This window comes from Mytilus californianus, unplaced genomic scaffold (genome assembly GCF_021869535.1).
Source record: "Mytilus californianus isolate M0D057914Y unplaced genomic scaffold, xbMytCali1.0.p SCAF_6, whole genome shotgun sequence".
NCBI lineage: Eukaryota > Metazoa > Mollusca > Bivalvia > Mytilida > Mytilidae > Mytilus > Mytilus californianus.
This window is the reverse complement of record NW_026262712.1, coordinates 56723049-56795137: the sequence shown is the minus strand read 5'-3', so window position 1 is coordinate 56795137 and position 72089 is coordinate 56723049. Positions and strand designations below refer to the sequence as shown.

Genomic DNA, 72089 nt, shown 5'->3' with positions numbered 1-72089 from the left:
TCTTTAGAGGAAAAACAACAAGAGATTGTGATATTACAGGGGAACATTTCAGATATCAAACAGCATGCGTCGGATCTTCAGACTTTTTTGTCAATGAAACGAATTGAAAAGGAGGTATCTGGGAAAGATGAATACCTCAGGTCAATATCCAGTAACGAGAATTTGAAAAAATGGTACTGTTATTTAATATCAACACTGCAGTTCAAAATCTCATTTCCGATATCCCAAATTTCGGAAAGATCATGGTTGAAAGTAAACTGTCTGATATTGAGCTTACCACGAACAAGCAAAAACAAGCTCAAATGATGGTGACAAAAGTACCATCAAGATCGTTTGAAAATATCAATCTAACATTACAGCAGACGATTAACACAAACAAACACGAAAACACTACTGGTACATGTCTGCTATCAGATGGAAGGATAGTATGTACCGGCAATACTGTCTTTGGTGCAGGTAATGTAATGGTGCTGAACGTTAATGGGTCACTGAATTTTGAAGTAATATTCTGGTGATTCTGTTTCCAAGTGTATTTATATTATTGGCATGCAAAATCAAAAAGTCAAGAAAACTTTTTCTTTATTGGGATACATATATGGAATAACATACAATGGAACCAAATTAGTTTATTCTAAAAGTCAAAAAGGAATTCGAATGTTCGATCCATATGACGAGACCATTACTAAAAGAGTTGGAGATGAAATGCCGTATAACTGCTACGTTACAACATTTGGCGAAAAACTTTATCATACAAATCCGAATGAGAACACCGTTACATGTTATGATCTAAAAGGTAAAAAAGAATGGACATTCGAAAATAAAAGTATTTTGCAGACACCCGGAGCCATCTCCGTAGATGATAGTGGTAATGTATACGTAGTAGGACGCGAGTCAACTAATGTAATAATAATCTCTACCGATGGACAACAACATCGACAACTGTTATCTGGAAATGAAGGCCTCTTCGAACCATGGTCTATTCGTTTTAGTAAGGAAAGAAATATGTTGATTGTTGCGAATATAAGGGGCGAAGCATACTTATATTCTGTGACCTGACGTATTCTCCCGTTATGATTTAGTGAGTGTAGAAGATGTGACCATGTTAAATATTATAACTAAATATGTTTTCCCTCGTGTCGTGCATGAAGTATCATACAAATGTTAAGTGGTCTGAGTTCATTACATTGAAAGTATTGCAAAAGTATCGACGTAATAACTGTAACAGTAGTATATATTTTAATATTTGATTAATAATTTAACTGCAAGTATGCAACTTTGTTAGACAATAGCTTGATATTTAGGCTATCGCTCAAGCTATGTATGTTAATTTGGCAGGCGTTAGTCGTAATTCGATTTGTAACCGGTTGCTTGCATCTTGTTCGATATTCACCTTTTCTCAGTCAAATCTTCTAAAATAAGATGATGTAATAGGATCATAATTGATATTCATATGCAGAACAGTAAATATGAATAAAGATAAATATAATTAACATTCATTACAATTTCCTACTTGTCTTTTATCAATAAATTAAAACAACAAAAAAAGTTATTAAAGTGTTATTTACTTGCTGTTTCTTCGTCGGTCTTGATATAGATTCGAGGTTGTAGTTGCCTTGAGACCCGAAAGGCATAAGAAATATATTGACTTGGTCTTCCTAACCTTTTTATCTGTATAAAATTTGGACAAGATCTAGGCTAAACAAAGAGATCGTATGACAATTCTAATTAATTACGACGTGTAATTTTGTTACTTATCTTAAACATGTTTTAGAAAACATGTTATATTATTGAACTGTTTTCTTATCAGACAATCTGTGGTCGATTGATATCGTGCCTTAGTTACTATATTCTCGTTTAAATTAGATTTTTTTCTCTCTCTTCAATAAAAAAGAAAAAGTAATGCTTATTATATCATGACTGTGCATCATAAGCCTATTTTGCTTGCTCAAAATCTCATGTATATTTAAGGTCTTTCCCCTACATGAGAAAAAACTTTATTGTTGTTTTTCGATAACGGATCCAAATTAATTTATTCTGGGCGGAATAAAGGAATTCGAATGATCAATCCAAATGACGAGACCGTAAGCGATATAGTCGGAGGTGAAATGCCGAATAATTGCTACGTTAAGATACTTGGCGATTAACTTGTTCATACAAACCCGGAGGAGAACACCGTGACATGTTATGATCAACAAGGTAAACTATAATGGACATTTAAAAATAAAAGCGTTTTGCAGACACCCGGAGGTATCTCTGTAGATAAGAATGGTAATGTTTACGTAGTAGGGCGTACTACAAACAATGTCATATTCATCTCTATCGATGGAAAACGACACTGAGATCTGTTATTTGGAACTGATCTCCTCACCGAACCATGGTAGATTCATTTTAGAAACGAATGAAATATGTTGCTTGTTGCTTATTACACAAGAAAGCCATTTTTGTTCTCTGTAAATTGACACAGTTCTCAAATATATGTTAATGACTGAAAAAGACTTTTAATATTATAAATAAATATGTTTTTGGCGAAAAAAGTATAGATTTTCAGATAAATCGTGATTTTCAAAATTAATTCGTCTTCGCTCATTTCATTCAGTTTGTTTGTTGAAGAATAAAGGTTATGTATTTGAAAAGTCAAACAAAATTCAAAAATCATAATGATACGGTTTACGTGGTTTTACGTACATGTATATCAAACAATCTTAAAGTGATCTCTCCCGATGGAACACGACACCAACAAATGTTATCTCGAAATGAAGGTCTCTCTGAACCATGGTCGATTCATATTAGTAAGGAAAGAAATATGTTGATTGCGAATGAAAGATGAGAAGCATTCCCATTTTCTGTAAACTGAAACATTTTTCAGTTATAGTTTTAGTGACTGTAGGACTGTTGAAGATGTTTAGATATGAAATGGTATCAATAAATATGATTTCCCTCATGTCGTGCATGAAGTATCAAATACATTGTAATGATTTAAGTTCATTTCATTGAAAAGTTTTGCAAAAGAGCCGAAGTAATAACGGTAGCATTAGTATTTTGTTGATATTTAATGATGGTTGATGGGTTCGTGTTGCTCAGTCTTTAGTTTTCTGTGTTGTGTTTTGAATACTGTTGTTTGTGTTTTGGTCTTTTTTGTTTTGCCATGACGTTGTCAGTTTATTTTCGACTTATGAGTTTGAATGTACCTTTGGTACCTTTCGCCTCTCTTTTAATTAAGCATTTCACTCTTTAAAATATAATGCAAGTATGCACCTTCGTTATGCAATATCTTGACTTTAAGGCTAGAGTGAGCACGATATGAATGTGATTTTAGCAGGCGGTCCGATTTTCTTTATTAGAAATGCAACCGGTTTCTTGCAGCTGATTCATTATTCAACTTTTCTCAGATAATGTATTTAAAATATGATGATTTCATAGGATCAAAATTGTTATTCATAATTAAAAGAATAAATATGAAATAGAAGAAATGTAACTAACATGAATTACAATTTCCTCCTAGTAGCTATAGTTTATCAATAAATTAAAGCAAAACATGTTATTATAGAGTTATTAACTTGCTGTTTCTTAATCGGTCTTAATATAGATTAGAGTTTCTACTGCCTTGAGACCCAAAAGGCATAAGAAAGACATTAACTTTGTATTCCCAACCTTTTTATCTGCATGAAATTTGGACAAGAGCTAGACAAAACAAAGATAGAGATCCCCACAGATGAAAACTTGAATGTTATATAATTACTAATGAGACAAAAGACAAGGATAAAATTAACAACCACAGGTCACAATACGGCTTTTAACAATGAAGAAAATCCATATCGTTCAGTAATCTATAACGGACCCCGGGATAACAAAATTTAAAACAATTCAAAATATTATTCAACGGCCTGATTTAAACTTATCAAATTAAACCAAAAATGTTGTGACACAGTGTCATATTGTCTTTCAAATGATAAAGATTTTGAAAAAATGTGTTGATTCTTTGATACCTTGCAATACTTAGTTATACTGTTTCAACCAATGGAAGGAGGCAATTACTTTATTTTAGCATAACAGACATTAGGATACCTTGGCCCATATAAAGCAGTAGTAAGTTTTACCGTATCAGGCAATGAGATAATTACTTAATCTGCTGACAAAAAGATAAAACACAGAAATGTATTCCTACACCCTAATATCGCCTGCTGTACTTCCGATCAAATTTTCTACTGCTGTAATATATGCCTTATGTCACCATTAGATAAATTATCAATGGCAAAATAATTGCCTTGTTCAAACAACAGGAAAACTGTAAACTGCCGCATACTGAAAATTTTCCTGGCCCTTGTTTACTATCAATATGGAATAAGAAGATGTGGTATGATAGCCAATGACAGAACTCTCCACTAGACCAAATGACATAGAAGTTTACAACTATAGGTCACCGGACGGCCTTTAACAATGGGCAAAACTATCAAGCATTTTTTTTTTTAAATAATACAATTTCAATAGTCTTCGTTTAGGTATTATAAAAATAAGAAGATGTGGTATAATTGCCAATGAGACAACTCTCCACCAGAAACCAAATGACATAGAATTTAACAACTATAGGTCACCGTAAGGCCTTCAACAATGCGCAAAACCCATACTACATGGTCATCTATAAAAGGCCCCGAAATGATAAATGTAAAACAATTCAAAAGAGAAAACTAACGGCATGATTTATGTAAAATATAATGAACAAAATACAAATATGATATACAGCAAACAAAAAATAACCCTTGCTTTGTTACTTCACGAACATTGAAAGATTTATTGATTGATTGTATAAGGTCCAATGGCAAATATTTGATGCATGTTCAGGTACTGCAAAAGGGAGTCAACCGGGACGAAGGGCGGGAAATTTGGAATGGCTCTATAAAATTAGCATATATTGGATAGGGACAAAACTGTATCCTTGAAACAGGCCACAAACAGATCTATCAAACAGTTTTTGCATAGTTCGTAATGTGCAGAGAGCGTTACACTCTCTCTACACAAATCAATGGGTTTAAATTCCCCATTCTGACCGGACGTGGCGAATTTATACATTCCGCGCAGCAAAACTGACGCCCCACTTTGTCAAGGGTTTTACTGCCGGTCGTTAAAAGACCAAGGAATGACCATATTTCTATACCCCAGTCAATCCTTGGGATTAAAAGTGGAAGACGATACGATCTAATGCAATACTTAGAGCAAATTTGAAAGTTGAATTCCAAAACAGAAAAGAAATGGACCATTTTAGTTTTATCTAACACTAAATTTTAAGCGAATCAAATTTAATTCCAAAAATTTAAGAAGACATGATTAAAGCAATAGCTTTTGCTGCACAGAGCTACCGTCTTACGAAAAATTAAACATATCGATAGCTGATTACTTTTTTATCAGGTTGATCCACATATTAGTAAACATGTTGACAGTTTTAGTAAAAAGCTGTACAGTGATTTGTTCACTTACAGGTCTTCGATCTTACAAAATTAGGCTTACTGTGATTTGTGTGCTCAATAAGAATGATCTAAACTTGAACTGTACAATTTGTATCTTATATAATGCTGTTATGTCTTTCATAAAATATGACTTGTTTTAAAGGGTATACATTTTTAATTCTGATATTGCCTTATGTGTATTTTATTTGATTATACATTATTCATTGTATATGATATTAGATATATAATACAAGCTATTAGATATATATTTATATATATACACCTTCATTCTGTTTTCTACTGACTATATATTTGTTTCAATAGAGCTTGAGATATATCTTAATTGTTTTACTAAGTATTGATGATCAGAACTTACAAAAAAGCAACAAGTCATAGAGCTGCATTTCATTCACTTAAATGCAAAGTTGTAATAGTTCTATAATGAGAATAATTGCGCTTTCAGCAATACTACTAAACACTAGTGAATGACGCACAAGACAATACGGTACATTGCTTACTTTGTACTTTTTGTCTTTTCAGCAGTTTGATGTTTCGGGATTAAAATAGAAAATTGCCTCACACCATTTTTTCGTTGTTACCCATTGCGTGATAGACAATATGAAAATAAGAAGATTTGGTATATGGTTGCCAATCAGACACCATCCACAAAGAACTAAAGGACGTGGATGTATGAAACTATATGTCACAATACGGCATCCAACAATGAGCAAAACCCATACTGTATAGTCAGCTAAAAAACACCGACATGACAAAATTGGAAACAATTCAAACGAGGAAAAACAACGGCCGTCCCTTCTCTAAAACAATAAGCGAAAAACTAATATGGGAAACAGCAACAATAACAACCACTAAATAACAGACTCCTTACTAAGGACAGGCAGAAAAAGGATGTGCTGGAGTAGAACATGTTTCCGAGCAGTCTGTGTCTAATAAACAAATGTAAGAATGTAAGAATACACCTTTTTTCTTTAAGTTGAACATAGAAAAGGCACATACATATTACCATTGTCAATATGAGAACAACAACACCAGAGTAATAACAATGAAAAATATAAATAAATATATAGATGAATGAATGAATACATTAATCAATCAATCAATCGATCGATCATTCAATTAATCGATAATAGAAAAAAATGCCTGAAAATAACATAAAAGTCTTTCGTGAAGTTTACCAGCACACTATTGTGACAGAAGACAAATCATTCAAATCTGTGTTTTTTTTAATTTCGGACATTTGGACTAAAAGTTTACCTCAAATTTTTTTTCATTTGTATTGAATATTTTTAGACATCTAAATTTTAAATTCGATATTCATGACGTTTTAAAGAACTTTTTTCTTTTCCATGTTATTTAGAATTGATTAATCTAACATTATCAGCTAAACTTGTGTGAAAACGTTAAATGGATTGTTGGTATTTTTAAGCTTACCAGCCCATTTCTTGAATTACCCCGTGCAAATTCATTTAACAGCTTTTTCAATATCACACCTATGTCAACCTCCGGGTCACCAATATGTTACTGGTTGAGGGTTGATACATTTGTCTGATATTGAAAAAGCTATATTATATACACAACATGTCAAATATTGGTATCGGAGATATTTTTTTGTTTGTTAAAGAATTCTTTGACATTTTGTAGTAAAGGTAATCTAATTCATGAAATTGACAGTATTCTTAGAGTTTCGAGATACCTTATCATATAGTACTGATCGAGTATGATACCATATGAGCTTTAACTGGCCAAACAACTACTAAATAAATATCAGAGGAAAATATTGCTTCTAAAACATATTAATAACAATTGGAAGACAGGCTCTCGGCCTGGGCAGGCACAAACAGCCCAATTACAACTAATAATAAAATCAGACTAAAATTCCAATCACTACATCACCAACAGATTTAATGATAAATTAATTAGAAAGTAACTAGGCTCCATCTTGCTCAGATGTATTTGGCATTTATTTTTTGGTCTTTTTTTGTCATATATCTCCTAACATGTTCATGTATTTATCGTCCTTGGTTTTTCAAATTTTTTGGTTTGAGCTTTCCGATGGGAAAAGGGACTTTAAATCCGATTTCTCATGTACTCTCTCTGCACATTACGGAATGCTAGTAACAACTTTCTGAGTGGTCCGTATGTGGTTTGTTGCAATGCAAAATGTCTACCCCTATCGAGCATACCTTTTGTTTTAGTGGTAATCGAAATATTCATTCCTTAAAATTGTCTTGTCATTTATACGTTTGTGCTTCGTGACGATCTGGTGAGTTTAGCGTTCAAGAACATGTTAACCTGTCACATTCTTTGTGTCTCCGAAATGAAGAGCCTGTAATTCAGTAATTGTCGTTGGTTGGTTGCTCTCTATTATATTTGTTTTTGTTGATCGTTTGTTATAAAACACCCAACCATCTTATGTGATCATGTTTAGGTTTAAAATTAAAAGTCAAAATAATTAATATTAACCCCTAAACAGGTCTAACACACAGCTAAAGAAAATGTGAGAAGCTTGATTTTGGAACATTCTGTAAAATGAGTTATAGTGTTATTTAAGAAAAGGAGAGTCTTGTCGATTTCATTTATTTCTAACGGTTACGGGGAATATTCAGAAAAAAACTCAGAATGAATACATCTTAACAGGTTGCTGCTTGTGTTAGTATGAGTGTACCTTAAAAATGTTCAAAATGAAAATTGATTCGGCAAAATTGTAAAAGGAATATTTTTGAACGGTGTTGTTCAAAATTAAAACAGACAAGAAGCAAAAAAATAATTAACAAACATAGAAAATAAACTAAACAAAAAGACAGATACGTTCTTAAATAATTGACATTCGTTCTAAACATTTCGAAGGCAATAAAACGGTATCACGATAAAAACATTTAACACTTTCGGAAAGTATCTTGTGTTTGTTTACCAACTGAAAAACAAAACAACTATGCTGTGTGATGTAATCAAACTCAAATACAGATTGATTATAATAACAAACAAAAATTCATTGTCACTACTTAAACTATGAAATATATTGATGACACTTTTCATCAACGACTAAAGCATCCAAAGTTGCCATTATGCGACGTTGTCCTCGATATATATTTAAAGGAAACTTTGCATGCTCCGTTTTATATCTGCATAAAAGAAATGTTCAACAACTAATATTTTATGACATTTTGAGACCAAGTTTATGCTCAGGCTGTATTAACTATTTGTGAAGTGTTAAACACTTTTATACGTCTGGATTAATAATAATGAATCATCCGTTAAAAATCTTGAGTTCTCTAATCCTTTTTAGAATTAAAGTTCGTACATTTTGTATCCAAGGTAATAACCCCTTTAGACAAGTTAGACTTAAGACTATAAATTTTGCATTTTTAGTAAATGGCCCTTATGATTTTGATGCTTCCGATGATGATTTGCTTATCTTGCGTCCAACAAATTTAGTCGAAGACGCATTTAAACAAGTTATTTGAGATATAGAATGGTAGGCACTGAAACCGAAATCTTACATTTATTCACACAATAGCAGCTGCAAATCATTGAACATAGTACTGTGGGGATGTTGTCTGGTTTTAATTTTAAAAATTCAAATCTGATAATTGAAAATGAAAAAAAAAAAAACTATTGAGTTGACCTATATAGGTTTTGAAAATCAGCTTATTTATTCTTTTGACAACGAAATTTGATACCTGTATTGAAACTCTATAAACGTTTGTAAGGGATAAAGTTTTAACTCATCATAGATACCAGGATTACATTGTGTACGCCAGACGCACTTTTCGTCTACAAAAGACCAATCAGTGACGCTCGAATCAAAACAGTTTAAAAGACAAAGTGAAGTACGAAGATAAAGAATTATATATATGCATACTTCTTGGACAAAATAGCTATCAATTTATTCGAGATGGATGAACAAATAATCTAAAGATTGTGTTCTGTATGATGGAATTCTCCTTTATTATTACTCTTGTAAAGCTTATACAAACTATTAATGGGAATCTGCCAGTCACTCGATCTAACTAAAAATCATTTGTCAAACCCATATGGAATAAGGTATTTACATGTTTAGATGACCTTATAATTCAATTTATTAAAAGAAACATTTAAATAAACCGCCAACTTAAACTATTTTTGTAAATATAGTGAACTGTTTAACATAAAGTCATGTGATCAGTTATACATTTACTTTCCTGGTTGCCGTACAATGAAATATCTGTATTTATAAGGTAAGATAAATGAATCCCAAATTATTTGTATAAATTCTATATACTTAATCAATCCGTCTTCCATCTTATAATAAGATACATAAGTTAAGTAACTATACATTAACGATACGACAGTGACAAAGAGGGAACAACTCTGACTTCTTTAATTGCTAACAGATCGCAAAGTAAAATTGATTTTTCCATAGGCGAATAGTTTTTTTTTGAGATATAGCCTATAGAAACGTAATTTTAGAACGAAACCTTGGTAGAATTAAAAACCAACTGTTCAGAGATTAATTGAAGGTCTTTCCACATCAATGTTCTAAATTATTGATGAGAAGCTACATCCAGTTTACTCAAAATTACTATTGCGTCCAAGCTTTGGTTTATTCATACTGATTCAATTAATATATGGTTTCTATATACTTTTGCCTGAAATAAGGGAGATAATTGCCAACTTCCGGCTTAGAAAATGTCACTTCCGGTCTCATATATTAGCTTTATTTAGAATGATTCAATAAATAAATGGTTTCTATATACTTTTGCCTGAAATAAGGGATATAATTGCCAACTTCCGGCTTAGAAAATGTCACTTCCGGTCTCATATGATAGCTTTATTCACACTGATTTCAAAAATATGTAGTTTGTATATACTTATGCCTGTGATAAGGAAGATAATATGCTACTTCCTGTTTATAAAATGTCACTTCCGGTCTCAAAAGATAGGTTAACCTATGATCATTCAAAAAATATATGGTTTCTAGGTACTTTTCCATGAAATAAGTGCAAAAAATACTACTTCCGGTTCACTCAAGATCACTTCCGGTTGACATTTTTCAAGGTCATATGTCAACCAACAGTTTGCAAAAGACCCTATGGCTTTATCATGTAGCAAGTTGGAGTAATAATCAATTAACCTTAAATTGAATCATTTCAGGGACAATAACTCCTATAAGATGTCATTGGATTGTTTCAGACCGAATGTATCATATCTTAATCATAATTAGGCAAACATTTTGCACTTGTTCTTTAATTTGTATCTTTAAAAGTGACAGAGGAGATCAAATAACAAGGAAAAGTCAAAATTTAGAATATGACCTTGACCTTTGACCTTGGCCTCAATTTCATTTAAATGAACCAAGGAACTCAAATCAATATACCTTAGGTCTCTATCACTTACCATTCATGCTATACATTTATATATCCCTTATGTCAAATACAGAAGGGGAAATAACTCTCATATGGAGTTTACGTATTGCTTCGGTCAAAATTGGACAAAACATCCTAAGGATATAACGAGCAATTTGGTAAAATAAATTTGTCGCTTTCTTTTACGGTTACGGAGGAGATGCAGTCACAAGGAAAACAGTGTTCGGGGAGATAACTCCTACAAAGAAAATTGTTCGGCTTAAAATGGGTGAAAATAAAAAGCGCATAAACTGTATGATACTATATAAGAAATATCTTAGCGACATATTGCGAAACAAAAATGTTACGCGAGAATAAAATTTGGCGGAAGAAAATAATAATAATTAAAAACCAATTGTTCAGAGAACAATTGAAGGTCTTTCCACCAAAAAAACATGTATTTTGATATGAAAGAAGTAAAATTAGGTTTAAAATGTCATTTCAAACGTCAAAATGATAGCTTATTGTACGCTGATTCCGAAAATATATGGTTTCTATGCAATATGTTTTTAAATAAGAGAGATAATTTCTTACTTCCGGTTTGAAAAATGTTACTTCCGATACTATTTGAATATTTACTTGACACTGATTCCAAAAATATCTGGTTCTATATACTTTTATATCAATAAAGTACAAAAAATAGCTACTTCCGGTTTACACAAGGTCACTTCCGGTTGTTTTTCTTTCAAGGTTAAATGGTTTGAAACCTCTTGCAAAAAGTTTCATGGCTTTATCATGTATACATATGAGGTTAAAGTAAAGGTCAAAATCTAGAACGTCAAATTAAGCTATGACCTTGAGATCAATTTCAAGGTCATAAACCAATGACCTGAAATCAAATGACTATAGGTCTTAATTATATTTGGTTAATGAGTTATATCACCACACGTGTATTTTTAAATACAAGAGGGGAGAAAACTCTTTTTTATGTCCAACGTACCCTTGCAATCAAAATTTACGTGTTACGACATGTCGCAACTAACAGTTTAGTAAAACTAATTTGTCGATATATTATACGGTTTTTGGAAAAAAGTGAAAATAAGCCAAAATCAAAATTAAGAATATGACCTTGACCTTTGACCTTTACCTAATTTTCATTTTTTTTTTTACCAAGGACCTCAAATCAAAAGATCCTAGGTCTCTATCACTTATGGTTTACAAGATAGAAATGCATATCACTTATATCAAATACAAAAGGGGAAATAATTCTCATATGGAGTGTTCATATCGCTTCGGTCAAAATAGGACAAATCATGCGAAGGATATAACGAGCAATTTTATAAAAAAAATTTGTCGCTTTTTTTACGGTTACGGAGGAGATGTAGTCACAAGGAAGACAGTGTTCGGGGAGATAACTCTTACAAAGAAAATTGTTCGGCTTAGTATGGGTGAAAATAAAAAGCGCATAAACTGTATGATACTATATAAGAAATATCTTAGCGACATATTGCGAAACAAAAATTTTACGCGAGAACAAAATTTGGAGGAAGAAAATAATAATAATCAGAACAAATACAATAGGTCTTTCCACAGAAAAGTGGAAAGACCTAATAATCAGAACAAAAACAATAGGTCTTTCCACAGAAAAGTGGAAAGACCTAATTGAAGAAACAATTATATGGACAGTTTTTAGTTAAAAAATATAGGTTCCCCTGGTTTTTCTTTACGCAATTTGTTCTTATCTCCCTTGCCTATCAAATATGCACTTAGAAATACGTGTCTCGTCACAGCTACGTAGCAAAGATTGCTTAGTTTCTTTAGCGGAAAATATATTATTTGCCTTTGGCAAAATACAGGGTGCAATGAGTGCTCAGTAATAAAAAATATCAGCTGCACACAACGACCAATCAGGATTAGCCATACTCTAAATTCTGAAAACCATGTTAATCTTCATAAAATGACGGCGCACATGTTACTCAATTGTTTATGTAACATACAAGGTCAGCCATTCTACACGGACTAGCTCTTTGATTCCGCAGTGTGGCAACTTATCCTTTTTGTTTGGGTTAGAAGCTGAGACATCCAGTACAGTATCTCACCCGTTTCATACATTTTGAATATGATAAAATACAAACCTTTCAAATATTTTTGGACTAGAAGATAGATTAATAGACTATATTATGCTATATCATGGACAATTCAAATTGGCTTGACAAACATCTGATGCATTTACGACTGTGGTTTTAATCCCATCTTTTAGAAATATAAACAATATATTGTCTAACAATTTAATATTTTTGTTCGACAAAAATTTTAAAAAAAATTACCTAGTGTACAATCCAAAATCATAATTCCAATAAAAACAAAGAATAGCATAGCCGCAAAGAAAAACGACAAAAAGACAAACACCAATAACAAAATATAACACAGAACAAAGATTGAATGAAATATTTGCCATTGGACTCCAATCAAATAATAGCCAAAAAATCTAATTAATTTTTGTTGTTTTTCAACTTTTGAATTCTAATTACTTCTTGGAATTATTTTTGTCACCAGATGCTAAGACGTAAATAGCAAAAACTGTGATCACAAATTAACAAAAGGACTCAAATAAGAAGTTCAAAAACTTTCAAATTTTCCTTAGAAAGTAAGAAAAAATCATTTGCGAAAGCTATATAAAACGGATGCCAGCAGGTCGATGAACATACTTAAGATGAAAAGAAAAAAAAACAAGCTGTACACAGTAGTATATTGTATGTTCTTCATATGCTTCTGACCCAAAGCCATGAATGAATGCATGACAGAAAATTATTTAAGCTAGTTCCCAAAATGAAATGTGACTTATCTAAACATTCAAATTAAATCTATTTTCATTTCTTATCTCATCCAAATATCAAATTTGTTTGTGAAAAATTTTGGTTTTTTCGTGATCGTTTTGAGTAGTTTCAGTCTCCTGTTGCTTTTTGGATTTCAATTTTTTTACTTTCCCATTATTATCAATAATTCTACATACTTTCCATTTTTCAAACAAAAAGTATAAACTATCGCAATTTCCACAAACAGACTTGTTAAGTTATATATTCTATACAATGAGATTGTTATTTTTCTGAAAGTTATTGACTTACATATAGTTTCAAAATCCCAGGAATTGCGTTTTAAATCCAAGTGCAATATTATCTGATATGTATTGATTTTAAGACAACAAAAACTCTAAAATTCAGAATTATTGTGAAAATGCTGGAATTTGAATATGGGTATTTGCATAGAATTGCATTATTCACATTTCGGACTGAAAAGATTTTGGCTCCCAGGAATGATTTAGCCAGATTCTGATATATTACGAAAGTAGCAGTTTCTTTTAACTTTTTGCTTAAAGAAAAAAAATATCACTTGAATGTCAGAACTGTTACACATGGGAGTGAAAGAAACTATGTCTCCCCAATATACTAAATGGCCCTTTTCAAAGTTTCGGACGCTATTTTTTCAGAATTTGACATAGACAATTCCTGGAAAAACTTATACCCTCAGCAAAAAAAGAGAGAGAAGTGACAAAAGAGCAATCTAAAATCATTAATCCAGCAATGTTAACAAAACTTAACATCTTTATTTACTAAAATTGTATATGAAATAACGATAAAACAATTTGTTTAGTGATAACTTTTGTTTACTATTTGCATGCATCCTGCAGCTGATGTTCAATAACAATTATACAAGTAAGAAATTGAAATAAGACAAGCTTCAATCCAAAATGACAAATTTTGTCTCTTTTACGGACCGTTCATTTAACTATCTCGAAATAAGTTATATCACAGGTCCTTCTTTCAAAATCTACAGTCTGACGCATTGGCTACATAACAAAATAAAACTACGCAAAAAATAATACATCAGCTGTGGAATTTGAATAAGAAAAAGAGTTACAATATAAAGAATAAAGCGATGATTTCTTATGACTGCCTCTCACTAAAATATTTTATTTTCAGGGTAAACGATCTCTATCTTATTATGGCGACTTCATCTTTAAATTGCGGTGTTTGTGATCTCCGTCATATTTCCAAACTTTCTGTGGTCTGGTGTACTGAATGTGATGAAGGACTTTGCGAAGGTTGTCAGGAACACCACAGTTTATCTAAAGGAACTCGAAATCATACCGTCATACCAATTAACGAATATCATAAATTACCTAGTGATGTAGTAAAGATTAGTCAGTTCTGCGACAAGCACGATGAAAAATTCAGTATTTACTGCAAGATGCATGAATGTCCTTGTTGTAGGAACTGCATCGTAGAAAGTCACAACAAATGCCAGCAATTTTCGAAATTAGAAGACGTCATTAATAACGTCAAATCGTCAAATGCATTCTATGAGATTGAGCAGACATTAGAGGAAGTCGCTGAAAATATTGAAAAAATCCGACAGGACCGACAAAACAATCTGAAAACTTTACCTGAGACTCGGAAGCAGATTGAGAAGGAAATCCAAAAGACCAAATCAGCAATCAATGATCATATCGACAAAATACAAGCAGATATAATAAAGGAGCTATATGCATCGGAAGACAAGGAGAGTAAAAAAATCCGTCAACTGTTAAATTCTTTAGAGGATAAACAACAAGAGATTTCGTTATTGCAGAGGAGTATTTCAGATATCAAACAGCATGCGTCGGATCTTCAGACTTTTGTGTCAATGAAACGAATTGAAAAGGAGGTATCTGGCAAAAATGAATACCTTAATTCAATATCCAGTAACGAGAATTTGAAGCAGATTGTTCTGTCATTTAATATCAACACTGCAATTCAAAATCTCATATCCGGTATCCCAAATTTTGGAAAGATCATGGTTGAAAGTAAACTGTCCGACATTGAGCTTAGCACGAACAAACAAAAGCAAGCTCAAATGATGGTAACAGAATTACTATCAAGATCGTTTGAAAATATCAGTCTAAAGTTACAACAGACCATAAACACAATCATACACGAAAACACTACTGGTACATATCTGCTACCAGATGGACGGATGGTATTATCCAACAATGCTCTATTCGGTGATACTGTAATCATGCTGAACGCAAATGGATCACTGGATTTTCGTGTGAAAATGTCGAGAAGAGCGTTTGATGTAACACACATTACAAAAAACAATACTTTGGCTGTATCATGTGGTGATTCTGGTTACAAGTGTATTTGCATTATTGACATGCAAAACCAAAAAGTCGAGAAAACTATTTCTGTAAATGGGTATAATTATGGAATAACATATAATGGATCCAATTTAGTTTATTCTGGGTCTTATCAAGGAATTCGAATGATCAATCCAAATGACGAGAGAGTAAGCGATATAGTCGGAGGGGAAATGCCACCTTACTGCTATGTAACAACATTTGGCGACAAACTTTATCATACAAATCCGGAGGAGAACACCGTTACATGTTATGATCTACATGGTGAAATACAATGGAGATTTCAAAATGAAAGCGTTTTGCAGACACCAAGAGGTATCTCTGTCGATAATGATGGTAATATCTACGTTGTAGGAGATTACTCAAACAATCTTATAATGATCTCTCCCGATGGAAAACGACACCGACAACTGTTATCTCGAAAGGAAGGTCTCTCTCAACCATGGTCGATTCATTTTAGTAAGATCAGAAATACGTTGATTGTTGCGAATAAAACAGAAAAAGTATTTTTATACTCTGTTAACTGACATATTTTTTTTAGTTATGATCTAGTAACATGACATGCAATTTAAAGTATAATGCAAGTATTCAACTTGCAACAAATGTCTTGATGCTAGATTGCTTGTAAGGATGGAATGTGAGTTAAGCAGGTGGTCCTATAGTCGTTATTCAATATGCAACCGGTTGCTTGCAAGGCTAGATATTAACCTTTTCTTAGTCAAATGTACTAAAAATATGATGATTTACTTTCCGTTTTGAATTTTCCTCGGAGTTCAGTATTTTTGTGATTTTACTTTTAAACAGAATCATAAATAATATTCATATTCAAAACGGAAAATATGAATCAGTTTTCTACTAGCAGCTATAGTTTATCAATATATTGAAACAAAAAATGAAATTATAGTGTTATTAACTTGCCGTTTCTTAATCTGTCTGGACGTAAATTCGTGGTTCTACTGGCATTGAGACCCGAAGGGCATAAGAAAGATTTTGACTTGGTCTTCCTGACTTTTTTCTCTGCATAAAAGTCCACAATGATGAAAACTTGAACATTATATATTTGCTAATGAGACAAAAGGCAAGGATGAAATTGACAACAAGCCCTTAACAATGAAGGAAACCCATACCTTTTAGTAAGCTATAATAAATGGCCCCGGATAACAAAATTCAAAACAATTCAAAATTGCATTCAACGGCCTGATATAAACTAATGAAATTAAACCAAAAATGTTATGACGGACAGCTACCTACGACAACCAATTGACTACAGTGGCATATTGTCATTCAAATGATAAAGGTTTTTTAAAAAGGGTCTTGATTCTATGATACTTTGCAATACTTTGTTATACTGTATCAAACAACGGAAGGAGGCAATTGTTCAATTTCGGTATAACAGACATTAGGATACTTTGGCACATATAAAGCAGTACTAAGTTATACCGTATGAGGTAATAGAAGGAGATAATTACTGAATCTGCTGATAAAAAGATAAAACACAGTCATGTATTCGTACGCCTGTTGTACTTCCGATCAGATTTTCTACTGCTGGAATATCTGCCTTGGGTCACTATTAGATGAACTATGGCCAAATTATTGCCTAATTTAAACACAGGGAAAACTGTTCACTGCCGCAAACTGAAAATATTTCCTGGCTTTTGTATACTTCTAACCAATTTTACTTTTCAATAATACAATATCAAAAGTAAGTCTTCGTTACGTTATTGCATTGTTACGTCACGAACATTACAATATTAATTGATTGATTGCTTTTAGTCCAGTGGCAAAGGTTTAATGCATATTCAAGATGAGAAGAAATAAACAATAATACAGTAGGTAGGTCCTGCAATATACCTATATATTGCTTAGGTAATGGCAAATATTTGATGCATGTTCAGGACGAAAACAAATAAACAATTGATACAATAGGTTGGCCCTGCAATAGGGCTGATCGGGATGAAAGGCGTGTAATTTGGAATGCCCCTTGAAAACAATATAAGGGTATATTGTATAAGGAAAGAAATTTATCCTTGCAACAGGACACCTCAACAAGATGTTGCCAGGTTTGTAGCTTGCAGAGGGCGTGACATTCTCTCTACACGTAGCATTGGATCAAAAGTCCCCATTCTGTACGAACGTTACTGTGAATTTTTTACATCTCGCACAGCCAAACGGACGCCCCACTTTGTCATGTGTTTTATTGCCGGTCAGGAAAATACCATATTTCTATACCCCAGTCAACCTTTCGGATTAAAAGAGCAAAAAGATACGATATAATACCATACTGAGAGCAAATTTGAATTTGAAGTTGAATTCCAAAAAAGAAAAGAAAAGAACCATTTTAGTCTTATCTTAAACTGAATTTTAAGCGAATCAAAATTAATTCCAAAAGTATATGATATTATCATTTAAGAACAATTAAACAATGCTTCACAGAGCTACCGTCTTACGACAAAATAAACTGATTGCTGGGGATTTTTTTTTTATCATGCAGATTCACATGTGAGTTAACATGTATATACATGTTGTAGTTTAGTAAAAAGCTGTTCAGTGAAACGCACATTTACAGGTCTTCGATCCTAGAAAATTAAGCTTACTGTGATTTGCGTGTTCAATATGATTGATGTTAACTTGAATTGTACAATTTGTTTCTTATATAATGCTGTTATGTCTTTCATGAAATATGAATTGTTTTAAAGGGTAACAATGTTTAACTCTGATATTGTCTTATATGTATTTTATCTGATTGTACATTATTCATTGTATATGCTATTATATATAACAACTTAGTTCTGTTTTTGATTCGAGCGTCACGGATGAGTCTTTTGTAGACGAATCGCAAGTTTAATCCTGGTATCTATGATGAGATAATTCTTCTGAATGTAATTTGTTTTTAAATAGTAAGAGCTTGAGATATATCTAGTTTTTATTACGTATTGTTGATCAGAACTTACATAAAAGCAATACATCATAAAGTTGCATTTTATTCGCGTAAATGAAAAACTATCATAGTTCATGATGAGAACCAGAGCGCTCTCAGTAACACTACTAAACACTAGTAATTGACGCACAAGAAAATACGGTAAATTACTAACTTTGTACTTTTTGTCTATTTAGAATTTTGATATTTCGGTATTAAATTAGAAAATATCATGAAATTATTTTTTGCGTAGTTTCCATTGCGTGATCTGAAATATAGAAATAGGGAGATGTTGCATATGAGACACCATCTACAAAGAACTATCAAAGGACGTAGATGTAAGCAACTTCAACAATGAGCAAAACCGATACCGTATAGTCAGCTAAAAATACACCGAAATGACAAAACTTGGAAACAATTCAAACGACTAAAACAATCTGTTCTCTGCTAACAAAACAAGCGAAAAACAAATATGGCAGATAGCAAAGAAAGACAACCCCTGAATGACAGGATCCTAACTGAGGACAGATATAAGAAGGATGAGACGGGGTTTAACATGTTTACGAGCTCTCCGTGTTAAAAAAAAACAACATATAAAGCACTTTTTTTTAAAGTTGAATATAGAAAACGGACACACATATTACCATTGTCAATATGAGAACAACAACATCAAAATAATAACAATAGAAAAACAAATATATATATGAATGTATAAAAAAAAATCAAACAATCAATCAAATAAAAGTGCCTGAACATAATAAAAAAGCTTTCGTGAAGTTAACCAGCACAGTATTGCGACAGAAAAAAAATAATACAAATCTGTGTGGATTTTTTTATTCCAGGCATATGGACTGAAAGGGTACTTCAAATTTTCTTTTGTGTGTATTCAATATTTTCAAACATTTAAATTTTAAATTCGAAAGTCATGGAGTTATAGATAAGTTAAATATCTTCATTTCCATTTTATTAAGGATTCAGTAAGCCCTTATCGTTTTCTTAAATTGTGTGCAAAACTTTCAAGAGATTGGGTTTTTTTCTTGAATTGACCCGTAAAAATATAACGGCCTTTTTCAATATCATACCCGTATCAAACCTTCGGGTCACCAATATGTTATTGCTTGAGGGTTGATACGGGTGTCTGATATTGAAAAAGCTATATCATATACACGAGGGTCCAGATGTGGTTTTAGAATATAAAACAATAAGTCAGTATTGTATTGGCTCTTCTAGTCTATGAGTTATTTCTGTCAGTGGGTTTTTGTTTTGAGGCAGGTAACCAGTCATCGTTCACTGTCTGTTGTTTCGATATCTTTGTAAGTTCCCGTAACGGAGCCTTTTACATTCGTTCTCGTTCATTCCCGTAACAGCAACGTTGTTACACGATCACTGTGGACTATTTTTTTTGTCTTATTTCGTAGAAGGAAAACAGAAACTATTCTTTGAAAAATAGGAAATATGGATTCATTTCAATAATAAAAAAATGAGGGTTAAATGTTAATAAAACAGCAAAAAAAAAAAAAAAAAAAAAAAAAAAGAGAGAGAGAGAGAGAAAGTTAACACAAGATAAAGACTAACTCCTACTTTTATTAAATAGGACATCAAACTGAATACATGATTTCAAATAGATTTTTTAAAAACAACAATACGTTTTATTTATTTGGTATGTAACTAAATGATTTGTCTTGCTACTCCAAAATGGCGTTTCTTTGCAGCGGGGGAGATATTTCATTGTTATTGTACCAATATATAGATCTGTCATACCACATTTATCTTTGAAGCAAACGCGTAATTATGAAATCTGAGACATGTGAGATGCATCGACTTTTGATGTCAATAAAAGAAAATCTGAGAAGTTATAATTACTTTTAAAAGGATGGCAAACTATTGAAATACTTGTTAGTGTTAACGATCGTAAGTCTGTGTTTTAAATTGCAATGTAATGGCAGTTCGATTTTATTACTTAGCTAATTATTGACTCATTTAATGCGCATCTCTGACAGGAATGTATTGACAATTCTGGTAATTGGCGTAATGAAATGCTCAAATGACTGGATTCTAAAACAACTGTCAACACAATTACTCATTAAAGTCTGATATTGGTGTAGTGTTGAAATTTACAAATTCTTCTTTCTCTAAAGACGTTTTGAACTTTAGATGAGTACATTTTTAGGTTTCATGGTATTTTATTTGTAGGATCGACTTTGACCCGTCATCCTTCTTCTTCTCTCTATATAAACTTCCTTTATAAGGAACACCAAGGATAAATCCAAGTAGAATATATATCTATGTACACGGTTAAAGTTTTTTTTCACTCGGTAAAAGGTAAAATCCAGTTAATATATACACTTTCTTATACACACACACAATACGATAGATTAGATAGATAGATAGATAGATAGATAGATAGATAGATAGATAGATAGATAGATAGATAGATAGATAGATAGATAGATAGGTAGGTAGGTAAGAGAGAGAGAGAGAGAGAGAGAGAGAGAGAGAGAGAGAACAGAATACGATGCTTAAACAAATATCTTTCGCTTTTATCTGTGGTCTAACAATGTTTGCTTTAGGCCGTTAACCACCCATTGCCTCAAGCATTTTCAAGCGTTTGGTGTGAAGCATGTAGCAGAGTTCCCACATCAAAAGTTCTGATTGTCCCAAATTATTTTATTATGCTCTTAAATAAACAATGTAATTGTTGTTTGCTTTGCAATATCAAATTAAAATTAATTATTGCATGAGCATACTTGTAGTTGATATCAATTTAATAAATGTAAATATGAATATTGGAATTAATCACATCATTTAAAATGCACATTTGATTAAACAATATAACATACAAGTATAAACGATATCTATAATGTTAGGGTTATTTATAAATCAAATGTCCTATATTTTTATCATTTTAAAGTTGTTATTTAAATTTTAAACACGTGCACGCAATTGCTTCTTCTTTTCGTCTTTATGAGCGCTCAGACTGAAAGGTTTTAAGACTGATTAAAAAAAAATTACCATATAAATGTTTCATAAGCAATAGCTATTTTGTAACTTAATAATGAAAATTTGATTCATCAGTTTATAAGAAAAAAAAGGACAAGGTCTCAACCTCAATTCTCACTTAGGGAGAAGAGGAAAGTGTGGCCCATTAATGTCATCAGTGTTCTCTTAACATATACAATTTATTACAATAGATGAACTGATTGTTGTTTAACGTCCAGTAGCAAGTTGCAAGCAGAACTATACCGACACATCAAGCCGGATTTTTAAAGCGCTAGTTTACAAGATACATTTTGTAACTGTCCGTAGGAAGACATGTCACCCTACACAGACAGATTACTCTGACTTAGGGCAGATCAGTCTTTGCTCGTACTCCAAAATATAGCGTACTTTGCGTAGAAGCAGCAAATTCCTACTTTCCATTCTTTGAATTGACCCAGCCAGGGGGTAAATTTCTATTCATCGTGTTAATGTTAGAACAGATAGCTTTAAAATCGACATAGCTACACATTATTCTATGGTTTATTTGGAACTAAAATTAACCAGCTACGTGTACACTAAGATATTACTAAAACATTAGATTATTAATAGTACACTTGACACGACCAATATTCATCGCTTTGTCATACTACGACTGTTCTTTTTTATAATAACGTTAATGTATGTACAGTAGATGGCAGGACAACTCTAAAAATGGCAAAATGAAGAATACAAGACCATGAAAAAAGATAATGCAGAAATATAAAATATAAATGAATAAAAAACATTATTTGTTATATGCTTATTAACAATATGACGAGTCGAGCCCTTTCCAAAGGGTATTTGTTTGTTCTTATGTGGAATTGTTACACCACTGTCCCAGATTTGGCGAGGGTTCATGTTTAACCTGGTTTTTTTTCCGTTTATTATTGTAGCATAAACCAGTCACTTGGTTTTCTCATTTTTGTCATCTGGGGACCTTACAGGTTTTCAGCATAAAGTTTAGTCCTAATCAGTAAAGCAGACGAGGCATTTCAGCTACATCAGGGCACTCATGTCTTTTGTAGCAAAAAATGATATTATGTGTCCTTGGACTATTCTTCTAAGATAGTGTATCCGAAAGCCAATTTTGTATTACTCAGTGAGACTGTTTGTCATTATGGAGAAAGTAGACAGGGGGTCCCCAATTCCAACTTCCCTACCCCAAATCCCAATTCCCGCCCCTTTCTCCCAGACGAACATCGGTAAAAAAAAATGTCCCAGAATATCCCTCTACCTCGGTTCTCGCCCCTGACTCCCACTCCCCGCCTATTCCCATGTTTTCTTACCTCTGTCCACCCTCTCACAATGTGTAGTTGAAATACTATATATCTATATTTATCTTGACAAATGTTACAGCTCTTGAGCTATTAAATTCGACAAAAGTTTAGCCTATTGTAGCATATTGACTCTAAATTAAGACCGATATTCGAACAGCTTTAATATTTACTAGAATTGTTAGTCCGGAAATGTATCATACAGCCATTATGTTTAATTTATGGCTTTTGCATAACGGGATTTCACGTGCGACATATTTGTTTATTATCGCACATAAGCACGCCCGGACTAAATTTAACGGCAGATTCATGTACTTATAAGAGTATGGAATTCATATTCTCGCAGTGAATACGATGTTTTCATAATCGTTAAATGTTTGCGTAAAATACTGATATTAATGTTCCATCACGTCCGTTAATAATCAGGTGCGGATCCAGAATTTTGAAAAAGGGGAGCCCACTGGCAAGCCAACGTTTGGAGTGATACTTGTAAAAAGTCTATGCATTTATCCTATATGAAAGCTTCATAAGGAGGCCCGGGCCCCTTGCAGTGGCGGATCCAGAGGGGGCGTAGAGGGCGTACGCCCCCCCCCCCTTTGCTTGCACTTTTTTTTTTTTTTTTTTTGTAAAATGATTAAGCAGAATAGACTTCGTGAACTTTGCCATTTCCCGTGTATCTAATTTTGATGCGACAATTCTTTACTTATAAATATATTTTTCGCTCGTATTTGCTGTAATATATTATTGATTATGTCAAAGTCATGTGATTCGCTACGGTGGAGTTGACCAGTTCGTCGAAAAAACGTCACTCAGTCATTTTGAAACTCAAATTACAGTAACACATTGCTTAGGCTGAGGATGACAAGCATGACACCTTCAAAGCGACAAGGGATAGAGCAAGAACGTATTGACTTCTATTTCACAATTCCACCAAACAGAAAGTAATACTCTATTACACTCTCATGTCTCATTTGATTTGAGGGGGCAGTCTGAGATATTTGAGAGAAAAAATTCTGACCCTGATTTTTGCCTTAAACAAAAATTCTGGCCGTATCTGGATTGAAAAAAATAATCTTGTCCACTTTTTTGCTATTAGAAACGAAAATTTCCAACAGAATTATTTAGCATTAAATGAACATGATGAATAAAAAACGGGCGTAATTTTTTTGGGGCTGGGGGTTTGCATTTAAATCCCATATCTGACCGGAATGTCTGTTTCGGTGAACTGATATATTAAATACTTTTTTCAAGGCCCGACTGCAACCTGCCTGCTGGGTGTTGCCGTTAGGTCTCCATTTGTCGACCGTCATTCATAAATTCGTTGTCATTTCCGACTCATTCGTAGCCTATGGTTGATTTGGAACCCCTCACTTCCCTTGTTGGGTGAAACATTTCAACCAAACATTTGGATAAGAATTGCTTGTTTGTCTTTCTTCGTGTCGGTCGTATTGTAAATTTCATTGAATAACCCGGCGTATATCTTGTTTTCAACAAGAAATCTGTGAGGTTATGCTAACTTAACATACAACAAACGAGAATTTTTCATGACCATTTTTTACTGACAAGTCCCACATCAAATATATCACTACATAGCTTTTGGTCCATCCAATCATTTTATAATAGACAATTAATGGGGACAATACGGCATCAAAAATGTCCAACCCTTACACTTTAACAATAAAAAATACATGCCCCACGTCAGGAACCGTTAAAAAAGTGCATTTTACACTTATTTTATGTTTTTTAGCCAAAAAAAGGTCCAAAAAATTTTATGAACTTCGCCCCCCTTTCCAAAATCCTGGATCCGCTCCTGCCTTGTGCCCATTCACCCCTAAATCCGCCTTTGATAATGACGTTTCGCTTCTGCACAATGGCTTCCTAGTTATAATAACTATAATATTGCACTCTAACAAAGCGACGGGGTCATTTCACTTGAGCGTAGGAATCTTGTTTTCAAACATGTAACAAACTGGACAAATTTTCATTCATTTGTTCATCTGTTATTACAAAAATCTAAAGACAAAGTCAAAGTTCAATTGCAATAAAGCTAGTAAACGACATGTGCTTGTAGGCATTTCCGTTGACATGACCGATTGGATAACATCGGTTCATTGGTCTTAAAAGGTCAAGTGCGTGTCATTAGAATCTAATCCGCGTCCGGTATTAATAATCCAAAAGCGTACTGAATATTTACGAAGGGAAAAATAAATCTAGTGTCACTATGACTTTATTCATCTCATTAAATACCAAAGCCATTGTAAATGTGTGTGTGTTATTAATTTTATTTCGAAAAACCAAACGGAATATCACGGTAACAATATTCGAATAATATTCACGATTAAGGAAAGCTGGGCGATTCTAAATGCTGATAAAAACCGACTAGGCTTGCCATTGACCTTACAAAACGATATTTGCGAAGAAGTATTGGAATCGATCTAATACAAAAAAAAGATGATAACCACCAACAAAAGGCCAAAACTGATCATGCCTAAAATGATAATGATTGGTTGATGTTTAACATCCAGTGGTAAATATTGCATATCAGGACGAGAACATGTTAATGTGATATGAATATATGAACCCTGCTTTGTACTAAATCAACAAGCTGGGCCGTATTTGTAACATGCTGGTTCACACAGTAACAGTTACCAGGAACACCAGACCTAGCTGGGCATTTTTGTTTTACCTTGAGCCGACCAGTCTTCGCATTACTCCTAAATGCCGCGTGTTTAGCGGAGAAGCAAGCAACTATCAGTTATGAAGTCTTTGGTTTTATCCGACCGTGGATTGAACCTAGTACGATCACATGCACTGAAAGATGTGTTAATATAGAATAAAACCATCATTTTGTTATAAACAGGCTTTCCGTAATTGTTGATCAACTTGCCATCGCAGTGAAATGAATGATTGATTGATTGATTGTTGGTTGGTTTCTTAACGTCCAGTGGCAAATATTTCATGTATGTTCAGGACTATGAAATGAATGAATTTATAAAGAAGAATGGAAATAAGCAGAGCTTGCTGTCTGTCAAATCCTCTTTGGACTTACTGTCCACACGAATCTCAAATTAAAAGTTTGTATGACCACAAATGTATGAAGTTTTATTAAATGCATACAACAAAGAGGAATTACAAATAACAGCAAAGATTTCCGGATATTATGGACAAATTTTGGTTGTGTTATATACACCAATGAGACAAAAATGCTAAGGACATCAATAAAAAAAAACCACCTGAATTTTACAATCCGGCCTTGTACAATAGACAAATATCTGTATAATATGTGAAGCTCTTAGTTGTCCCAATTCCAGTCATTACCCTCTTTGTCTGTGATAAATGTACTTTCTTGGTTTTACTTTTAAAAGTTTAAAATGAAATGAGAATATTCCTTCCGAATGTCGGTGGTTCTCTCCTTGCACTCCGGGATCCTCAACCAATAAAATCTGACCGCCACGAAATAGCATACTAGTTGAAAATAGCGTTAAACATCAATCAATCAAGTAATGAATAAGAATTATCGCAAATTGTAATGTTACCTTATTATTTACTATGAATGAAATAATGTGTTATAAAGTAATGGGAGTTAAATAGCATATCCTCAAATAAGTTTTACATTACATTACACGTGAAAGCAAGTAAAATAATTATACCTCTTTCAAAGCCTACACGTGAGCTTCAGAATTTAATCTCGTATTTTGAAATAGTTTTGTAAAAAAACACCGATTTAGTAAGCGTAGTAAAAAATTATGAATTGATTCGATTTGGATATTGAATTTCACATAACTTATTCTGGCCCACACAATTTTGATAATGTGTTATAAACAATAATAAATAAGCAAAAACTAGTTGTAAGATAGTAAGAATTTAAGAGTACGCCTGTGTATGCCGTTTTCTTTTTTATTACATTTCTCAGAAATACGACTTTCAAAAAAAAGATTTTTCGGATCATAAAATACTGCCTAACAACATATAGATTATAGACTTAAAAATATTTCAAAAATCGAACAAAAAGATTTAAATATAATAGCCATCACAAACAGAAACTGTGAATGTAATTTTACGCAATCAATTACCTAATAATGAATAGCTTATCTTGTATCTTAAATTATTGACTATTAAGGGATGAAGAAACTGGAGCCAGGTTCGTTCATAATGGAATCTCACAGGCCTAAAACGTTCTAAACAGTATTTATAGAAATTATTTTATGAATTCAATAATCATATTTTCATAAGTCGATGAACCACACATTTAGATGAATCGGATGTCGTTATTTTTGATAAGTGTTAATGAATCGGTCAACTTATGAACAATAGTCGTAATTATGGAGCCTTTAATTTTGCTGAATACTGATTGAATATTTGATTTTATAAAGTACCCATATTGTCTTCAGTTTGTTATGATGTCATAAGAACGACTATTCGGGATGGTTTTATCGAACTGCTCAAATCGTATAAGACGTTCGTTATTCTTCTTATTTTTCACAAAGTAGTTCCCACTATAACGATAGTCATTGGTCAACGAAGCATCCTTTGACAATGAAATTACAGGTAAGAGATTTTATGTAAAATTATGAAAAAGGGGGACCTTACTGAATACAAATGCTACTGTTATATTCTATTTATTGAATTTGAATTAAAAAATCTGATTATAAATTTAAAAAAAAATAAGAAACTTTGGCATTTTATTCGGAGGCGTGCCTCTTAAACAAAAAAGACAAAAACTATAGAACTATTAAAGAACTGAATGCTTCTTTTCTCAATTTAATTCGAGTGTAAAAGCGTTGACCGAAGCGCACTGTTGCATACCAAAAATGTGCACACGATCATCGCTTTTAAAATCCTATAAAACGAAAATGAGCATTATTTCTAATAATTATATTTTTATGCTATACATGTAACCATGTTAACATGCAGTAATAAATGTTGCATTTTGTTGGAAAATAAAATACAGTTTTGGAATGCCTCGTGACTGTTGAGTTATTCAAAATTACGGAATCTTCTTAAACATCTATATAATTTAGCTATTTAGACATAAAATTGCTTTAGAGTTTTAAGTTTACCTGCAACAAGACACTCTCTGATAATACTATTTGAATGACAAAGCCGATTATAACATAGGATAGGGAAGGGGTATATAATTGCCCTTCCCCACCCCCACCCCCACCATCTAAACAAAAAATGTAAATGTGCAGTAATAAATGCTGCATTTTGTTTGAAAATAAAATACAATTTTTGAATGCCTTGCGATTGTTGTCAATTTTGAATGAAAAAATACTAAAAGGTACATTTTTCTTACCTATGATAAAGGTGATTTCGGGTATTCGTCTGAGATGCAGCATAAAACTAAAACAGAGTAATTTTAAATTATGGTGTTTTACCATTTCAGGGCATTTTAATCGTTATATGTTTCTTGATCACACAGTTATTGACAAATATTTCATCAGGGAATCCGCTGGAAACTCTAGTTCGAAGGTAAGTTTTAAATATTCTGTATTAAGTATTTTATTTAATACAAATGTATCAAGAGACAAAAATCTAAAATTGAATATTCTATTCTTTATACGTAAATAATTTCGTCACCATTTTTGGCGGGGTTCATGTTTCTCAATCTTTAATTAATTCTTTGTGTAGTGTTTTAGGCTGTTATTTGTCATTTCGTTCTTTGTCATTATTTGAAATGACTTTTGTTGGTTTCTCTTTGACATGAATTATATTGTCCATTGCTATCTTCCGCCATTTTTTTATAGTCGTTTTAGCTTAAGGTATGATATTGTTTCAATTTTGCTTCTGACAGTCTTATTAGATAAAAATAAAGTATTAACTAGTTTAACCCCATTCTGTATGTGCCTGTCCCAAGTCATGAGCCTGTAATTCAGTGGTTGTCCTTTTTTTTGCTGTATGTCATATTTGTTTTTCGTTCATTATTGTGTACATAAATCAGGCCGTTAGTTTTCTCGTTTGAATTGTTTTACATTTGTCATTTCGGGGCTTTTTATAGCTGACCATGCGGCCAGTATGGGTTTTGCTCATTGTTGAAGGACATACGGTGTCATATAGTTGTTAATTTCTATGTCATTTGGTCTCTTGTGGAGAGTTGTCTCATTGGCAATCATACCACATCTTCTTTTTTTTTATATCACAAATAAGTACGCTTCTACTTTGAAGATTGTTATTAAGTTATCTGTTGAAGGAAACTATTTGCTCTTGGACAACAATACCCTTTTCCCTGTTGAAGTCCAAATTATCTCGTCCTTGGTTCCCGTTGATCTCCCTTTTAGAATTATTGTTTAAATTGTTCACCTCCGAAATGAAATATTTCCTACTGAACGTAAAGCAAACAATAATCAATAAAGCCTTTATAAAAATTTACTTCCCAGGACGTATACTTGAAAGTTAACATTTAGCTAGGTGGTATAACTTAAATATAACACTTTTAGTTAACAATTTAAAAATAGTAGATACGAATGGCAAGATACTTATATGAAGATATAAATAGAATTTGAGGATAATGGTTTATTATTTAAACGTATTTTGTTTGGTATTACGTGAAACAAATAGGTTCAGACGCAAGTTAAAACAGCTAAGGTAGTCCTCAGATTTCTAAATATAAATTTGTTATAATGCATAAGTACATATAGACATGCAACAACAACATTTAACATGCAATCATAATTTGTACAATAGTTTCAGAAAAAAGTACACAATTTTCTAAACAAATCACAGTACTACGTCACTTAATAGAAAAACAAAGGATATAGGATATCCATCCATGACACAAAATAAGTACATGAACAGCAAACAAACACACAAAAAGCAAAGGAATAGCGCTTATGTTGCTGTTCTTCATCTCAAAGTCACAGTGAGGCCTTCAACACGGAGCAAAAAAAAAAACTCTCACCTGACTGAAAGTTTAAGACGGCCCCTAGCACCCTAGTAAAAAGATACACAGATTGGAGTACCAAACGTAAATTATCACAACAACTAAATGTTTTGTGCAGATAACGGTAATTCTGTGGTTGTCGTTGGTTGCTATATCTGTCATATTTGGGTTTTTTTTTCGTTAATTGTTATTGGCAAAATAAAGCCGTTGATTTCTCGCTGGAACTGTTTTTAATTTTCGGATGTCAGGGACTTTAATAACTGACTACACGGTATGTGTTTTGCTGATTGTTGAAAGGCGTACGGTGATGTATAGTTGCTTCCATCCACTTCCTTTGGACTTTGGTGGTTACTTGTCTCATTGGCACCACATCACCTCAATTTTATAATCAAAGTAAAATTAAATCATTGTTTTGCCTATTTAAAGTTAGCTTAAATACTAGCAGATGAAAATTTCACTTTAAAGTACTCGTAAGAACAAGTTCTTCATTTCCTTGTTCATGTTAGTGGTCATTCTGTTGTTAGCTGACCTGTGGAGGTTTGTATTATCTGCTTTACATTTACGGTAAAGACAGGAAAGGGTTTGCGCGTACTTGAAACTGCTTCATCATAACAAATGGACAAAAATGGCTGTATTTCCACCTCAAACACTACTCTGAGTACAGACCAAACTGTGCAGTTGGAAAAGTTTTAATGTCTGGCACCCACTAGATATATAAAAGTTAAATGCATTTTGAGTTTCAGAAAGATAAAATCTTTTTTGGATTTTGATGGGCCTTTTTTTTCCCTTTCTACAGAAGTTGTAAAAATAAACAAACACCTGAATTGCTTTGATACTATCCACTCAGTTAAACCCTTTAAGGTAGTCCTCAGATTTCTAAATATAAATTTGTTATAACAACAACATTTAACATGCAATCATAATTTGTACAATAGTTTCAGAAAAAAGTACACAATTTTCTAAACAAATCACAGTCCTACGTCACTTAATAGAAAAACAAAGGATATAGGGTATCCATCCATGACACAAAATAAGTACATGAACAGCAAACAAACACACAAAAAGCAAAGGAACAGCGCTTATGTTGCTGTTCTTCATCTCAAAGTCACAGTGAGGCCTTCAACACGGAGCAAAAAAAAAACTCTCACCTGACTGAAAGTTTAAGACGGCCCCTAGCACCCTAGTAAAAAGATACACAGATTGGAGTACCAAACGTAAATTATCACAACAACTAAATGTTTTGTGCAGATTACGGTAATTCTGTGGTTGTCGTTGGTTGCTATATCTGTCATATTTGGGTTTTTTTTTTTTCGTTAATTGTTATTGACAAAATAAAGCCGTTGATTTCTCGCTGGAAATGTTTTTAATTTTCGGATGTCAGGGACTTTAATAACTGACTACACGGTATGTGTATTGCTGATTTTTGAAAGGCGTACGGTGATGTATAGTTGCTTCCATCCACTTCCTTTGGACTTTGGTGGTTACTTGTCTCATTGGCACCACATCACCTCAATTTTATAATCAAAGTAAAATTAAATCATTGTTTTGCCTATTTAAAGTTAGCTTAAATACTACATGTAGCAGATGAAAATTTCACTTTAAAGTACTCGTAAGAACAAGTTCTTCATTTCCTTGTTCATGTTAGTGGTCATTCTGTTGTTAGCTGACCTGTGGAGGTTTGTATTATCTGCTTTACATTTACGGTAAAGACAGGAAAGGGGTTGCGCGTACTTGAAACTGCTTCATCATAACAAATGGACAAAAATGGCTGTATTTCCACCTCAAACACTACTCTGAGTACAGACCAACTTGTGCAGTTGGAAAAGTTTTAATGCCTGGCACCCACTAGATATATAAGAGTTAAATGCATTTTGAGTTTCAGAAAGATAAAATCTTTTTTGGATTTTGATGGGCATTTTTTTTCATTCCTCCGGAATATGTAAAAATAAACTAAGCTGGGATACAACTTTGAGATGCTTCCTCTCAGGTAAAAAGTATTGATTGTCCTTGATTGACATAGACAATAGACAGACAATAGATATCTACACAACTATAGGTGAGTTAAAGGGTTTTACTGAGTGGATAGTATCAAAGCAATTCAGGTGTTTGTTTATTTTTACAACTTCTGCAGAAAGGAAAAAAAAATGCCAATCAAAATCAAAAAAAAGATTATATCTTTCTGAAACACAAAATGCATTTACCTTTTATATATCTAGTGGGTGCCAGGCCTTAAAACTTTTCAAACTGGACAGGTAAGTCTGTACTCAGAGTAATTTTGGGGGCGTTAATACGGCCATTTTATTTCCATTTGTTATGATGAACCTTAACCCCGAAAAATTGTGTGCATGTACACAGTAAAACTATCTGGATTATGTGTTGTTCGTTGTTGTTTGTATTTTTTTACGTCTATTTTTTTTATGGGAGTCGGATGTTGTTAACACGTGTTGTGTGTTGTACTTTCCAAGTTTTTTGTAATGTGTTTATTGGAAAAAATACATGTATCAATATTATATGTTATAATTACGACAATTAGTCCATAGTTATATCGGCAAAATCACGACAAATACATGTAGTTGTTTCTTTTTATCATTTGACAAACTTTTGAAAAAATAATAATGGTAAAAAATCCTAGGCAGTCTTGATTGGAAGGATATTTCTAATACATGTACTTAAAAGTTTACTTGCTGTCCAAAATTTCAATAATTCGTTTTATCCTTTTATGTATTATTTGTAACATATATTATATACTTACAAATACTTAACATTGCAGAAATAAACCTAATAGTCATTCGCTCGAGGAATTTGAGAAGACATGTGAAATGTGTGGACAACTGTACGGATACGATACAACCTACGACTGTATGACGGATCCTTCCAACAAAGTTTTCCGTCTATGTTTGAGGGCAGTAGGGAGAAAATAACTCATTTCCGAAAAAATAATGATTAAATGAAAATGTAAAAAGTGAACAGTTTTTTTACTGACTAGTATGTGTACATCTGCTGGTGTATAAAAAGTAAAACTTTTATTTACTCAATTTGTTTGTGAGGTATCTATTTTTAATACATGTATATTCGGACAATACTTCTTATACAATGTTATATATTCATATATACGACGTAACAAACATTTTGTTGCTAAACTTTCACAAAATAAAGATAAAGTTGACTCCGTTTTTTTCTTTCTGTTTATCCTACAGTAAACATTATAATGTATTGTCCTGGAACATGTATAATCGCCATTTTGAATGTAATCTGCAATGTACATTTTTGTGCATTGCACGGGTCGTTTATTTTAGGAATTTAAGACACAGCAAAACCTGAATAATATGTGGACTTATCAGTCGACCCCCTGATATCTTTTCTGTGTCGTTTTGTTGATGTCTCTAACTTAAAACCCTTACCTCATTTTATTCACCCGAAGTCGACTCAACAGAGTTTTTAGAAAAATGAAATATGATGGCGTCACCTTTTTTCCGATTTAAAAGTAATATATATCTTAGTTTTCCATATCCTGTTTTTATATTTTATGTATTTTCAAACATTTGTTCATTACAAAGAAATTTCATGATCATTTACCGGTAATTGCTAAATACTTTCATTTCTCTATAAAGTCATGTCATATTGGTTGATACATTGTTGTTTTAACATCCAGTGGAACATATTTCATGCATCCAGGACTTTTTTTATAAACAAATCTTAAAACGGATTCTGAATTGGGTCAACCGGACAAAGGCATTATACTTTAGAAAGCCACTGGCTAAAAGGGTATGTTAGATAGGCAAACATTGTACCTTGCAACATGCCAAGTACAGACTCCTCAAATATCTGTTGCAAGATTTCTTCAACGTGCAGAGAGCGCAATGCTTTCATTACACGAGGAATTAGATTTAACGTCCCTATTTCGAACGGAAGTGACTGCGTTCTAATACATCTCGTACAGCCAAACGGACGCATGGGTTTCTACTTCCGGTTGGGAGAAGTCAAGGTGACCATATTTCTATACCTCAGCCAAACCTTGGGTCAAGTTTTTTGTATTTAAAAATGAATTGGTTATATAGAATAAAGAGAGATGTGGTATGATTGCAATGAGACAACTACCAACAGAGTCAATATAACATGGATTTAAACAATTATAGGATTATACGGTCTTCAATAATGAGCAAAACCCATACCGTAGTCAGTTATAAATAGACACGATATGACGAAATATGAAACAAACTGTTTAATAAGCTAACTTGATTTCTCAGGTATGAAGCGATGAACATAAAAAGGGAAAGATATTCATAAATGATTAAAGAGGTTTAGTTTTCATTAAAACACATGTATTATGGTGTCCATTTTTTCGCTTTATCTTTGGCGACTTTCTGACTTATAATTTGTCACTCACGTGTTTGTATGTAAAGGTTGCCTTCAAGTTGTTTTATATTTTCCTCTGAATTTTGAGTTCGGGATTTCAAGTACTGTTTTTATATTGTGTTTATACTACGTACGCGTCATGAACAGTAGGTTCAAGCGACCCAATTTTTGGTCACAACCTTAAATGGAAACCATTATATCTGACATGTTTTTTGTAGGCTTACAGTATATTATAAATATAATAAAAATATATCATAATATTTATGTTACAAAATTTACAATACAACTACATGTAACTATGACAATTAGCAGTAAAAGAAATATTTAAAAATGTCCGAGTTTTGCAAAATCCATTACTGGTGTGTTGCAAGGTGAACATTTAATTAGCTATTCCCAATATAAGCAATGCATTAACAAAGTTAACGCCGGGGATGCTTCAACTGTAGTAATTATCTTAAATCTAAAGCCGAACACTAAAAGTGCTCAAAATAAAATTTTAAAATAATAAAAAGAAAAAACAAGAAAAATAACAAGAAACAAGAAAAATCAAAACGTCGTCTGAGATTGCGCACCGTTTTTAGAACTGCTTGCAATGACTGACAGTCATCCATAGATTTGGCAGTGGTTGTCGTTCAATAAATTGAAAATACATCAATCCGTTCTCCCTTACTTCTCCAATATATACGTACAAATGTAGTATTGCTATTTCTATTTACTTTCTGAAAGTCAATTATTAAAATTTAGTACATCCATACATTACATTGCAATTATAGACATTTTGCAGAAAAGAATTAAAATAAAATCTGCGGGATACACTTATCATTGTTAATTTTTGTATTGTGAAAAAAAAAACACTAAACATATGCCAAATTGACACTTTTTACTATCTATCATTATAAAATACGAATACATTACAATTTGGGTATAATATAAAGGCAATAAATTTAACAAATATGAGGAATAAAATTCAGCCTTATGAAATTCATAAGTAATAAAGATAGTCTTTTTATTGTTCATTCTACTATATGCATAAACAGTTCGTATTCGCTGTGGGGCTTACAATGTACAAGTACATAATTATGTTTGTATCGTATCTTTGTATTGTTAGTTTTTAAGTACATAACACATGTCAATGAGGTGATTGAGAAATATTTGTTTGTTTTAATAAGTGAAAGAAATAAAAGTTGATAAGGATTGAATTATTTCTTTTTTTTAATCTAATAAACTTTTAAGGTTTACCCGCTAAAATTTAGTTGTCCTATTGAGATGTAGCTACAGAATACATGTGCACGCAGGCTTTTAAATTGATCCAGCGATTACAAAAACTACCCACAAAAACAACAACAAAAAATCCCCACATTAATCAAACCGGGTGCCACATATGGATCTGTTTACCTTTCCAGAGCACATGCGACTTTTTTGTTATAGTGTCTTGTGGACTTTTGTATGTCTTTTCGTCTTCTGCCTCTTTTTGTTCACAAATGTTTTCTATTTTTCGAATCAGATTCATATAAAAATAAGAGATGTAGTATGATTGCCAATGAGACAACTCTCCACAAGAGACCAAATAACACATAAATTAACACCTATAGGTCATCGTACGGCCTTCAACAATGAATAAAACCCATACCGCTTAGTCAGCTATAAAAGACCCAGAAATGACAAATGCAAAACAATTCAAACGAGAAAACTAACGAACTTATTTATGTACAAAATAATGAACGAAAAACAAATATGATATACAGCAACAAACGACAACCACTGAATTACAGGCTCCTGACTTGGGACAGGCATATACAGAATATGGCGAGGCGCCAACCCTCCCCTAACCTGGTACAATATATATATATATATGGTTCTGTTTTTTTTACTCTTTTTCTTGCTTTCCCGACAGACATATAGGAAGCGGGATCATATGTATGTTTGATAAACATTAAATATCGTGAAGAAATTATAAAATATGTATAATTTTAAAATGCCCTAAATTTGTTTTTAAAACATGATAAAAGGTGTACAGGATATAACTAATTTTGAATACATTTACATTGATAAATTAAACAAACTAAATCTCATATTATCAAATAAATTTAGATCACTTCCTTTTGTTTATTATCTTAATAATACAATCAAATATTGTTTAAAAAACGTAAATATATCATATACCCTCGCCAATTTATAACAGTTTTTTTTTCGGAAATGCAGTGAGGGTTACAGTACAGTTGTCAATGCAGCAATGTAAAGAATTCACTTTTTTCTTTTACATTAAATAGCTTAAAGGTTTTTTTTTTATTTTTGACAAATCAGATAGTGACAATACTGTCGTCTAGCCAGAAGGCTTAATCTTACTGGTGCATTTGAAAGTCCAATTTTAAATGTACAATGTCACTCTTAAGATTGAAATTAAGATAGAGAGAACATTTAAACATATCTAGAGTGTGTGCCAGGTCGTCAATGTAACAAGGTATATTCAATTTAAAACAATTTGCCCTTCGGATGAGGCGTACAGACGTGGGTTGGTTTTCTTGTTATTTTCATTTGTATGACAATATTTTACATTCTGTTCATAAGTATCTAAATATGCTATCTTCTTTATTTGGAACATACAGTTAACGCTATAACGGGAATTCGAAATGAGCATGTCATTTCAAGTTATATTTCAAATGAGATAGATCTGAAAGGTAAGTAAGTTTTATTACAAATCAATATACAATTTAATAACATTAATTTGATGAAAAATTGATGAAAATTTACCTACATTGTAATCAGAAAGTTAAAAGATATATGCAATCCAAATTATGAGTCGAAAAGGAAAAGCGACAATGATACACTTGCCAAAAGCGATATTTTCAAAATCATTTATACAATAAGATTTCAAACTTCTTGTGCAAATTTAAAAGCTTATAATACAAGTACTTCACAACTGAAAAATGAGCAATTTCTATCATGTGTTTTTTTTTTAAAATGAATACGACTTGAAGGTGACTATTTTCACTATATATCTATACAAACTAAGCTACAATGTATGATTTTTTAAGGTCCATTTTATTCTCCTATATGACCGGTGACCCCCCAATCATTTTTTATATGTTCCATGTACATATTGCAGGGATCAACTGTGCAAGGTTTAAGAAAAATCTCGCATTTTCTAGACTTAAATACCACCTTAAGCAAACTTCCGAACAAGAACTAATTACTAGTAAGTTATAGAATACATCCACTTGCACTTTGCGCATTTTGACGCGTGCTCTTTGGGAAAAGGGCCGAGGTCTGATAGACAGCAATGCAGTATAAATACACAGCCAAGTCCGATTGGTAAATCCGATGACCCGTGTTGGAATAATCTATTGTTCTATGCAATATTATAATAGCTCTTCCAGGGATACGTAGGTGAGCTATTTAAGATAAAAAAAAAACTCTCCCTGTCTAACATGCGCTCTCTGTCTAAAAATCACAAATAGCCTGGTCTTTTACTCTGACTTTTAGATAATGAATAAAAGAATGAAGCAAACAAGAAACGATAACGATAACGAGAACCACATTTTTTTAAAAATTTTTCACATTATTTCACTTGACGGGTATCTTTTGTTTATTTTCCAAAATTTCTCACACAATCTAGCCCACACATAGCGTCTGATATATACCAAAACGTGTTTTTCACACATTTATAATTTTACCAGGTTTATCACGAATTAATGATTTAACCAACAAAAAACAGTCATAACTAAATTTTGAAGATTTTAGACAATTTTCTCGTGTGAAAGTCAATTATGTCACAACACATTCATTTTAAATATTTATACATAGTACATGGCGTTTTTATATAGCATTAAGACTCTATGCTATTTTAAACTTCCAATAAATTGAATTTGCTATGTCGTTCTCGTCCAAGCAATCATTATACCAGATTAAACTGAATCTGTGCATTAATTTTGGCAGATTATTAGTAGTAATGCTATTATTAAAAAACACAAATGATTTATAAAAAAGTGTTTGCAAACCATTAGTCGTCTAATTGTCGTCAAATTCAAGTATACTAGTATGCGTTCCATTTGAAAAGTATAATATCAGTAGACTTTAAGTCGACACAAAAAGTCGTCGTCAACCTTTTCTTGAGATATTGGTGTTATCTCAGCGTTTTCATTTTTAAAACAAATGTTAAATGAACAATACAGATTATAAGAACTAGTGTGACGTCCATTTTCATTGAACTAGTACAAACTTTTGTTTAGGGGCCAGCCGAAGCCCACCTCCAGGTGATGGATTTTTTTCCCTGTGTTGAAGACCCATTGGTGGCCTTGGGCTGTTTTCTGCTCTTTGGTCGGGTTTTTGTCTCTTTGACACATTCCCCATTTCCATTCTCAATTTTATGAATTTTAATTTTATGACATGGACTACAGACCATACCAACTAAAAACACCCGAAAACATACACACAATCAAAGAAAAGCAAAGACGAACAGTACTTCTAGATACATTCATTTAGCCTGATTTAGTACAGGAACAAACTGTGGAGGGTTAAGGATGTTCACTACTCTGTTTCAAAATAACAAGCATTTTAAAATACTGTTATAAATTAACTAACAAATCAGAAAATAAGGCAAGCCTTAGATCATTGTCCTTGATTTTTAGATATAAGCTATTGAAAATTTTGCCAGATTTTTCATACATTTAACATGAATTTGGTACCTTTTTTTAAAAAAATCATAAAAAAATAACAAGGCTTTGACAAAATTTTCCAAAATGGGCTTTTAAGCTATATGTAATAGAATTATGAAAAGAAAAATAGGGGTGAGTGGGCAAATTTTTTAATGGCACCACATGGATAAAACCAGAGAATTCCGAATACCTGACAAAAGTCAAAAACATGATAAGCGAACATCCTTAAAACCAGTAAACGTGCGCACAAAATTGCTCGGTTGCCTATCTAGATCATGTGACGAAAAAGTACAACACACAATTAAAAAACCTTCATAGTCCTGCTACTAACGGAATGACCATCACCAGGAAATAAAAGGGCGCTTAAGGGAGAGTCAAAATAAGCTCGCTGCTTCAGTAAGCTAGTTTAGGCAAACATAGCTGTTGATTGAATAATCGCTAACTAAAAACTTTTAAACAGCAAATGTAGAAAAATCTTCCGAAGGTGGAATTCATTCGGAACTTCAAATAAGTTTACTATTAACCCAAAAGCTGTGATGCAAGAACAACCATTCCATGCGCTTCCCATGGTTGATATTTGGTTTTAATTTTGCGAGTTTCATTATCATAATTTAGATACATTTTTTAAATCTCCAATTTACAAAAAAATGAAGAAGTTTAATAATTACAATTCTTCAGCAAGTATCTAGTTATATGGATAAAAAAAAACCCGGTTACAGTGTGTACAGCAACATCGAAGAACAAAACAATCTATGCAATGGAAAATTTGTGTAAAATGCTAATAAACAAAAATAATAAAAAGTTGACATCGCGTTAATAAATATGGAAAAGAGTCTCGATAGATACTTTAAAATTAATACGTGTAGTTTATTGATCTATATCCCAAAGGGTGACTTTAAAATAAAAAAAAAAAACGTTCGCTTTGGTCTTCATCCGACCGGCCGTAAAACCTTTGCCAAAGTGGAGCGTCCGTTAGGCTGTGCGGGATGCACAGTACTCAGCCACGTCCGGTCAGAATGGGGACGTTAAATCTGACGCCTCGTGAAGAGAGAGTGCAACACTCTTTGTAGGTTCCGAACCCTTGCAAGAACTATTTTAGGGGTCCGTAGGTGGTCTGTTGCAAAGTAAAATATCTGTCCCTATCCAATTAAGTACTCCCATTTTCTGGTGGCAGTCCAAAATTTCCTCGACCTTCATCCCAGACGGCCTTTAAGTTACCTATTGTACATATTGTTAATTGGTTCTCGTCCTGATAATATATTATTATTTGCCACTGGACGTTAAGCAACCAAAATCTTTAAAATGTATGTTAAGAAAGAAATTACAAATAAAATACTCTTCACTCGTTCATTGGTTGATTTTTTAAGTGTCTTATATAGTATTTGCGTAATTTTTATAAACAATATTTTTTTAGGAAAACTTTTCGAAGTACCATGTGAAAACAATGACAACAAGAAGCAGACGATCTGTTGAATTTTGTGACGAACCGGAAATCATCAATAGCGTAGAATCTAAATTTGATTTTGATAATTTTCGTATTTATGAAAATATCACGACAATTGATGTTAATGGAAATTTCAAAAATGAAAAAGAAAAACTGAGCCGTGATGCTAAATCCACTGAAAATGAACGCGGAGAAAAGACTGTCAGTGATCAATTTCAACTTAAGCAAAACATTAATGGAAAAGCTCATCTAAATAAAACACAAACTACTGCAGAAGTGCATTCGCCAGTTACTAAAATTACAGAAAAAGGAATTAAACCATGTTTACGAAAAGATGGGAAAAAGCAAGACATACATCATGATAAAAATCTCAGTTTGAAAGCTGCGGATGAATCAAGAACTGACATCGGATACAGTTTTGACGGAAAAATAACAAAACCATTAATAAAAATCGAGCATCCATGTTATGCTTGTCTGACGAATATATCAGACAACAGCCGGGTGAACGAAAGTGTTGACGATACTTCCACTTCTGATGATTCATATCAAAGTTTGATTAAATCGTCGACGGAATCACAAGAATCTGAATCCGAACCGTCTGCTACCGAGGTTAGTATGGGTAAGTTTTCCATTGATTCAACAAAACCTACCACGACTGAAGGAAATAAAAACGTACCGGTAAACGATAAAATAAAGCCTGGTGATACTAAACCCAATATACATTTGTATTCAGAAACAAACATAAGTAGCGAAGAACTACCAAAATACAAATTTGATTCTACGTTATCATATTCGTCGTTTCCTGGACAAAGCAATTTCATTTTTGTAAAGGCAAACGATTGGCTCAAAGAAGGCAGCAAGTACGATAAAGACGGATTTGCTTTGCATTCAAACTACGGCCATTTTGATATGAAATCAAAAGCTACAAGTGCACCATGGCTATCTCAGTTCCGGCGAACAGTTCAGCATGTTTATATTTCTCCGCATGGAAAAGTAGTAGAGAATATCTCCGTTCAAGACCATGATGGAAAGGCATTTATTACATCTTATCATACAAATAAAGAACTTAAGAACATCAAAGAAAAGGTAATCTATTACAGGTATTATCTAAAATATTAGGCACAGTGTCATTCATAGAAGAAGAAAAAACTATATGGTTTATGTGCGCACAATACGTGTTTCAGGATCCACCTTTGTCAGGTACGTTCGAGATCAAAAGTTTGAAAAAGAGAGCCAAAAGATATGAAAATGATAATCAAATTTGTAAGCCGAAGAAAAATTGACCATGTCATGTAAAAAAAAAAAAAAAAACAGAAATGATCAAAAGATCAAAAGACAAACAGTAGTGTACAAAAAGCTTCATAGAAAGCTAGACACACGAACCCTACTAAAAACAGGGGGTGACCTCAGGTTCTCCGGCAGAGTAAGCAGAATGTGGCATCCGTCGTTGTAAAAATATTAAAATGTCAAACTGTACAGTAAAACTCGTCTAACATCAACTTTTCTTGAGGGAGTTTCAACTTTGTTCTAAAGGAAAAAGTACTTTTATTGACATCAATGATTTTACTCAGTCTAATCTTCGTTTAAAATGAAACATTATTGAGAAAGCTTTGACGCTCAAAACAAAACTGTTGACTGTTTATAGCTAAATGTTTTTGTGTTACGTTGGGTTGCTGTCTCATTGAGGAATATCTACTGTAACTTAAAATATTAAATTGTTCTCTTAATCTTTCGATGACAGGATTACACTGCCCATGGTCGGTGGTATTATTAGGGTGTGGATGGGGGTTTACAGAATAGAGAATAATGGGCAAAAAATATAAAGAATAGAGAAAAATGGACCAAAAAATAAAGAATATAGAATAATGAGGTGCTAAAATATAAGGAATAGAGATTAATGGGCAAATAATATAAAGAATAGAGAAAAATGGCCTAAAAGAATACAGAAATAAAGGACCCCCGTTCAGACAGACCCTATTCAGACTCTATCATCCTATCAAATTTACTGCTCCCAATGCATTTATACAAAGGCGAAAATGGAATAAAAACATATAAGCAAATTGGTCTATTAATTTAGTTCAAAATATCCTAATTAGCATGATTTCAATAATTTCAATTTGCTCATCAGTAATAAGGGGGAGACCATTTGATATTCGGGGAGGGTGGACAGGGGGCAGGAGTGAATTTGAAAATGAATAACTTGACCTGGTAAAAACTGAAATTAAATGACTTTGCACAAGACAAGGCAGGATGAAAATGAATATTCTGCAATATAAAATGCAGGATAGTTGAGGATATAAATGTGTTCAAAAGTGAAAGCGAAAAAACAATTAAGCATACGTCGCAGCAGATGACCAATCCGGAACAATTCTCTTGCCATCCTCCCCTTCCTCCCGAATATCAAATAGTCGACCCCTAAACTGTCTCTTTTTCATTCGTTTTTCAACATGATATGTATATGAACGAACATGAAACAATGAAAAGTCGTAATTCAAATTTTGAAGATGCCCTTACAGTCAGTAAGATTTTATACATCAGAACATTTTATGTGCTTGAATTTTTCTTTTTTCTTTTTCCAGTCTGTCGGGAGTGAATCGCACAAGAAAAGAAAATTGTCTAAAGACAGGACTTGTATGTTTTATAGCTCGCTTTTAGCAGGAACCATAGTAGCTGTGGCAATAACCTTACTAATAGCATATACTATCTAGAGAGAACTTAATGATCATTCTGTTAAAGAACCAATTCCTGGCAATTTTGATAATACTGAACTCCCTCATATTTGTTGTGTTTACAAAAAATCTACCCGGAAATATGTGTCTAATTACAGCGAAGTGTGTAATAAAAGATGTTAAATTATATCAGTGACATCCACGACTCACTCCGTACTTACTGCTCTAAATGGATAAAACGAGAAAAAGCTGACAAGAAATCATTAGATTCTTTTTTTTAATTCGATAATGAACATAGTTGATATACGTATTCAACATTTTAAAGAACATTTTACTCCTAACAACAACCATAATAGCCCACTTTCTCGTATCAAACATAAGCTAAAAGAACTCGCGAAGGAATTTGTTTTTGTCCCGGCTGATAAGGCTGCTAACAATATCATTATTGTTTGACGTAAATTTTACATTGAGGTTCTAAAAAAGGAAATCACGAATTCACCAACATTCCAACTGACTCCATTTTCGGAAAATGACATCTGTAATAAACATAAACTTTTAGCTACCTCTTTACAATGCAGAACCAAATACAATGAAAGTTCCAACTATGTACTGGCTTCCGAAGCTGCACAAAACTCCTTACAAATATAGATTAATTTCATCTTCAAGCCATTGTACCACTACTAAACTATCTGTTCTACTTACTAGTACACTTGGTACGATCAAAAACTTGGTAATAAATTGTTCAAATAAGGCCTTTGAAAATAGTGGAATTAATTACTTTTGGAGTGTCAAAAATTCGTTGGAAGTACTTGATAAATTGCATGCTTACATTGGTGATTTTGAATCTGTTCAAAGTTTTGATTTTTCTACCCTATATACCACTTTGCCCCATAATCTTATTAAGACACCTGATTAAATGGGCATTTAAAAAGTCGGAATGCAAATATATATGTTCGAACTCTTTTAGGTTATTTTTTAGTAACAACAAACACAAGAACTATGTCAATTGGACCTGCTTTGATACCATAACTGCCCTTGAATATTTACTAGATAACATTTGTGTTCGCTATGAAGATTCCGTATATCTTCAGGTTATCGGAATTCCCATGGGAACTAACTGTGCACCACTTATTGCGGACCTGTTTCTGTATTGTTATGGATTACAATTTATGACTATAATCAGCAAAGACCCATCGAAACAACATCTGTTTCAAAAATTTAATAACACTTTTAGATATTTATGATATATTGGCTCTCAATAATGACGACTTCAGTATGTACACTAAAGAGATTTATCCTGCCGAACTGACTTTAAATAAAGCTAATACTAACAATGAACACTGCCCTTTCCTGGATCTCGATATCTATATCTTTAACGGGAAGCTTAATACCAAGATTTATGATAAAAGAGATGATTTTTCATTTCCTATTGTTGATTATCCATTTGTAGATGGTGACGTTCCCTTGTCCCCATCTTATGGTGTTTATATATCTCAACTTGTTCGATTCGCTCGTGTATGTAACAACGTATTTGATTTCAACGAAAGAAATCTCTGTATTACTGAAAAATTATTTTACCAGGGTTTTCGATATCACAAACTAGTCAAAACATTTACTTAATTTCATCATTGGTACAAGGACATCATTCGTAAATATAAATCAACATGCAGACATCATATACGTTCAGGTATTTCACATCCAATATTTTATGGTAATATTCTTTACAAAGCACAAAAATGTAGGCATTCACCTCAAAGGCTAACCAAACTTTAAACAGACTTATTCGGATGGGGTATAGTTACGATACTGTTGTCGGATCAGTAAGGATTGCATATTTTGGTATTAATATTGATTCACTCATAGGGTCTTTGCATCGGAAATAAACACATTTATTCTAAAACCAGTTGTTGGCATGATACGGGTTATGTTCTTCTCATATATTTTATGATGGTATGATGCTAAACCCCTAACGGGAGGGATTGTACCTGATTTTCATATGATGAAGACATAATCTTTCAATCAGTTTAATTGAGGCCTGGAGCTGGCATGTCAGTAACTGCTAGTAGTCCTTTGTTAATTTATGTATCATTGTCATTTTGCTTAGTTTCTTTTGTTACCTATTCTGACATCGGACTCGGACTTCTTTTAAACTGAGTTTTACTGTGCGTATTGCTATGTGTTTCTTAGTTTTACATTGGCTAGAGGTATAGGGGAGGGTTGAGATCTCACAAAACATGTTTAACCCCGCCGCATTTTTGCGCCTGTCCCAAGTCAGGAGCCTCTGGCCTTTGTTAGTCTTGTATGTTTTTTTTAATTTTAGTTCCTTTATATGTTTTGTAGTTTAGTGTGACGTCCACTGAACCAGTACACAATTTTATTTAGGGGACAGCTGAGGGCCACCTCTGGGTGCGAGATTTTCTCGCTGCGTTGAAGACCCATTGGTGGCCTTCGGTTGTTATCTGCTCTTTGGTCGGGTTGTTGTCTCTTTGACATATTCCCCAATTCCATTCTCAATTTTAGCTTGTTAAACAATGAATATAAACATTATTGCTTCTGAATACAAAAATGTCTTGAGTTTACATTTAAAAAAAAATATATATATGTACTTTAAATAAGTTAATGGTGCGTTGGTTGTTCTTGATGATGACCCCATAGTCAATAACTGTCAAAAGTAACTACTTGAATTTTATATTGTATTTTAAATATGCAATCACGCTGTATTTTTCCTACTGTCTGTTTTTGACAGCATTGTCATTTTTAAATTCGAAAGCCCACTAATAATATGCGATGATGCACTATTTACAATTTGGAGTGAATAAGAGGTTTACTCGACAGATGCGATTTTTTTATTAGTTGTTATTGGCTTTGAACTAGCTGTCAGCAACTGCGAGTACTCTCACATCTGTACTTAGTGTTTTTTTGTTGCTGTTAGAGATGATGGATAGATATATACTCTGCCACGTCCTGTCTGTGATTTTGTTTGATTTTTTCTTTGTATCGATCTGATGAGTTAAGAATTTTTCAACTGATTCTTATAGTTTGTTCTTATGTTGTGCTGTTACACCACTGTCCCAGGGTAGGGGAGGGTTGAGCGCTCACAAACATGTTTAACCCCGCCACATTATTTATGTGCCTGTCCCAAGTCAGGAGCCTGTAGTTCAGTGGTTGTCATTGGTTCATGTCTGTCATATTTGTTTTTCGTAAATTGTTTTGTTATGAATTAGGCCATTGGTTTTCTCAGTAGAATTGTTTCATATTTTTCATGTCATGCCTTTTACAGCCGACTATACGGTATGGGGTTTTCTTATTGTTGAAGGCCGTACGGTTGCCTATAATTGCTTACAGCCACTTCATTTTATGGATTTTATTGGTGGATAGTTGTCTCATTGGCAATCATACCACATCTCCTTATGTTTATATGAAACAAATACATATATTCGATTGATCTTTTACCGCTGTTGTATCCTATACACCAAAAATGAAATCTCAACTTGTATTTACCAAGTCAGCTGACTATCTTGATCATGCGCTGTACGTTTTTGTTTTTCTATGTTTGTACGTAATTTTATTGAGAAGCCGGATGTTGCTGGCTATGTGGTCTGTTGTGCTGTTTAAGATATTTTTAGAAAATCCTGTTATCCTTTTTGTGTTTTATTGATATTTTCAATTTGGTTTGTTTAAAAAAAGAGGCGAACGATATCAAAGGGACATATAATCTCATGAATTGAAAATAAACTGACAACACCATGGTAAATAAAGAAAACGACCAAAAGACTAAAGACTGAGCAACACGAACTCCACCAACAATCGGGGGTGATCTCATGTGTTCCGGAAGGGTAAGCAGATCCTGCTCCACATGAGGCATCCGTCGTGATGCTCATGTAAGTCTTATTCTGTATGTCACATTCGGGGAAAACAGGACGGGATTGTAATTACAACAATAAGAACATATAAAAGTGTTATTCTAATATTGTTATAAAATTTAACAACTCTCGCTGCGATATAGGAGGGTGTGGATGGGCGGTTTACAGAAAAGAGAATAATGGGCAAAAAATATAAAGAATAGAGAAAAATGAACCAAACAAATAAAGAATAGAGAATAATGAGGTGCTAAAATATAAAGATTAGAGAATAAAGGGCAAACAGTATAAAAAATAAAGAAAAAAGACCTAAAAATTTAAAGAATACAGAAATGGAGGACTCCCCATCCAGACCCTCATATGGCCTTTTAGCGCTGATGCATTGTAAAGCAAGCATCAATCAATGATTCAATCTAAATACATTCCAATTAGTCTTTTAGCCAATCACCGATTTAAATTTGTTATAATACACTTTTTTCACAGTCAAGTTATTTCCCATTATCAACCTTATATACTGGTTTTAAGCTGGACAAAATGGACTGCCGCCCCAGCACAATAAGTTGAAAGTAATATATAACCGTTTTCACAAATTGTTATTGAAAAATAAGTATTGATCTTAAACTCTTAACAAAAGATTAAATGGCACTTAGTCATGATCATCAAAAGTGGCCTTAATTTAGAACACTTTCACGCAAGGTCAAATTTGAGGAAAACCAAACTTCATGAATCTGCATTTTCCCTATAAAGGACAACACTTACAATTCCACATCATAAACTCTTCAAACGAGTTTATATCAAAATTAAAAGATATAATATGACAATTATAAAAATAAGGAGATGTAGTATGATTGTCAATGAGACAACTATCCACCAGACTTCAAATTAAGTGGTAGTAAGCAATTATAGACTACCGCACGGCCTGAAACAATGCGAAAAAACCCATACCGTATAGTCGGCTATCAAACGCAACGACATGAAAAATGTGAAACAATTCAAATGAGATAACTAACGGCCTAATTTATAAAGAAACGATTTACAAAAAAACAAATATGACAGACTTGCGCCTACGACAATCACTGAACTGCAGGCCCCGGGCTTGGGACAGGCACATACAGAATGTGGGGGTTAAACCTGTTTGTGAACGCTCAACCCTGTAACCTCTTATAAAAATAAGAGATGGTGTAAATGCCAATGAGACAACTCTACACCAGAGACCAAATGACGTAGAAGTTATCATGTATATTTCCAGCTGTATTTTTTAAGAATTTGATTTGAAGAGAGCAATTATTCCTGTTGGAATTTGGAACCTTGATGCACTTGCGATAAATATTACGTCTTGGTGAAACGTAACTTTTTTGTTCAGTTTATTAATCGACTTATCATATCGTTTAGTATATATTAGATAAACAATAATATTTTTTACTATAATAATATTGCGATATAATTATGCAAGTATTTTCATAGGCGAATAACTATGGAATCATGTTCCAATTAGTTTATATGTTCAAATGATCTGTCAAATAATGATTGAGAAAATGTTCGCCGTTAGATAAATATCATATAAAGCGGTAGATATGGTAACAGGTTTTGACACTTTCAACCTATCTTTTAAATAACCGTTTCGATGGTCTCGAGGTACGGTTGTTCGACTCGAGTGGGGAAGGTCGTGGGATTGAACTCCGGCGTGGTCAAACCAAATACTGTAACATTGGTATATACTGCTTCTCCGCTAAGTACACGTCAATAGGGAGTGAGAGGTAGCGTGTTCGTCTCGACTGCCGGAGGTCGTGGGTTCAAACTCCGGACGGGTCAAAACCAAAGACTATTTAATTGGTATTTGCTACTTCTCCGCTAGGCACGCGTCATTAACGAGTAAGAGAAAAGACGGGTCGGCACAGAGTCAGAATAATGTGTGAGGGGAAGATAACCTATCTTCCTGTGGACTGTTACCTTGTGAACTAAAAATAATAAAATGTGGTATGATTGCCAATAAGACAACTATCCTCCAAAGTTCAAATGAAGTTGATGTAAGCAAATATAAGCAACCGTTCGGCCTTCAACAATGAGAAATAGGAAACAATTCAATAGAAAATTAAAGGCCTAATTTAGACAAAACAGTTTAAGAAAAACAAATATGACAGACACGAACCAACGACATCTACTGAACTACAAGCTTCTGACATGGGACATGCACATATAGAATGTGGCGGGGTTAAAATTGTTTGAAGGCGCCAACCCTTCCCTAACATGGAAAAAATGAAAACAACACGTTTTAAATTTCATGCGTCCGAACCGCTTTTCTGGATTTACCTTCATCAGGAACACTCAATGCCGAATATCTGAAAGCCAAGGATGCATGTATAAGAACCGAAACAGTTGAAGAGCTATATAACCAAAGAGGACATACAAAATTAGCCAAGTTCATCTAAGGTCAACTTTGCCTGAGGGAGTTGAAACCTTAGTTTCTAACAATTTCAAAAATTATCAACGAACAGTACAACATAAGAAAAAACTACAAAAATCAGTTGAAAAGGGATAAACTCATTAAATCGATACAAAGCAGAGAAACATCTAACAAAGATATAAACCGGACGTGGCAGGGTATTTATATATCACTAAAAAAGAAAAACAATAAACACAAAGTACAGATTTGAGAGTACTCGCAGTTTCTGACAGTTAGTTCAAAGTTAATAACAACTTATAAAATGCATGCATCTCAGACTAAAATCTCAATCATTGCGCATCCAACATACAATGGATTTAGTGTAAAGAAATCATTAACACAGTAAGGGAAAAATATGACCTTGTAAATGCCAAAATATAGGTAACTATGTATACTTGCGTAGAAATTGAATCTTCATGTGACATCTTACTTTATGATAACCTTATGTCCCTTAAACAGTGTAGATGAATAGTATGTAAGAAGAAGGAACTGAAAGTACATCGTATGGTCAACTAATCACTTTAAATCATATGACTGTGAACGAATCGGCTTTTTTCATATTGGACATATTCATTAATTATCTTTTTTTTTTTTGTCCTCAACGCTCTTCAACTTCGTTCTTTATTTGGTCTTTTTAACTTTTTTGATTCAAGCGTAACTAATGATTCTTTTGACGATGAAACGCGTGTCTGGCGTTCACAATTTTAATCCTGGTATCTATGATTGATAAGTGTATCTGCAAGTTGATTCTTTGTAAAAAGGACGTTGGCAATATCTTCTTGTGCACACATTTCCCTTTTCCATTACTTCACAGAAGATTGCATTAAGACATGTGTAATCAAAAATTTGTGTAGTTTCTATTTTCTACGGCATTTGTCAAGTTGGCATGTCTGCAATGGCATTGCAATATAAATTAGTTGTACCAATAGTTTATTTTTTTTGGCTCATTTTTTGTCTTCTCTCTCCAACCATTTTTTTTATATTTTCCTTCATTATTTTGAATGGAATTTAACCGAGATTTCGCTTTGACAATAACTTTAAAGAATCGTGTTTTTTTAAGGCTTTTTATTGATAAAGTATTGGTATATTTGCTTCCCCAATGCTTATAAACGCCCTTCCGAGTCCAGTAAAGTTAGGCTAAATCTTTTATATGGAACCTTGCCGTTGTATCCTGTTATATATATGAGAACAACACATACTAATGACAAGTCTAAGAAAATATATCTACCCAATTTCGACGTGAACTTAACCATTTCGTCTTGTCTGATAAAATGTCTGCAGAATCTGATGCTATTTTGTCGAATTCTGCGTTGCTGGTCTGGGATACGAACCTTCTTTGACACGGTGTTTCATTGATACCATTTTGTTCTTGCTTATGTCTCTCATTTGTTTTCATGCTATTTGTTCTACGTTCGGGTATATAATCAGCTCATTTTCTATGATTTCAAAAGTTATTTGTTTTTTTCAATTTCTACATTGTTATTTTTAGTACTTAATAACAAATGGATATACTCAATAAACTTATTGTTTACATCACTACTAAGAGAACTTTCATTATCTATTTATAAATAATTAATCTATGTATTACAACGTTAAGTATATTACCATTGGTGGCCTTCGGCTGTTGTCTGCTCTATGGTCGGGTTGTTGTCTCTTTGACACATTCCCCATTTCCATTCTCAATTTTATTAGACATTTGCGAAACATGTCTATACAGACACTTAAATTATACCGTTACCGTTACCGATACTAACACTAACTGCAAAAATAGAGGGACCGTATCGAAACAGGAAACACCTACACTGTAAATCTAAACACTTTTTCTGTGTACGTTTTGAAACACGTTTAGCATCTAAACATGTTTAGATTTAATTTCAACAAGTGTTTAGATGTCAGATGTTTAGAAATGTATGCTGTTTAGATCTTAGAAGTGTTAAGCTACGAGTACTATGATTTTACAGGAACTACTTGTGGTATAGCACTATAGATTGGATAGTGCATTTCATTGTAGAATGTACAATACATGTGTACATTCCTGCTTAAATGTCCTTGCAATGACTTTAACCATCATTTGTCTTCATCATTATAGTATACTAAAGCTGGAAGACTGTAGTTATGATAATAATAATAATAATAGTAATAGGGTTACACATTTTATTTTTCCCGGAGGCCAAAGTAAAGTCTGTAAACCATAAGACCAAGTTTAACCCACCATTATTTTTAAAGAAAAATGCCTGTACCAAGTCAGGAATATGACTGTTTTTTTCATTTGTTCTGTTAGTTGATGTAGTCAAGCGTTTGATTTTGTCAGGTTTCGGAATGTTTTGTCCTCAATGCTCTTCAACTTCGTACTTGTTTTTGCCTTTTAAGATTTTTTTATTCGAGCGTCAATGATGAAACATCTGTAGACGAAACGCACGTCTGTCGTACACAATTCTAATTTTTGTATCTTTGATGAGTTCTTTTGTAAGATCTGTGCATCATGATGCTTTGATTATCATCGAATTGTGCAATTTTTACATTTGTTTTATGAAATAATTCTTTCATGACAGCATAGAGCAATGTTGACAAATATAATGCCTACCCATGTTAAAATGAGCATAGAGCATGGCATGATAGAATTATTTCGATTCCAATAGGAAAATTAAGAACTTTTGTACTTCGAAGCCGACCTATACTACACGTTCGAAAGACAACCATTTTGATTTGAGGCTGAAACGTTATGAAAATACAATCGTTTCACCATGAAAAAAAATTATAGATACATGTGATATGTATAAATAAGAAGATGTGGTATGAGTGCCAAATGAGACAACTATCCATCCAAGTCACAATGTGTAAAATGAAAACAAGTATAGGTCAAAGTACGGCCTTCAACACGGAGCCTTGGCTCACCCCGAACAGCAAGCTTTAAAGGGCCCCAAAAAGACTAGTGTAAAACAATTCATACAGGAAAACCAACGCTTTAATCTATATAAAAACAAGAGTGCACACGCTGAAATGTCTCGCCTTCTTTACTAATCATTGATATTATGTTGATAGTCCTAAATATAAAGCTTTATTACAACTGTCACATAAACTTAACATTAACCAAGTAAACTAAACATTGACCAATGAACCATGAAAATGAGGTCAAGGTCAGATGAACCATGATAGGCAGGTATGTACAGCTAACAATTCTTCAATACAACAAATATAGTTGACCTATTGCTTATAGTTTAAGAAAAACAGACCAAAACACAAAAACTTAACACTGAGCAATGAACCTTGAAAATGAGGTCAAGGTCAAATAAAACCTGCATGACTGACATATAGATCAAACAATATTTCTATACACCAAATATAGTTGAACTATTGCATATAGTATTAAAAAAAAGACCAAAACTCAAAAACTTAACTTTGACCACTGAACCATGAAAATGAGGTCAAGGTCAGATGACACCTGCAAGCTAGACATGTACACCTTACAATCATTCCATACACCAAATATGATAGACCTATTGCATACAGTATAAGAAAAACAGACCAAAACACAAAAACTTAACTATAACCACTGAACCATGAAAATGAGGTCAAGGTCAGATAACACCTGCCAGTTGGACATGTACACATAAAAGTCCTTCCATACACCGAATATACTAGACCTATTGCTTATAGTATCTGAGATATGGACTTGACCACCAAAACTTAACCTTGTTCACTGATCCATGAAATGAGGTCGAGGTCAAGTGAAAACTGTCTGACGGGCATGAGGACCTTGCAAGGTACGCACATACTAAATATAGTTATCCTATTACTTATAATAAAAGAGAATTCAACATTACAAAAAATCTTAACTTTTTTTTCAAGTAGTCACTGAACCATGAAAATGAGGTCAAGGACATTGGACATGTGACCTACGGAAACTTCATAACATGAGGCATTCATAAACAAAGTATGAAGCATCCAGATCTTCCACCTTCTAAAATATAAAGCTTTTACGAAGTTAGCTAACACCGCCGCCGCCGCCGCCGCCGCCGCCGGATCACTATCCCTATGTCGAGCTTTCTGCGACAAATGTCGCAGGCTCGACAAAAACGAGAAACGAGAAACGCTTATGAACCACACCAACAAACGACAACCACTGAACAACAGGCTCCTGACTTAGGACAGGTGCATAAAAATGCAGTGGGTTTAAACGTTTTAACAGCCGCCAACATTCACCATAACCTGAAACAGTGGTACTACATTACAACATAAAAAGACACACAATAAAATATCAATTGGAATGGCTTAACTCGATCAAAGGGACAATACACAAAAACAAGTATATATACACTGAACGAATAAGTTTGATCTATGACACAATATAAATAACAAAGATGTTTCAATGTCAAAAAGACAACTTTAACCTAGGACAAAATGGCTTTAAAGTAACGTACACAGGTAAATTTAAATATTATAATTTTGTTGTTAGTACAGAAACATTTTTTACAAAATAAGTTTGTTGTTCATAGTACAAGCACAGAAGTGAACCTACTTTTAGAATGATCTTATTAAATTTCATAACAACACCAACACAAATGTCCATTTCGATCTCCGGCGTTCTTCAAAATACAACTGACGTTGCAATTTCAATTGTAACGTCAATCATGTGCAGCCCATTTTCTATTGGTATTAGAACATGGCTTTGTTTCTAAAGCGAAAGAAGAACGTCATATTAGAATAATTTTTAAAATTTAGATTTTATTTTTTTTCCTCGCTCATTATTCCATCTTTCTTATAGTCATTGGTCGAAACCAATACAAAAACAAACGAAAAATAGACAAAAAACAGACTTTAAAACACTCATAAGAAAACTAAATAAACTTAATATCGATACTAGGAATAAAAAGTTATACGCCAGATACGGTTTTCGTCTAAAAAAGACTCATAAGTGACGCTCGAATCAAAAAAAAAAAAAAGTACGAAGTTGAAGAGCATTAAGGACCAAAATTTCTGAAAGGTTTTGTTAAATACAGCTACGGTGATATATTCCTTGGGTAGAAAAGAAAGTGAGAGCTGCACAAATCCTAACCCCATTTTTTTCAGATACTGGGGTGATCTGAGGCGCCCGGACTAGAGGTAGGCAGATCCTGTCCCACACCAGGAATGCTTAAACCTAAATATTTAAGTTTCAGGGATGTATAAGTATGTAGATATTGAATATTCGTGTGACATCTAAATCTGTGTAAGTGGTTAGTAGTTGACAACTGAATGTCCTTTAAACTGTCTACTTAAATATTTACCTACAAGCACGAACTGCCTTAAGGATGTACTTATGGAGCTCCTTTTCGAGATATTTAATTTGAAAAAAAAATGGCGGGAAAAGGCTGACTCGGACTTTTACCTTATATTTGCATTGGTATTATTTGGGTCTCAAATCGAAAGAAAAGAAATCTAGAATCATGTTTAACTTTTGGTAAATGACCTTTTATAAGCTATTGAAGTTTTATATGAAAAGAAAATTAGTGTTATGGGGCAAAATATTTTACCCTGCATCGTAGGGAAAAAACCAAGGAGACCGAACATCTAAAAAAATTCCTAAACCTGATCTTAGTACATCCTTAAGACATCTTTAGTCAAACATTTCATGTGTTTGGATTTACTAGGGTTTCAGATGTCATGTTTGCAATGGTATTGTAATAGAAATTGGTAGAATCATCAGTTTTTGGATTTTGGCTTATTTTCTGTCTTCTCTCTCGAGCCAATTTTTTTTATATATTTTTCACAATTTTTATGAATGCAATTCTATTCGCCGTTTCAGAATCCAATGCATTCTTTGTAACTTCAGTGTTCGTACCCCAAAATGAAAACAACGTCACGTCATTGGTTGAATTTCAATTGTTTAGGACGTTCTTAACCAATCACAGCGTTTTGGTGAACGCTTTTGAAAATATTACGTTTTTAATTCCGGTCGGTCAACAAACATGGCCGCCATGACTAAAAATAGAACATAGGTGTAAAAATCAGTTTTTGGCTTATATCTCTAAAACTAAAGAATTTACTAAAGCAAATCTGACGGGGTAAAAATGATCAACAAGTAACAGTATGATTGTTATGAAATTTTCATAGAAAATATCGGACAACCTATGTTGAAGTTATTCACACTGAAATATCAATTTTTAGTAAATTTCAAAGTTTTTGGCTTATATCTGACAGACTAAAGCTGTTAAAGCTGTTAAATGTCTGATAGGGGTTAAATTGACCGGCAGGTCAAGATCTCTCTCCTGATTAATTTTCAGAACAATCGGACCACCCATTTTGGGGTTATTGCCCCTGTAATGTTTTTATTTATTTTTTTCTATTTTTCAGTTTCTGGTTATTATCTTAAAAAAAAATTTTAACAGATAAAGAGAAATTTTTACCTGTAGACATGACCAGAACAATAAGATCTAGAAATGAGTCAACATCGACGAATTGTCAGTTGACCCCTTATAGGAGTTATTGCCTTTTGTAAGACTAATTTTACTAATTTTTTGCAAACACTATTTGTTAAAATATTTGAATTAGCTCTCGCCTTGATATAGCCTTTTTGTGCTGAGGCGGCGTAAAGCAACCACACACCAATCAATCGATCAAATAATCAATTAATCAGAAACTACAATAGATGACAAAAACTAAATGGCAAAAGGGTTCAGCAAAATAAGATCTACAAATAAGTCTACCATGCACCAATTAACCTCATATAGGAGTTATTGTCCTTGAAAGATGAATTTTGTTCATTTTTTGTGTTTATTGAAGAAACTGTTATAGACAGACAGAAATTGTGAAAGATACGTTTTCAGCAAAATAAGATATTCAGATAAGTCAACTTCACCAAAATTGTCAATTGACCGCTTACAGGAGTTATTGCCCATGAAAGATGGTTTTTGTTCAGTTTTTGCCGAAATTATTGTGGATATAGGGAAGTAAAAAGTAAAGATATTTAGCACGAGTAGACCTACAAATAAGTCAAGTTGGCTAAAATTGTCAACTAACAGTCATCATGGCCAAAACTTTCGGCAGACTCTTTATAGAAGTTACTTACCCTGAAAAACTGTCAAAAACCCTTTTAAAATGATTATTTTTGAAGACATGAATTTTAGCATATAATTGCGTGAATCCCTTGAGGGGTTCAAGCCTATATATTGGTGAGCTTTTATGGGCCATTCAGATATCCTTTAAAACAAGATTCTAGGAACGTCGCGAAAATGGTCGATCATTTATACAGGATGTTATGTATCTCTTTGATACGGCCCCTCAATGAATAGGCTACCACATGGCATTGTATATTTAAACAACAAAAGTTCATTTTTAGATCGGATAGTAAAAAATTAAAAGACTAGATTGAAGAAAAAAAAAAGCATTTATATATTTACTTCTATTTGCCTTTTGGTACATTTTGCGTCTTCGTGTGAATGTTTATTAAATATCAAGTATAATGATAACGATATTATATTATTTATGTTTTGAGACGGTCCCTGTACGCGTTGTGTGCATAATTAATACAACGTGTTATTCTGCATTTTGACAATAAAAATTGGAATAGTATTCTAACAATATATCATGTCACAGAATAAACTGATTAATTTTGCACGTTTACCACGTGTATTGTGTATTTCTATCATAGCCTGAGGGAATGTCGAAAAGCAAGAAGAAAAAAAAACGATATTTCTGTTAGGTCGGAAACACAGAGGTCGGAAAGCAGACAGATAATAAAACAAAGCGATATGTTTGTCAAAATATTCAATTTCATTAATAGATACTAACAGAATAAGGAAATATTCATTAAAATTATTAAGTTTAAACTGATAACAAAAACTAGAATATATTTTATTATGGTAAATTATTTCCCACAGGTTACATTATGAAAATTATATTCAACATGTGAGCACCACGGGTACATTATGAAAATTATATTCAACATGTGAGCACCAATTATCAGGGATGCACACATATAAATTAGTATCTGAAATTTAAACTGTAGTGAATGAAAAAAATAGTTTTCAGAAGGATTTGAAATCCTTGCATCTCACCAAAAACGTAATCAATATTTTACAATAATCATTTAATTACTATGTTAATTAATTCATACTGTTTTAGAATGGTTTTATAAGTCAATGCTTATATTTTGTATAGCAACATATTAATTAAATGGAAGATTAGACTTAGTCAGAGATTGATTTGTTGAATGTCCACCAGTAAATACTTGACGTTTGTGTTTATTGAAAGTATATTTTAAATATCAAGAAAAGATTTATTAACAGAAACCAAGGATTCGTATATTGACCTCTAATTGTTTCTCTTTTTTCTTTTTTGGTGACTGTCCTATTATAAAATTTGAAATTTTCGAAATACTGAGTATTTTTACCCCACGAAAAGATTACCTTAGCTGTATTTGGCAAAACCTTTCGGAATAACTTGTATGATTTGAACGTCACTGATGAGTCTTTTGTAGACGAAACGTGCGTCTAACAGTACATAATTCTAATCTTGGACTCTTATGATGAGTTTATTGACTATTACCAAACAATTTGTTTTATATAAGTTGGGTCTTTTGAGAGCATGTTCAGGTACTAATGTATTCATGAAACTTCAAAAAACAAGATATTTTTTAAAACTAAGCTTCTCCTGCAGAATAATTGAATTGATTTCAGTAACGAGAAAATGCTTACAAATTGATTTGTTTTATGAGAGCAAAATAATTGTGAGTATACAGAGGTCCTCATGAAGCTGGCGTGTTACTCTCTAGAACAAAATACGAAACCCTCTTATAAATTGAATGACACAGAAGTGGATTTCAGATGGAAATTGGACTTTCAATTTCTCTATACCACCTCGACCATGATCAGAGACAACATTTCAATTTGATATGAAGGTTAATTTTTGAATGACGCGCCATTGTTGTTAGCCAATCAAATTAACGAATTCTCGTGAAACAAACATGTAATGTTATTATTTAAAAATACATCCGTCCAAATCCGATGTAACTTTACTATGTTGTTCTGCCTACTAAACGTCTGTATGATCTCTTGTGCTATTTATTAGTATTCCCATTCTGTGCATCTGAGGTGGAATTTGAACATTATTGGACAATTTATTTCTGTTGATGAATCATATTATGTGCCACGTCTATGTTTCCAAGGTTGATATCATTTTTTCCAAGGTTTTTTTTTCCCAATTTCTTTGTATTTGTTTTTTTTTTCCATATAATGATTTGGGTAATTTTTGTCATTGACATCATTTGATCAGACGACTCTCAGTTTGTTTCCATATAATTTGTTCTTCAGCTCAGTAGTAAGTACTTCGGTAGTGACATGATTTATAACAAACCTTTCTAAAATTTTCCGTTTATAATTTTTTTAAATAATAAAGAAACTAAGGTTCCAACTCACTCAGATAAAGTTGACCTTAGATGGATTTGGCTATTTTCAAGGTCCTATTTGGTCATATAATAGCTCTTCAACTGTTTCGGTTCAAGTATAATCCGTTGCTTTCAAATATTCGGCTTTGCGCGTTCCTGATTAAGGTAAATCTAGAAAAGTGGTTCGGATGCATGAAATTTATACAGTGTTGTTTTCATATTCTTCAGTATCCCCTCCTATTCTATGATCTCGGAAATTATTCGTCTTTTCATTTCTACATTGTTGGGTTTTTTTGGTACTTAATGACAAATGAATATTGTCAATAAACTTTGGTTTATTCTTATGATAATTTAATTTTGGACGTAACACGTCTTTTGATTGGCTGAAAGGTTTGTGTCTATCAGCTCATAGACATAATTTTGTCATGTGACCGTAACGTCATCAACGTTTTTTCGTGATTTACTCCTTAAAAATGGAATCCAGAATTAAATCATAAGGAATGACTATAATATTATTTTTGTCTGTTCGAAATAACCTCAAAAATGTGGTGCGCACTTTTAAATAATCCGCTACATTTTTGATGTTATTTCTTCATAGACAGAAAAAATATTTCAGTCATTCCTTAAATATAGTTCTTCTAATTATTCATTTAATTTTTACGTTTCTTGTCATCATAATTATCACTACTGTGTTTCCCGCTGTTTTTGTTTGTAACCCGGATTTGTTTTCGCTTAATCGAATTATGACTATTAAGCATCGGTATACTACTGTTGCCTTTATTTACAGTTCGTGTTAATTGTTCATCCCTTTATTTGACATTTTGGAAAAGTCGTCTACCCTTCATGTTAACATTAGCAATCGAAATGTCATTGGTTACATTCCCATTAACATTGTTTGTTTTGCCATTTACTCGCTCATCTGCTGGAGGACTAGGGCTGTAATTAGTTCCCGATGATATCACCAGTCCAGTAGCCAATCATATCGATTGCAAAATACATGACATTGATTGCAAAATACATGACATCTATTGCAAAATACATGACACCTATTGCAAAATACATGACATATATTGCAAAATACATGACATCTATTACAAAGTCCATGACATCGATTGCAAAATATGCAAAATACGGATATTGTGTTATAAAAATTTTCTGTTACAAAATTTTAGAAATTATTTTAAATTAAAGAATATAAACTATGTTCCTTATGCAAAGCTCTGATTCCTTGTCCGGCTTTTGGCTATACTTTTTGTCCTTTTTGGTTTATAAGCTCTTCATTTTTAGCTCACCTGGCCCGAAGGGCCAAGTGAGCTTTTCTCATCACTTGGCATCCGTCGTCCGTCGTCTGTCGTCGTCCGTCGTCGTTAGCTTTTTACAAAAATCTTCTCCTCTGAAACCACTGGGCCCAATTTAACCAAACTTGGCCACAATCATCATTAGGGTATCTAGTTTTAAAAATGTGTCCGATGACCCCGCCAACCAACCAAGATGGCGGCCATGGCTAAAAATAGAACATAGGGGTAAAATGTAGATTTTGGCTTATATCTCTGAAACCACAGCATTTAGAGTAAATCTGACAAGGGTAAAACTGATTATCCGGTCAAGATCAATCTGCCCTGAAATTTTCAGACAAATCTGACAACCTGTTGTTGGGTTGCTGCCCATGAATTGGTAATTTTAAGGAAATTTTGCCGTTTTTGGTTATTATCTTGAATATTATTATAGATAGAGATAAACTGTAAACAGCAATAATGTTCAGCAAAGTAAGATCTACAAATGAGTCGTCATGACCAAAATTGTCAGTCGACCCCTTTAGGAGTTATTGCCCTTTATAGTCAATTTTTAACAATTTATCGTAAATTTTTGTAATCTTTTACAAAAATCTTCTTCTCTGAAACTACTGAGACAAATTTAACCATACTTGGCCATAATCATTATTAGGGTATCTAGTAGGGTATCTAGTTTAAAAAATTTGTCCGATGACCCCGCCTTCCAACCATCATGGCTGACTTGGTTAAAAATAGAACATAGGGGTAAAATGCAGTATTTGGTTTACATCTCTGAAACTAAAGCATTTAGAGCAAATCTGACAGGTGGCAAAAATGTTCATCAGATTTAGATTTATCTGCCCTGAAATTTTCAGACGAATCCGACAACCCGTTGTTGGGTTGCTGCCCCTGAGTTAGTAATTTTACAGAAATTTTACAGTCTTTTGTTATTATCTTAGATATCATCATAATATCTAATATCTAATACTATTAATTATGATTTTAACCTTATTTTACATGATTTCCAAAGCATCAGTAAATACAGGTGAGCGACACAGGAGAGCCTCTAGTTCAAAATAGATTTGGAAATATTTCGGCCCCGAACATCACTGCAGAGACATTATATAAATAACACATAGCTGAGAGGGTGATAGAGCAGATTGTTACCCCGAGAAAACATTGTCAACTGAGGCGAAGCCAAGGTTGACAATGTCTTTTCGAGGGGTAACAATCTGCTCTATCACCCTCTCAGATATGTGTTATTTAATCTATTATACTGAATGTTCTGTTAGTACTGTCTATTAAATTTCAAATTCAAAGTAATAAACTATGACGTCTTGTACATAACAACTATCCGTATTAAATAAAGCACACACTCGATCAAGCGTCTAGGTGAAAGGTAATAGAGTATTTACCATAGGATAGAATAAATTGTCTCCCTCGTATTAACCAATCAAAATCTGACATTTTGACATGAAGTATAATAAAATTTATTGTCAAAATGCCCAATTGGTAGATAAAAATCAATACCGTTAATGTTATCATCATTCCATTCGTTGCATAGTCATCACACGAGTCATTGATATTCTTGTTCAGTGTGTCATGACATAAGGAGATGTGAAAGAGCGAAAGATATCAACGTGACAATCAAAATTCTTGTCGAAATGAAACTGACGAAACCTTTACAAAAAAAAAAAGAAAAACGACAAAAAGACGAACAACAGAAAGAGACAGCAATACGAACCCAACAAAAAATGCCGGGGTGATCTGAGGTGCCCCGGACTTAAAGCAGATCTTGTTCCATATCAGGAATGATCAAACTCAATCATTTATAAGCCAGGGGTGTACATAAATACTTAGATATTGAAGATTCATGTGACATCTTACTTTGTGTAAATGGTAAGAAATTGACAACAATATGTCATCGAAACTGATAACATTAATATTTAGCTAAAGAATTTATACGAACAAGAACATAAAATAATATCTTATTGGCAACTTATCCCTTTAAACCATATAACAGCAAACGGATTGGCTCCTACATAATGGGCATATCCTTTATTTTGCTATCATCGTATATTTCAGCAATTACATTCTTTGTCAAAAGGACGTTGACAATGTCTTCTTTCGCATACAAAACCTGCCTTCAGATATGTTTAGTCCAACATTTCGTGTTGTTTTCATATTCTAAGGCATAAGATGGCAGGTATGCAATGGTATTGCAAACGAAATTTGTTGTGCCAATAGTGTCCATTTTTTTTAGTGCTTATTTTCTGTCTTCTCTCTCCAGACAGTTTCCTTTTACATTTTTCAGTTTCTGGTGAAAAATTGTCTCATTGGAAATCATACGACATCTTTTTATTTACATATACAAGTATTTAAAAAAAGGAAACAATCCTATAAATTATTAATCAAGGACAGGCGAAAGATACCAAAAGGACATTATAACTTATAAGAAGAAAATAAACTGACAACGCCATGGCAAAAAAAGAAAAAGACCAAAAGACAAACAACAATATACAAAACACAACATAGATTACTAAAGACTGGGCAATACGAACCCAACTTAAAACCGTGGATGATCTCAGATGCTTCGGAAGGGTAGGCAAATCCTGCTCTACATGTGGCACCAGTCGAGCTGCTCATGTAAGTACAAACCCGGTGATAAGTTTAATTTGGTAGGTCAAATTCCGGGAAAAGATGACGGGATTGTGGTTACGACTACTCAAGTTGAACATATCCGTCGTCTTCTGTTAAACAGATATTCCCTAACGGTCAACCAACTCGTGATGGCGTCCGTAAAATTTACGAAAGGATGATTTCAACTTCATCACTTGAAACTCTTGGTGTAATAGCTTCCTTGTAGCAACAACCCTCTATTAAGGAAATCGTGATAGGAAATGCAAGCCCTGGAGGAATATCGTATCAACTGAAAAACAATCCATATACAGTCGCTGCTGGAATGTTGCTACCTAGAAATGGAAAGTTCACAATTGGGAAGCTAAAATCATTCCTTTTGTCGTAAAGTTTCGTTTTCACCCGACCCTCATTGTCATTTTCTAGATGTAAGTCAAGATATGAGGTAGACTTATTAAACTTAAGCCGAGAAATTCATAAAAAATGAATGGATAATGAAACTTATAGTTAAAATAATCAAACTTTTGTTTAAAGAATTTAGTAGTTGACCTCAGTAGTTAGCTGCAACGTACAAAGTTGAAAAGTTATACATCTGTAACGATTTGTTTCGTTTCGCAAGTACTTCCGTTTTTTTATATTTCCTTATCTTCTGTCTCGTTTCTTATGAAATAAATTATTTTTTGGTACTGCATGTACTGTCGATGCATATGGATTGGGATTTCAAATACGTTTTCTGCCATTACATATCAGACACAAGGTACAATATTGACTTGATACAACATGATTAATCGAGACCTCGGATAACTCGATCCTCGGATGAGTGTGAGTAAAGTTGTCATCTTTGGCAGAAAAAATACTTAGAATTCAATCAAGTTTTAACAGGAAATAACACAGCTAACACATAACAGTCGAAACTCGATAAGTCGAAGTCGAAGGAACCTGACACAACTATTTGACTCATCCGAGGTTCGAGTCATCCGAGGTCTCGATTTCATCATGTTGTACAAATTCAATAGTGTACCTTAACGCCGCGTGCTTAGGGGATAAACAGAAAATGACAATTTTAAAGTCTTTGGTTTGACCCGGACGGGAATCAAACCCACGACCCTCCCGAAAAAGAGTCTAGTACAGATTGGCACGGAGACAAAAACGATCCATAAACCACTTAATATAAAATACAGTACTTCGTATATAGGATAATTATTAAATAATTAAGGAAAATTGCGCTTCAGATAATTATTTCCTCAAAGAATAAAGTTGTAATCATATAGGTTATCAATATTTTAACTAAGGTATATAATGTATTTATGGAATATATTACATGATATGCACTTTTATTTTGCTGTAGAGAATTTGCCTTGAAGACCATGTTCAATGATTTCTTAATCAGAAAATAGATATCAAATTACTTCCTCATAAAGGTTCATCTCATATGTAAAAGTTCAACTAATATATCATGTGGAGTGTCTGTATCATGTTTATCATCGTCAGTGATTGTTATTGTGCTGAAAAGTTATGACGAGGTATGATTTAAATATCTTATATTTTATTTTATCTTATTATGTGAATTTATCATATATTAACGGTACGTACTTAATTTTAATGATCAACAAGAGCGCTAGACTAGAAAGTCTCAGACACATTAGGGTATGGACTTTCCGTCTATGATGAGACTGGTTGGGTTCACGATGACAAAAACTTTTATCAGAAGGTGTCTCACATTTCCAAATCTTACAACGTCGCCTGGGTTTAATTCTTTCTCAAAGGATGAGATATGATAGGGCCACTTCTTGTCCCGTTGAGTTAGAAAACCAAAGATAACTCTTCAGATGTTCACAAGATGCATCAAGAATCAAGTGTCCCTACTGTGTAGTGGTTACCTAAATTACATAAAAAAAATCACCCTACAAAAAATACTGTTGCAATTTCATTGCCAAAATAATGGCGCTTTATACCTCTTCTTTTAAAAACTATTTATTACACAAAATAAAGAGAAAAAATAAAATAAGGACATGTTAAGAAGGGAAAGAAATATTCTTATATATCGAAAAATTATGAAAACTCTCGTCTTGTATCTGTACAGTAAGTTTGTATATATATGGCTTTTTTCTGTTATTTTGGTTATTTAAGGTCGTATGGGTGTCTTTCGCTCTCTTGAATTTTAAAATAGCAGAACACAATAGGTCCAGATTTTCAATCAAATCAGCAAAATTGCAGCAAGAATGCGATAAACTAATGTGAATTTTTATCTAAATGAACAAATTTACAAGCTTTCAACTTATATTTACTAATATTTTTACAAACGAAGATTATCTTTCCATGATTGTCATTTTTTTTAATTAACGTATTTACGGGAGGTAGCTCTGTATAATTTCTTAAGGATTCGACATGATTTTTTTCCCTATTTTATGCTATAGCAGGAAAACGTACGGTGACCCTATCTTTTCTTTCCATATTCTGAAAATATGTTCTAAGAGCTAACATCTCTTATTTTATTTTACAATTATATCCTTTAGTTTGCCTTCGAATTCTATTCACATAATTATGTTTTTTTCTCTCTGTATAATCCATACAAAATGTATCCCTTATTTCACAACCTGCAACTTGATAAAAAGCTCTGAGAATTTCACTTTTATTATATTTCAGAACATATCCTAATACATTTGTATATACTACATTTTGGCAAAGTATGAACAAATTATATCATTATTCGTTAATACTACCATACAAACTTAATATGACATTTATACTATGCTTGCGCTTTTTAAACTAGAAAGTAGACTCAAATTTCAAGATATTTATCTGTACACGAACAGAAGGAAAATAGCATGTCATGTATAATGCAAGTATATCATGTATATGCGAACGAATTAATGACGAGGCTGACAATTTGACATGTTTGCATATCTATTTCACGCGCATGTTTTATCGTATTGAAATGGATGTCATCAAAATAAAATCAATATGGTCGCTGCGCAAATTAGCAAAGTACACAACATTTTCCCATTGTTAAGAAAGGCAAGCTACTGTAAAGATACTCGTTGAAATTTTTTATCCACTTTTATATTCAGCCGAAGTGGTGATTAATTCAGGAACGACAATCGAAGATCCTTTAAATATATGTTACTCCTGTTGCACTGTGACCAACTCTGAGGTTTAAAAAACAGTATGACCAGTATAGAAATGGTTCACATTCTCGCTCCACCTACACAACAATGAGAAAACTCTCCACCAGAGACCAAATGACGTATAAGTTAGCAACTATATGTCACCGTACGGTCTTCTACAATGAACAAAACCAACACTACATAGTAAAGCTATTGTCGGTCCCTAAATGACACAAGTACTAACCTATCTCATTGTGCACGTTTTTAGAATATGGATACTCATACTGGTGCTTTTTGGACGTTCTATAATTCCATCAACAGAAAGTTGCATTACAGACAGATGCGGAACCAGTTCTTCCTTTAGTGGAACCAATTCCCCCTTAGGATCGACCGATTCGTTGCTGACTCTACTTGGATTAGGTAAGAGTCATTGTATTACTCAATCACAAGGAGCGCCTGTGTTATCTATTAGGGAGCCTCCATTTGATTTTTATGGGGGGTGGGGGGCTAAGATGAAATTTGAAAAAAAGGCAGGACAGGAGTTTTGAGTTAAAAAAAAGGCAGGATGAGCAACTTTGCCGCCTCCCCCCCCCCCCCCCCCCCCCCCCCCCCCCCAAAAAAAAAAAAAAAAGGCTGGATGGCAATTTATGTAAAAACAGTCAGCAGGATAATCTAAAAAAAAAAAAGGCAGGACCGAATAGAGTGAAAAATAAAAAGGCAGGACAGAGATTACAACTAAAAAAAAAATGCAGGACAAATTTTTTCACCCTAGCCCCTCCCCCCATAAAAATCAAATGGTAGCTCCCTTGCGATTCTATTTTCGTTGCTAGTCGTGTAAATATCTTGCTAATGAATATAATATATTATAATTACTACTTACTTACAACTTTTCGACAGTTATCACAAAAATAAGTTCTTCTAATCTCAATTCTTTTCAAATAATATTTGGTCATGCGCATGAAGTGACGCAAATCTCATCATATTCCGTAAGTAGCATAACTTTCCTGCTGGTCGACCCACTTTGTTGAATCTACTCATGGTAAACTATGATCATTATTGTAAATTTGTTCTCATGCTTGCTTGAGATGAAAGTAACGAAAGCAGAAATCAATCATTATTTCATTTTCTTGTTTATACTAGGTTTTACAGACAATAACTTCTACTGGACATTCGATAATTTATAAAGCATTCTTTTTATACGATAAAGAATGTTTTATAATTCACACATAATGTATATTTGAAAAAAATATTTTGTTGTTCGCTAAAATGGCTCAGTTTTTAAATCTTAAAAATACGTAACCATTGACGGTAATTTTTTCGCTGAAAATCAATCTTTACACAGTCAGCTTGTATTTCAGACCTAACATATGTGACTATAATTTAATTAACTACTGATGTAAAATGTTTCATTCATTTGGTTTTAAGTATTTCATTCAATAATTAGTACAACCATTTACTACGCATTTCATTTCATGTTTTTCATCAACTAGTCGAATTATTTAGTATTTCATTCGATAATACATACTAGATGTTGTAGGTTCTGGGTTTGCATTAGGATCTTTATCTTGTCAAGCAGTTCAACAAAATACCAAACTACAACAACAGGTTAATACTTTACAGCAACAAATACGTCAACTTGCTGCGGCAAATCAGGCCATTCGACAACAACTAACTGCGGAAAATCAAGCCATTCAACAACAACTTACGGACTGTACAACAAGCCGGTCAACTAACCAGCAACAACTTCAACAGTGCAATGAACAACTGAATACGTGTAACACCCAAGTAACGCAGCTGACCTCTCAACTTACAACCTGCCAAGGAGAATTACTTTCTTTTACTTCCATAGAAACGGAGTTTCAAGTATGTGCCCCTATAAACGGGAATACGGCTTGTACAACTCAGGGTTGTTTTCTAGGTTGTTATCCGCCAGCGTTGAGGACTTTATATAATATTCCATAAGGAGGCGGGAAAGTGTCTTGATTGTTTTTCGTCTGCTTATTAAATTACAAATGACTGTATGCAAATTGTATTGACGTTTGACTGTTTACTAATAATACAAATGATAATTACAAAATAAGGAAAATAGCTTCCTTTCATTTCAGATAATATTAAAGAAAAATCATGATATCAAAAATAATCATGGGGAATGGACAAATATGGATTTTAAGTATATGAGAAAGAAAGAAAATTCTGACTGAGTTATTTTATTGTTCGTACCCAAAATTAAAATGTCCGCGACATTAGGTAAAATGTCACTGTTTATGACATTGTTAGTCCCCGAGGGTATCACCAGCCCAGTAGCCAGTACTTCGAAACTGGCATTAAAATACGGATTTTTAGTTATCTAAATTTGATGTCACAAAATTTGAGAAATTATTTTAAATTAAGGAATATATCTCCCTCATGCAACGCTCTGATTCCTTGTCCGGCTTTGGCTATACTTTTTTGTCCTTTTTGGATTATAGCTCTTCATTTTTTAGATAAGCGTTGGATTTTAAAAAATTTAGACCTCGAGCATCACTAAATACTAAATAGACATGTATTGCGAAATGCGCATCTGGTGCAGTAAAATTGGTACCGTTAATTTTATTATTATAATAACCAATCATAATGTGTTATTGTATGCGTTTACCTTCTGATACGATGAACAAAAACAACTAATAAATGTCAATGAATGACTTTTTCATTACTGTTCATTATCTGTACAGTTTGTACGAAGTCCACACCAATTACGAAGAGGGCAAATATTTGACAGCAAAATAAAGATTCTTATTATGATATAAACATTTTGTACATCTTGTGTACATTGTATTAGACTCAGGGTCATCCTCATTTTGACAACATCGTGTATACACGGTTAAATGTAGTACATATTGCTGTACTGTTTTCATATTGCTGTACTGTTTTATATTGCTGTACTGTTTTCATATTGCTGTACTGTTTTATATTGCTGTACTGTTTTCATATTGCTGTAATGTTTTCATATTGCTGTACCGTTTTCATATTGCTGTAATGTTTTCATATTGCTGTACTGTTTTCATATTGCTGTAATGTTTTCATATTGCTGTACCGTTTTCATATTGCTGTAATGTTTTCATATTGCTGTACTGTTTTCATATTGCTGTAATGTTTTCATATTGCTGTACTGTTTTCATATTGCTGTACCGTTTTCATATTGCTGTACCGTTTTCATATTGCTGTAATGTTTTCATATTGCTGTACCGTTTTCATATTGCTGTAATGTTTTCATATTGCTGTACCGTTTTCATATTGCTGTAATGTTTTCATATTGCTGTACTGTTTTCATATTGCTGTAATTTTTTCATATTGCTGTACTGTTTTATATTGCTGTATTGTTTTCATATTGCTGTACTGTTTTCATATTGCTGTACCGTTTTGGTTTATTCATTGTGTGACATTAAATATTGTTATTATCATGCCAAATCTCTTCTTTGTGATTGCCAGAACTGAATGTTTCCTTTTACGGTCTATAATACATTTTAACAAGGTAGGATCATTTAATCATTTCACCAGTTGAATACGATTGTGTATTGCTTCGGTTTGTAGTTATCTTAGGGAGCTACCATTTGATATTTATAGGTGGGCTAGGATGAAAAATTTTGTCCTGCATTTTTTTTAGTTGTAATCTCTGTCCTGCCTTTTTATTTTTCACTCTGTTCGGTCCTGCCTTTTTTTTTAAAGTCTATCCTGACTTTTTTTTACCTAAATCGTCATCCTGACTTTTTTTTTTGCAAGTGTCTCATCCTGCCTTTTTTTTTACTCAAAACTCCTGTCCTGCCTATTTTTTTCAAATTTCATCCTAGCCCCCCATAAAAATCAAATAATAGCTCCCTTAGCGCATTTTGTGTTTTGACTTCATATTTGCTGCCTCCAGTGTACTTTATGATGGCATTTGTCCCCTTTCAATATTTTACTAGTTTTTTGTTTAATTTTAGAAACAAGTGGCGCCTTCAAACATGTCCTTCACGTGCCGGTCCAAAGTCAGGAACCTGTAGTTTAGTGGTTGTCGTTGATTCATGTCTGTCATATTTGTATTTCGTAAATTATTTTGTTATAAATTAGGTCGTTAGTTTTCTCAATTGAATGGTTTCACACTTTTATTTCGGGGCTTTTTACTACCGACTATTCGGTGTGGGTTGAAGGCCGTATGATTGCTTATAATTGCTTACATCCACTTTATTTGAACTTTGGTTGATAGTTGTCTCATTGGCAATCATACCACATCTCCTTATTTTTAAAGTGTGCTCCATTTAATCGGTGCCATGTTTAACACTACTATCTGTTGATCAGGACAGTTGGTCGACGGTTATTGAATATCCGTTTCTCAGATGTTCCAATTGTCGTAACTACAATCCCATCCCCTTTTCCCCGAATGTGACTACCGAATTAGACTTATCACCGGGTTTGTACTTACATGAGCAACACGACGGGTGCCACATGTGGAGCAGGATTTGCCTACCCTTCCGGAGCACCTGAGATCACCCCCAGTTTTTGGTACGGTTGGTGGTGCTCAGTTGTTAGTTTTCTATGTTGTGTTTTGACTACTGCTGTTTGTTTGAATGTCCCTTTGGTATCTTTCGCCTCTCTTTTGCTGTTAGTCTCTAAGGTACAATACACATAGAAGACAGTACTTTGGCATTAATATGATATAAATTATGCATTATGGTTATTTATATTTAGTTGAAAGTGATGTAATTGTATTGATGCTTTTTTCGGCGTCAGCGGTGGCGACAATATTTCAGTTTGTAATTAGATCAGTTTGAGAATCAATAGTGGTAGGTCAATGATATTTGATATGAAGTTGAATTAGCATTGGAGATTATATGGCCCCGTCCCCTTATTTATAGTCTATTGACTTTGATTTTTTTGCTTAGTTTACATGTATTAGTTTGTGATTTGGTCAGTTTGTGGGGAATCTGGTAGGTCAATGATATTTGGTATGCAGTTGTATTAGCATTGGCACATCTCATTTCCATGGAGATTATGTGGCCCCGCTCCCTCAGTCATGGACTATTGACTTTGAAACTTTTGCTTGATTATTTTGCATAACTTACATGTTAAAGTATTGCTATTTTGATTTCAACATTTGCATTTTACAATCAACAGTTTATAGATAATTAGTTTCATCAATACTTTTAAGCATGAATTTCGTGTGAAACAGAATTAAAATGATATGTGTTCTGAGCTAGACTCAAGCTAGCAGCCACTCGCTAGCAGCCACGTGCACTCCGATAGCAGCCAGTTTTCAGATATGTCTATAAACCCAAAGTTGTATAAGATTTAAACTTACTAAAACGTTTTTATTTTATATAACCACTACAATATCTGTTTTAACTTGAATTTAGCAGTCGAAAACACTATTCAATGAATTTTGAGATTTCATTTCCTGTTCAATATTTTAAAAACAATAGTATGTGCTTTCAACATCGTGCTGCACGCTTTAAGACTTCAACTGTCAACACTGAAAAAATGAAATCATTTAAATATTGGCCAAATTTTCTTGTCACATGGTACATTGTATCGACTTTTAAATCCGAAAATTTTGTTCGATATTGTGTGAAATAACTTTCCATATTCTCGGCATCTGTAAAATAGTTGCTAAAAAGTAACAATATGTGTACGCTACAAGAATACAAATTTGCGTTCGTACTTTAATACTTTTATGTCAGCCAAATCTGTTTTAGCGAATCATTCTCTTTCTGTAACAATGGGTTTCGCTTAGTTTTGATGACACGCAGGGTTTATTTTTTGGTAATCAAAATATAGTGTGCAGGGGCATTACTAATAAGCTATATTACCAATTTAAAAAAATATGTGCTATACCCCACCTGGATTTTTAAGTCATGCATGCCTAAGGGTCCCAAGTTTCATTTGCACCTAGTGTGGAAAAAAGTATCGCCGTAGGAAAATTTTTACTAACTTTGAAAGTTAAGGTGGGGTAGGGTGTCGGACCCCAACTTTGGACCAATTTTTAAAATAAATCCGTGCTATACCCCACCTGGATTTTTTAGTCAAGCATGCCTACTGGTCCCAACTTTCATTTGCACCTAGTGTGGAAAAAAGTATTGCCGTAGGAAATTTTTTATTAACTTTGAAACTTAGGGTGGGGTTGGGTGTCGGACCCAAACTTTGGACCAATTTTAAAAAAGGGTTAAATTGTTTAGGAAAAATGCTGCTTAACATTGTGTTTCAAAAAAAGAAATTCCTT

The 72089-nt window shown here is 33.1% G+C and overlaps 2 protein-coding genes and 1 long non-coding RNA gene across 3 annotated transcripts; all 3 read left to right on the top strand.

The window, feature by feature from the left end:
- Positions 1 to 9639: 9639 nt before the first annotated feature.
- On the top strand, positions 9640 to 16651 carry LOC127705676 (uncharacterized). Its single transcript, XM_052210020.1, has 2 exons — positions 9640 to 9679; positions 14767 to 16651. Exon 2 carries the CDS (start codon positions 14789 to 14791, stop codon positions 16487 to 16489), a length of 1701 nt encoding a protein of 566 aa, XP_052065980.1. The 5' UTR covers positions 9640 to 9679; positions 14767 to 14788; the 3' UTR covers positions 16490 to 16651.
- Positions 16652 to 27603: 10952 nt separating this feature from the next.
- On the top strand, positions 27604 to 33217 carry LOC127705724 (uncharacterized). The gene is made up of 3 exons (XR_007983951.1): positions 27604 to 27719; positions 28558 to 28643; positions 32822 to 33217. It is a non-coding gene; the product is annotated as an uncharacterized LOC127705724 (long non-coding RNA).
- Positions 33218 to 36927: 3710 nt separating this feature from the next.
- LOC127705693 (uncharacterized) lies at positions 36928 to 43427 on the top strand. The gene is made up of 3 exons (XM_052210049.1): positions 36928 to 37085; positions 40477 to 41592; positions 43086 to 43427. Exons 2-3 carry the CDS (start codon positions 40507 to 40509, stop codon positions 43212 to 43214), a joined length of 1215 nt encoding a protein of 404 aa, XP_052066009.1. The 5' UTR covers positions 36928 to 37085; positions 40477 to 40506; the 3' UTR covers positions 43215 to 43427.
- Positions 43428 to 72089: the final 28662 nt, after the last annotated feature.

What these genes read in the sequence shown, in the direction of transcription:
- LOC127705676 (XM_052210020.1), top strand. Translation starts at nt 14,789, where the DNA reads ATGGCGACTTCATCTTTAAATTGCGGTGTTTGTGATCTCCGTCATATT.
- LOC127705693 (XM_052210049.1), top strand. Translation starts at nt 40,507, where the DNA reads ATGACAACAAGAAGCAGACGATCTGTTGAATTTTGTGACGAACCGGAA. An exon ending in TTAAGAACATCAAAGAAAAG is followed by an intron (nt 41,593 to 43,085) that starts GTAATCTATTAC and finishes TTCTTTTTCCAG; the next exon opens with TCTGTCGGGAGTGAATCGCA.